Source organism: Vespula vulgaris, chromosome 18, assembly GCF_905475345.1.
Source record: "Vespula vulgaris chromosome 18, iyVesVulg1.1, whole genome shotgun sequence".
In the NCBI taxonomy this organism is placed as follows: Eukaryota; Metazoa; Arthropoda; class Insecta; order Hymenoptera; family Vespidae; genus Vespula; species Vespula vulgaris.
In genome coordinates this window covers 3,274,084-3,346,172 of record NC_066603.1, presented here as the reverse complement: position 1 = coordinate 3,346,172, position 72,089 = coordinate 3,274,084, and the positions used below count along the sequence as shown (strand labels likewise).

The window sequence follows — 72,089 nt, the reverse complement described above, 5'->3', positions numbered from 1 at the left end:
AAAAGAAGAAGAAGAAGAAGAAGAAGAAGAAGAAGAAGAAGAAGAAGAAGAAGAAAAAGAAAACAAGAAATAAAAATAAAAAAAAAAGAAAAAAAAAAGAAAATCCAAGAAAGCTCTGACGATCCGATCGATCCTATATATATATATTCTACATCTTTATTATTAATCATTATTATTAATCGTATATTCCAACTCATTCCACTTTGTTATCATTTATATAATCATTTTAATTAATACGATTTTAATAATCTTACGAATCATTGTATCCTATCATCGTACATACATATACGTAATTATTCTTCATAATTTATCCCTTATAAATTAACGTTTGATTTAGACAGACACGGACAGAGGAGGACGATCAAACGTTTAATATCGTTAGACGGTACACCTTCATCCTTTCTTCTTCAAACTCCACCTCTTTCTCATCTATTTCAACATCTACGATCAGTTTCAGTAGGACGAGTCAGAGTCCCTCGACAACCGTGAACCATAATTTCTTGCCTCGTCGCTTTTCCGCCGAAATAATGCTTTCTGCGGGCCCCGTGCCGGCCATTAATTCTCTGACGAATGCTTGGCCCAGACACACACGACTGCTCACTCTCGCTAGCTTCAACAACGCAACGGTAGAACGAACGAGCTGGACCAACGCTCTTTGTATTCCCGTAGGACAAAGTACAAGACGAGCTCCAGACCGTGCCTGGACGATCGTTATGTCTAGCATGTCTTTCGACTCCTTTATTCTTTCTTTCTTTCTTTCTTTCTTTCTTTCTTTCTTCTTGTTTGTTTTTCTATTTTCCTTACCATACACATCCTTTTTTATTCTTAGCCAAACACGTACGATAAAAAGGAGTACCGAGTTACGTGAGAATCGCGTTTCAAGACTATCATATGTTTTATTTATAAACGTTCCATTTGAAAATGTTATTATTAGATTATATAGAATTAGGTCAGAGTTCTTCTTTTTATGTATGTATGTATGTATGTATACGAATAGTTATTTATAATGATAATTTTGATCTATTATTAACATTGGTATAATAATCGATCTGTTTGTATCACGTCTGTTAATTTCTTTATGATTTTTAGTTAATTATTATCTTTTAATAATTAGCTTGTTTGATTCAATTTCTCTCTATTTCCTTTTCTCTACTTTCTGTCTTATTTTTGTTCGACTACGATTTCAAAAAGTTTACAAAGTCACGTAAGAATCGTGTTTCTAGACTATCAAATACGTTTTATTTATAAACGTTCTATTTCAAAATTTTATTATTAAATTATATAGAATCAGACCAATGTTCTTTTTATATAAACATATATATATATATATGTATGTATGTATGTGTATAAATAATTATTTACAATGATAATAATTTTCTAATCTATTATTAACGCTCCAGGACTATCGATCTGTTTTTTATCACGTCTATCGATTTGACATATATTTGAAAAAAAATAAACACACGACACACTACTCGTTATCATTTTTAATCTATAATAATAAATAGTTTCATTTCATTTATAAATAACAAATAATGAAAAACTACTTTCAGTTGACATTACTCTAATAATTATGATTGTGTTAATGTAAAAAAGGAAAAATCTAAAATCCATCATTTTCACGAGTTGACGTTAATAAATAATCTGTGATGTAATGTGTCTGTACAAAAATTGCAATGATGTTTTCATTCATTTTGTCATTTTATTTCATTATCGAAGTATACGTAGAAAAATATGGAAGTGCATTTACTCACACACACGCATACAGAAAGAGAGAGAGAGAGAGAGAGAGAGAGAGAGAGAGAGAGAAAAAGAGAAAATGTAAATAATATAAAATAAAAAAAGAAACAAATTTTTATATGCACAATATATTTATATCAAATTTTTTATAACTTTGTTTAAATATACTCGCCAAACGATTGTAAATTGAAAATGTTTCGTGAAAATATTGGACGTTAGAAGTAAACGTTTCAACTCGTCATGGTTTGGTATCGAAAAAGCCAGTGAAATAAAGCTGGAAGACGCTTAAACTCCATTAATCTTCGTTTTGTAATAGACCTTTGGTGTTTTCTTTTTGTTTTCTACACGGATACAAGTAGAACTTATTTTCATTAGTCAATTTTATCTACCATAAATCGTGTTCATTTTTATCTCTCATTTAAGAAATAATATACAATATATATGTATCTTTTAGAATGATTAAAAAAAAAAGACAGTGATTTAAATGATCGTAAGTAAATATAATAAAAAAGGAAATAACTTTTATTATATTTTAATAATATATATATATATAATAAATATTATTAATAAATATATTTTAATTTTTATCTTTTGTGATATTGACGTAAGGCAAGAGACAATATTTCAAAAATTAAATACATATATATATATATATATATAAAATGCAAAATTAATGAATTAAATAAAGAGATAATATTTTATTCAGTCAAATAGGTTCGATAAAAAAAAGAAATAAATTAAATTAATAGATAATACTGAAAATATCCGATAGACGTTACACTTATAAAATTTTATACGTACGCTTATAAAATTAAATGAATGAATGAATGAATGAATGAATGAATGAAGGAATGAATGAATGAAATAAAAAAAAGTCTACTAAATTTACTTTAAATATTTTTCCTTCGTAGATTGTCTCTAAGAAATATTACAGAGTCATTCGTGTAAAGAGAAAATGCATTTTATCACGAGATACATATATACGAATTTACGATAACGTATGTACATTACGTATCTCGAAGTTAAGGTTCTATAGTACAAGCAATGTTGGAAAGAGAGAAAGGAAAGACGAAGAGTGGGGATGGATGAATGGTGGGAGGGGGTAAGGACGAGAGAGAAAAGATATAAAACAGAAGATGTACGTTATGGCGAGCATCAGAGGCAAAAGGGTGATAAAGTAGAGAGAAATAATTTGTGTGTCTACCTAACAAAAAATAAAAAGATATCGTTTAGCATGAGTACTATCTTTTCTTTTCTCTTTGATACAACAAAAATTATTTGAAGTTTCCCACGCAAAGTTTCGAAAAAAAAAAAAAATCAAATTCACTGTGCGGTGAATTTTGTGAAAATCATTTGTATCGTCCAAGTAAAATCACGAATCGTTTTCTATCAACGTTTTCGCCACGTTCAACGCCACGAAACGTAAAGTTTGGATTAACTCCAACAAATATATTTATCTTCTCTGGTTGATTTCGAAACAAACGTCAAACAGGAACCGATAGAATTACCGATTAAAGCGATTAACCAACTGATCGAGATACTCCTGTCTCCGTGATCGTAAATTACGAATGTAACTGTTTTCTTTTTTTCTTTTTATCCTCCATATTTTTTTTCGCTTCGTTTCGTTTAATTTATTTTTTTATTTTTCAATAGTAATCCGCCCTCGTAAACGTTTGTGGATTTGTCGGTCAGATTGAAACGGAATTTAGAAATTATTTCTAATTAACTCGTCGTTCGAGAGAAAATCTTTTGTCGATGAAATCAACGAAAGAGAATGAGAAAGAGAAATAGAAATAGAGAGAGAGAGAGAAAGAGAGAGAGAGAGAGAGAGAGAGAAAGAGAAAGAGAGAATTAGGATAACAGTATAGACGAGAGAAAACTTTAAACGCAAGATTGCTGGAAGAGAGTTTTCATCTCGTTCTAGAGTACAAGTTTGTTTCGACGTAAAGTAATTCTCAAAGCAAAACCAAGCGAGGTAGACTGCTTGCACGAGTTAGGAAAATGAGACGCGTCTTTTAGGGTATACCTAACATACACGTACGTAATACACACACACACACACACACATATATATATGCACATGTTATCAGTGAAATATTAACGTATTTTACTTCATCAAAGTTGAAGCAAGGTGACAATGATGAGTTATCAAGCACTCGTTCGTTTTGATTTATCTTTAATAATTCTCTCTCTCTCTCTCTCTTTCTTTCTTACGATATTGTTTTAGCTTTATATAAGTCATAAACAATTTTCCTTTTCCCCGTGTCATTAAAATAGTGAGGTAGAAAAGGGTTGTTGCTTCGAGAAGGGTGTGAGAGGGTAGATTTTCGTCGATGTCGTCGTCGTCGTCGTCGTCAGAAGCTCTGTAAAGGTCCGTAATGAAACGGTAGGTGAGATTACGTGCAACATATGATATAGAAGTTTGAACACCCGCTGAATTTAATTAACGTAGCCGCGTTACGATGTCTCACGTGTCCCGTTCTATTACATATAAATTTTCCTGACGTAGAGTAATACAACGATATTCGTAAACCGATTGCTGTTCGATATATATTTCCCAAGAGTTTAAACTTAACAAGTTTTTATTTCATTTCCTTCTTTGTTTTTCTTTTCTCTTCATTTTTTTTTTTTTTAATGAAGAAACGTAATTGTAACACATCAGATTTCATGCGTATATCTAAATATGTATATACGTACACGTAAATCTATATACATATAAAACGAGAAACGTTTTGTTATATTACTATTATTATTATTATTATTATTTATCTTCTTTTTTTATTCTTTATTTTTCCTTTTTTTTAGCGTTTGTATTATTATTATTATTATTATTATTATTTTTTTTTTATACGATTACATGATAATTATATTTGATCATACGTGATCACGTATACGAGATAATACGTGATCACGAAGGATTATTATATTTATAAGATCGAATAAAAATTATTTTGATTTTTATTGCATCTCATAATCGATTTGATTATGGACAAAACGATATGAATAGCGTGTATGTGTGTGTAGAGTTAAAGTCTAACGCTCGCCAAGAGAAATTATGGTGCTTTCACATCGGTGGTGAGTCGCTTGGGTGGTGACGGTACCAGTGGTGGTTATGTGGTGGAAAGGGGTTGAGCTTGGCTAGGACCATTGCACAAATGAAGTTATGGTTGTTCCTCGTTCCTGGCTTGGTTCGAGCTTGTTCGCACGTTTCACTGGCACCACTCTTACCGGTACTTCCTCTTCTCCCTTACCACTTTTCATTCTCTCTCTTTCTCTCTCTCTCTCTCTCTCTCTTTCTCTTTCAATCTCTCTCAATCTCTCTCTCCCTCTCCATTTCTATTTCTCTTTTTCTATTTTCTATTCTTTTTTTTGTCTATTCATCCCTCTTTCTCTCGGTAGCTTTGTTTTATTGTGGCCGTGTTGCTCATTTTTCTTTGTCGTTTCCTGTGCTTTCGTTAGTGGACATATACACTCACTCACATGTGTGTTTATGTGTGTGTGTGTGTGTGTGTGTTTGTATTTGTTGTAAATTTATTTTATTAATACGGATATATAATATATAATATTATGTATGTATCTTCATTATCTTTTATATATATATATATATATATATATATATATATATATATATATACAAAGATATTTATAGACAAAAAAGAAAAAGAGGAACTAGAAAAATTAAGATACACCGCAAATATGTAACTTCAAAAATTACATGACGTTACACAGCTGTAAATGTCGTCATATTTACATACTTTCGATCATTTGTTAAACTCTACTTCAAGATTACTCCTCTTAAATATATCTATATAAATCTTAAAAAATATATACATCTCTTTCTATCTCCTATCTCATAAATTTACAAGAATATTCTTATAAATTCATCGAATTTACATTTAATATAAAAAGTTCTCTTCGACTTTTCTCTTGCGTCGTTTAACAGGAATTCAGTAAAGTATCGTCATTATTCCTGCCCTTGTCAGTCCTTGTCGAAGAATGCGAGTAGGAAACGTTATAGTTCCCTTTAAAAGTCGGCTCATTGAACGGTTGAATAAACGCGTGTAAACCGAAAGAAAAGAAAAAAAAAAGAAAAAGAAAAGAAAAAAAAGAAAGGAAAAAAAGAGAGAGTAAAAAGAAAATGAAGAAAGAAAGAAAGAAAGAAAGAAAGAAAGGAAGAAGAAATTATCGCTACCCCCTCTCTCTCTCTCTCTCTCTCTCTCTCTCTCTCTCTCTCTATCTATCTATCTTAAAAATAAGGAAAAAAATAAGGAAAAAAAAAAACAGAAAAAAAAAGAAAAATAAAGTAAGATACTTCGATGAAATTCACGACTCAATAAAGTAAGGAAAGGCTAAAGGAAAGACGAGTTAAGAAATGGAGAGGGTGGGCGGGAAGGGAGGGGAGGTAAAATACGTCGAATATATTCCGTATGCGGGATCCCGCTCGTTCTCGAGATTCCTTCTTCTCTCTCTCTCTCTCTCTATCTACCTTTTTTCTTTTTTTTCATTCGAGATACTGTTCGTTGAAGAGGGTGCGTCGCCGAGACTTTTAGGGGATGGTTCAGAGGCGATAGGGAGGGAGAAAGAATCGTGGAGGGAAGTGGGGGAGGAAATCAAGGGAGAAGGAGGTTTCCTGAGTAGCAAAAAATGAGGAGCAATCCGTACGTTCTCTCTCTCTCTCTCTCTCTCTCTCTCTCTCTCTCTCTCTCTCTCTTTCTTTCTCTCTCTTTTTCTCGTAGATCGTCTATCCACGCAATAAGAAAGAGCTCAACGATCCCCGACTGTAAAATCGGAGGAGCATGTCGAAAATGTCGACCACCCCTTTGGAACAACCAACCTCCCTTCCTCTTCTACGCGATAAAAGAGAAAAGTGTTCTCTCTCTCTCTCTCTCTCTCTCTCTCTTTGTTTTTCTCTTTCTCTTTCTCTTTCTCTTTCTCTCTCTCTTCCTTCCTCTATCTGTCGAGCGTTTAAATTTCTTTCGTACGACTTTTAATGTCCATCTTCTTGCGTGTTGAAGCTAACTCCGTCGCCTATTTAGAATTTTTATTGCCGGAATCGTAAGTATTTTCAAAGGGAGGAATTTATTTTTTGACGGTGGTTGTAGATTCGCTGGATTTTTAAAGCTTTTTATTTTTCTTATTATCGCGTTGGGTATCGCGGTACGATATTTCGTTCGTATATATTATATTTCGTTAAAAGGAAGTATCTCCTTTCGACACAATTGCTGATAACCGATCGTGCTTAAATAATTTAGATATTTAACAGCGATACTCTCGATTTATTCCGTATTTGTGTTGATTTCCGAAATTTCGATGAAACAAATAATATCAATTTCATTCTTAAGCGATAATACGAAGTTCATTCGTCGGATTTAATCGTTTAACAGAACGAGTTTATCGAGTCGCTTTATAATCTTGAATTATTACTCTTTGAAATCTTTCATTGCTCGATTATTAACTTTATTTATTCACAATTCTCTGTTCGCTTATTCGAACAAATAAGAATAGAAACGAACGACAGATAGAAACGAACGAGATCGATATCACGATATCGAGAAAAAAGAAATGTTTTTAAAATCAATCTCGTTTTATTAACATTCAATTATATTTATTAATTATTTAAGCTTACTTGCGTTGAATCGAGTCGAGCGAACAAAATAAAAGAAAAAGAAAGAAAGAAAGAAAGAGAGAAAGAAAGAAAAGGAGGAAAAATCATTGGAATTAGATTTAATCGACATTTATCTTAACGAGTCTCGTCTCACTTTTCCATAAGATAGATATTTAAACGAAAGCATTGTGAACGTAATAATCGTTATTCGATTTTCGATCACAACAAGAGATCTTCGTCGAATACGACGTTAGTTCGCGTATACTCACAAAAGGGAGGAATATTTTGAATACATGTCATAGAAATCGCGTCTCGCGTTTGGCATGAATCGCATCTATAACATAATCGCATCAATTTATTCGCCTGTCATATACTTCTAAGAAAGAGAGAGAGAGATAGATAGATAGATAGATAGATAGATAGATAGATAGATAGAGAGAGAGAGAATCTCGTCTTGTCAGCAAGAAACTATTCAATTGCAATTCGATAAAACGATAATCGAAAAGAAATGAGAATCTTTTTGAAAAAGAATAGAGGTCTTGCACAATTATCCTTTTTTTATATAAAGAAATAAAGAAATAAATGTATATATATATATGTATATGTATATTAATATTTGTATATTTAAACAAATATCGTATCTCAATGGAAATTATAATACTTTGTAAAGAAAAAAGAATTGAAAAATAATTTACGATTAAGATTACTTACTCGGATAAGAATATTCGAAAGGTGCAGCAATCTTCTTTATAATTAAAGGAATATAATCTATATAGATACATAGATTTATTCTTAGAAAATAATAATAAATAAATATTTTGTTAACGTTAGATAACGTATGATATTCAAGACGAAGATTTGTTAAGAAAATCTGAAAGATGTAAAATTTTGTCGAAAGAAACCTGACTCGATCGATCGGATTTACGTATATTGAATAATTTTTATATTGTGTATACGAGATAGAGAGAGAGAGAGAGAGAGAAAGAGAGACAGAGCTTTCAAGTTTCGTAAGCTCACATGTGTCACCGTATAATATTCAAGATAAACTTTTCGTTAAGAATACTCAAACTTGAAGTAATCTTCTTTATACTTAAATAATTATTATCTACAAGATTTAGGATATATCTGCAAGATTTATCTTCTCTTACGAAATAAATATTTCATTCACATTACAACATTTGCGATATACGAAATAAAAATTGATTAAGAAAATTTGAAAGATTTGAAATTTTATTGCAAATATATCGAATTGGATTTTCGTATATCGATATAATTATGTGCTCGTACTCGTGTATATATATTCGTGCGTGTTCGTGAGAGAGAAAGAGAGACGTCATCGTAAGCTTACACGTGTCAACGGTTGACCTAGCATCATACGCAGAATCTCTAACGGGTTATTTAATCACTTTCCGCCCTTTGCTCCCGCTTTTGGTCGGATTCGATCAAGCGTATTATTCGATAGCACCGCGATGCGGTTCTCAGACTATTATTCCGTGCCGTGCACGCGGTTAAGGACGATCAAAATATTCGCCTCAATACAGGACCACACGCTAATTGGAAATGTTTAGACCCGATCAGGCTTTGCTATCATCATACTTCAAACGTTTACCTTCTCTTTCTCTTTTGTCGAATCTATACACTACACAGAGAAATGAATATTTTATTATCGCTAATTTAGATTTAGGAAAACACATATCTACGTGAGATCATTCGTTTCTTTTTCTTCTTCTTTTCGTTCTTTTATCTTTTTCTTCTTTCCTTTTCTCTTTTTTCTTTTTTTTTTCCACGATTATTTTCATCCCTACGTACGTCAACTCTTTGATTTTGGTAATAAAAAATTCAGCTTTTTCGCGTAGAAAGAAAACGAAAAACGAAAAAGGAAAAGCACACGCGATAGCGAAATAGCAAACGAAATATTTTTACGGTTCGTACATTTTTTATTTTACATGACGTCGGAAAGAACAATAACTACTGCGAAGCTTCAGAATTTTTTTTTCTTTTCTATTTTATTCTATTTTATTTTTGTTCCTATTTTCTTTTTTATTTACTTTTTTTATATATACATATATGTTTTTTTTTTCTTTCTTTTTTTTTTTATAAAAATTGACCTACCTGATGTGTGAAGTGTGTTCGTTATACGTATCGATACCGTGGGAATGGAAGGGGATAGGTAGGTTGGGAAACGCGTATACGATCGGAACTATTCATCAAAATGGACAACCCGTTGTGTTGACTGAGCATTGCATCGGTGTTGCACAACGATGTATAGAAACAGAAAGTTTCGTTTTATCAAGTGGGACACGTTTCCGTGCGAGGTAACACGTCGGAATATCGAACAATGGTGTATACCACTTGAAAAATATTTTTTTTTTTGTCATTTTCTTGTTTTTTCTTTTCTTTGCAACTTCTCTCTCTTTTTTTTTCTCTACTCACACGAATTTTCTAATCGTTTTCGAAACTGGTTGGTTACGATTTAACTTGTAGGTAAGATTTTGTTGAAGTATGTAATATAATTTATCGCAAAAGAAGTTTCAACGAATGATCGAATCATATAAAAAATTCATTACGGATTAATATCGCATAGGAGCACTCGCGCGAACCGAATAGACTTGTTATTTATTTTAAAGGGCCAAATTTTTCCAAGAAGAATTCTAACGTGAAAAGGGAAAAGAAAAAGAATAGGAAGGGAATGTTTTTATTGAATTGTATTAAATTTATTATGAAAATTAACGAGCAGAAAATGTCTATAAATAAAATTGTCGAGCACCAAAGAGAGAGAGAGAGAGAGATTCTAATTAAAAAAAAAGTTACATCATTTTAATTATTAAACATAATTAATTTTCAAATATACTTCTCTCACACAATTTTTAACCAAAAAACGAAAAATCAGGTACACACACACACACACAATTTAATCATAATAAATAAAATTTTTAAAATAAAATAAATATACTCGCATACATCGTGTCATCGTTGCAAACAAATTTGTCAAAGAAAAATTTCGAATGAAAGAGAAGATGAAAAAAAAAATAAATAAATAAAAATAACAGAAAGAAAGAAAGAAACGAGAAAACAATTTTTTTAACAGACCTACGTTAAATATTAATTCGGGAAAGCTTCTCTTTGTAAAGTTATACAATCTAAAAAAAAGATTATTAGATATTTATTATAATCTATTTATTTATTCATTGCTTGACGTTTAACGAATCGCGTTATTTCAATATCGTCAAAGCATGACACAACATACGTGCATCAAGTGAAAGCATTAAAGCGAAATATTATTTTGGCGTAGGTACTCGTAGAGGAAGATAATTCGATTCTCACAGGTTGAGTCCTCTCACTAAAGCCCTTGCACAGGAGGAATATTCAACGATATAGGGTGGTAACATAGCACAGTGAACGTTAGAAAAGGGACGAAGCCCTTTCTCCGAATGAATTTACATACACCACAAGCGCGTTCGTGCGTATTTCGAACGTTTACGTGTGTCACTGGTTTATTTTGTAATTCACATATGAGAGAGAAACCTTCGTTTCAAAGATTTTATATATATATATATATATTTCTTTTAAAAAAGAAAAAAAAATATATTCGTATATATACTTTCTTTTTTATTCAATAACGTTATAACATAAACATACGTGTAAAGTATAATTAATTATAATATATTATTCAAATTGTTTATAATATGCTGCTAGCTCATAATCACAAGAGAAATATGATCAATTTTATTCGACAACAAACGAATAAAATTCGACTTTAACGAAATAACTATTTGGTTTACGAGAAAATATATTTATTTATATTTAATTGCTAATCATTAGGTAGGTGTATCGGACGTTATTATTATTCGTTTTTTACATTATTCGTTCTTCTATCGATAAAATTTTCTCGACAATGATATAAATTCAAATAAATTTCATTTAGATAGATTTTGTAACGAGACAAATTTTAATTGCATGATTTCATCGATATTTTTCATTTTGATTCGTGGAAAAGAAGAAAGAAAAGAGAAACGTTCATTTTCAGCAAAGATTTTTAACACGTTCGTTAATTACGAAGAAATTATTACGATATCAAACGATCGAACGGTAGATCCTAAGAAAAAATCCTTTTTTAACGTGATTTCGTTAGAAATATAACATTACATCGTCCAACAAATATTTTGATGTCAAAAAATTAACATCTAAATTTTCTTACATTAAATTGCAATATTTAACAATAGTTTCATAGTTACGCTATAACAATCTTACGTACTAATTCAACAGATCTTTCATCAAAATTTACGATCTATCAATCGTACGATACTCTGTATTAATTAGATCATATCCAATCATCATTTCGAAAAATCATAATTAAAAATAAAAGATACACGATACATACGTTTTATCGTCAAATAATAATCTCTGGGTATCGAGATTTACGTGCTATCTCAAAAACTAATATTGTTCTACGATAAAATCGTAATTATTTTACGAACGAACGCATCATCAAACAATATATTCAATAACAAATTAATTTTTGTTTTTTTTTTTGAGAGAGTGTGTGATGAGACAGAGATTGTTTTATCATTGAAATTTCATATTTTTTAATAGCTTTGATACTTAATATTAAAAATTTATTGCTGTAGGTTAACTTCTGAATAAGAAAAGGAAAGAAGAAAAAGAAAAAAGGAAAAAAGGAAAGAAAAAAAAAAGAAAACGAACGAAATAAAAGGATTCATGGTAGATAGGAACGAAGGATAGATAGCTCGATTGTCTTGTTAAATGTAGTGACCGTCCACGTGCGTACGTGCTTTTGGCAGGACACTCTGCGGAAAACGCAAACACGCGATGCTGCAAGCACATGCGTTGCTTCCGGAGGAACATTAAAGCCCGATCGTGTTTACCGGCCGATCGTATCCACTTTGTGGGACGAATATTAATGCCGTTTACATCGGCGGATGTTCGTGACTCTTTACGAAATACACATGCATATGTAGATATATACCTATCTCTGTATACGTATACTTGTGTGTATGTGTGTGTAACTTGCATAGAATTCGCGTGTAAGCAGTTTAACACGAGTAAGCCGATTCTGATTAATCGTGCCCGTAATAAGAGCCTTGTCGATCCTATATATATATATTTTTAAGTATATGTAAATCGTAACTCGTTCATCGTACTCTACATATATAGGTATATATGTATATATGTATATATACAGGATATAATCGATTATATTCGTAGAGGAGGAGGCTATTAAATTGCTCATCGATCTGCTTTGTCAATATGCTTTATTCGAATGATGTATATATGTAAGTAGATGTGTAATATGTCTGTATATATTATATACATATATATATACATTGTCTAAATAAGTCGTTCGCAAATTAGCAAAAAATATGATTCCATTGAGGAATTGTAAAATCTTTCTTACGATACGAAAACGAATGATATCATTATTTTATACTTTTTTCACAAACATTTTCATATTTCATACGTATTATTCTAGTTATCTTATGGTGTATTATCTATCTATATATATATATATATAGATATATATAATAAATAATCCATTTACATTTCTCTCTTCGAGTATATATAATCGTCTTTACGACAAATGTACAAAATTAAATAGCTTAAACGATTCGTTTATCATTAGATATTGAACTAATTGATCCTTCACGAGATATACATACTTTTAATGATATATCAAAATCGGAATATCATAATTTATCGTTCAACGATCTATTCGAAGCGTACTTGATTGTTTCAACTTTTTATTTCGTTGTCGTTAAATCGATAGAATGAGATAAAATTGAGAAAAGAAAAAGAAAAGAAAAAAGAAAAAAGAAAAAAGAAGGAAAATTTGTAAGCAAATTTCTTTCCAACGAGATAAATGAAATCGATCGTTAAAACGGAACGTCTTATCATTCGATCGATATCTACCTTTATTTAATGACGTATGAAAAATAAGAGGATTTATCTTTACATGGATCCTTCGACTTTTTCTTTTTCTTTATTTTTTCTCTCGTTCTAAAAGAAATGTTTCATCTATCTCTCTTTCTCTCTAAAGATCTAAGAAAAAAATGCAAATTAACAGAGCCCCTTTCGTGCTTCGCTTTTAACGAAGCTTTTCGAACTTATTTCTATTCTTTTTTCTTTCCACTGTCGTCCTCGTCGTTGAGTACTAGCTACGGTCGGTCCTTGTCGACCTACGAGGACCTACGAGTTCTCACAAAATGATGTCGGCGAACTGCTAAATTTTTCGTAGGGACGTGTGTTTGATTTAACGAGGAGAACGCCCATTGAGTTTCCAATTCAATCAACTAACGACGCTAAGAGTACTGACCCGATCGCAGTGCACGTTAACGAGTTTTCCCTGTGAGAAACGAAAAGAGAAACGAAGGATTTTTCAGTTCGACCTTCTCTCAAACTTTCTCCTGGCGACAAAGCTCTCGAAATTTTTGTTCTTTACTTCTTTCCTTTCTTCCTTCCTTCCTTTCATTCATTCTTTCTTTCTTTCTTTCTTTCTTTCCTCTTATTGGCTCTCTTTGTGACAGCTTCTTGGAAAAATGTTTCTAGTTACAATTAAGCTAGTTAAATTTGTTCGAAATTTTTAGATATACACTTTTTCTTTTCTTTTCTTTTTTTTTTTTTTTTAAATATAGCTTAGTTAGAATTGTTAAAGTCATTTGAGAAAATCACGACGTTTTCTTTTTTCATTTTTTCTTTCTTTTTTGTTTTTCTTTTCTTTTTTTTTCATTAGTTACTTTAATATACGTCACGTTGTACATTAAAAAAAAAAGGAGGAGGAAGAAGAGAGAAAAAAGGAAAACGGAAGAGGAAAACAATAAAAGTCGGAAACTTCTCAAATAACTCTCGTATGTATGGTAACGGATGTAGGTAGGAATATATATTGGAAAAGAAATAAATGAAAAGAATTGTATATAAGCGCGTGCAAACAAGCATTGAGAATTTTTCCAAGATGGTCCCTTTTAAATATCTATCGTAGACTATTATATTATATCGAATTATCAAGGCTAATTGAAAAATTCGAGAGCAATTTTGTTTCCCTCTTCCTCTTTTTTTTTCTCTCTTTCGTTTTTCACTTTGAAATATGTTTCACATCAAAGACGAGGTTTATATATTCCATAAAACAAAAAAGAAAAATGCCACGAACTTTTCAAACGAGCAAATGAGTCAATTGAAAAAAATAAATAAAAAGAATAAATAATTCGAAACTATTCATGGTATGGATGCAAACATTGATGAGATAATTGAATTTTTTTTTCGGGATGGTTCTTGTTAAATATCTGCCGTGGACAATTATATAACCAATTACTAAAGTCATTTGAAAAATTCGCAGTGTTTCTCTTCTTTTCCTTTTCATTTTAAAATATGTTTCACGTTAAGAAAGAAATTTATATATTCGATTAAAAAAAAGCCGCAAACTTTTCGCGTATATGTTGAAGTATGTATTAGATATATTAAAGAAAATAAAAAAATAATAAATAAATAGAAAGAATAAAGAAATCGTAACTATCGATGTAGTGTATGTGTGTGTACTAAGATAATTCAAGATGAACATACATCAAAGATTTTTCGTATCGATATTCCATATAGTATTGTACATCACTGATTCCTCGACAAATCTCAATGCGTCATAAAGGCCGAACGAAATTGAACCCTATTGCAACGGAGATCGTCTATCAATAGATATTTTCTACGAGGATGGATGAATATGTCCTATGAAAGGTCGACCATTCGTTGATATACGATATTTCAATATATCGAGTGATGTCCAATAAAGAAATAAATCGATATTACAAAAGTTTACTTGCAATAAAAGAAATCAGAATCGATGAGAAATAAAACAAATTGTTTTTATTTTTACTTTCGGAATGAACGTTTTCAACATCTTTTTTTATTTTTTTGTTTTGTTTTGTTTTGTTTTTATTTTATTTTATTTTCTTCGGAGTTTCTTCGAGACTCTTCGAATTTACTGATTTTTTCTCACGTGATTTATTCTTTTTTTTATAACAATACGTACACACACACTTTTTTTTTTAATATATATATATAATACATGCAAATAATTTTTAATACGAAAATAAAATGTACGCGCTTGTAGAGAAACGAATGAATCGGTCAAACAATAATAATAGTATTACTATAAAAAACCAATATAAAGGAATAATAGACCATACCGAAAAATGTATTTATAGCGAAATATAAATAAAGCATATTGTGTTTGTATTACAATATATATATATATACACTGAATGATATGAACATTTCGATTAGTTTTGATTATAAAAAAAAACGTATTAAACAAATGTACGTACACACACATATATACACACAAATACAAGGAAATCCATTCCCGCGGATTTAAAAAGTTAAAATTTTATATACCTTAAAACATTAAAATATATATATATATATATACACATACACACACACATACTTATATATAACGGGTAATTAACTAAAAACCGATATGCGCAACATTTCGCTAATACTTACGACTATGAAGAAAACAAATACTAGGGAAACACATTTGAAATGTTAAAAAATAAATGAATAAATTAACAAACAAAGAAAAATCTGCATGATTGTTTCTAGAAAGGGGAAGGGAAAAAGAAATATACGATTGGTCGTATACGATTAGTAAAAGAGAAAGACAGAGAGATGGAGAAAGAAAGAGAGGACGATGAAAGGAGACGGGGAGGGGAGAAAATTAAAAAAGTAGGTCATTAAGCGAACCGTGTTTTTCAGTTTTTATCGTTCGTCGTTTCGCTCTGAGAATAAAAGCAGAGAAATAAAGCAGGTTCGCCGTATATCCATCGTTGTAGATTTTCCATAAAAGGAAAGGGAAAAAAAAAGGAAAAAAAGAAAGGGTGAAAGAGAGAGATAGAGATAGAGATAGATAGATAGATAGATAGATAGATAGATAGATAGATAGATAGATAGATAGATAGATAGATAGATAGAGATAGATAGAGATAGATAGATAGAGAGAGAGAGAGAGAGAAAGAGAGAGAGAGAGAGAGAGAAAGAGAGAGAGATAAAAAGAAAAGAAAAAAAATAGCATGTATGGGAAAAGCTACCGGTGGAAAGCAGTCCATTTGATCGTATCGAATTTCTGGCTCGTGAGTGCTCTCATACGCTATCGAGCATTATTGATACGACTTCGGCGTTCGAGCGAAAATAGCTCTCGACGTTATAGACTTTGGGCATGGATAGGAAATTCAATGCGCTACCGCATCCCTACCGCTATCCTGATTTTGGATCACGACGTTCTGTTCTGCTATAGTACCTACCTACGCACTAGGTATCTAGAAACGAACGAACGATTGAGGAAATTTTTAAAATGCAAAATCGAGCTTTGTATATGTGTGTGTGTGTGTGTGTGTGTGTGTGTGTATTTATCTATGTATGTATGTATGTATCAATGAATGAATGTGTGTGTATGTATGTATGTATGTATTTATCTATCTGTGTATGTATGTACGAATGCGTGTATGTGTGTATTTATGTATATGTGTAGATATTTAAATGCTTCACATCAATCATTTTTCTAAATCATATCGACTTGGTAAAATTCTTATCCAAAAATATTACGAGGTTTAATCAGTTTCTCCTTTTCTTTTTCCTTTTTGTTTCTTTTTCTTTTTCTGTCTTAATTACTTATTTATTTATTTTATTTATTTATTTATTTATTTTTTTTTTGATGATCGAGAAAGATGAAAAAGGACGACGGATCTTCCATTTGTTATTTATGATACTTATGTCGATAAACTGTTTAAAAAAAAAAAGTATCAAAAAAAAAAAAAGGATGGATGCGTGTATAGATTTATGCTGTAACTTTTATACTGATAATAATGACATCAATCTTCATTTAAGTTATTGACGCGTCTGGGTCGCGTCTTATCGAGATGTGATTAATTAATCGGCTATTATTTTTCAAAGTGTTACTTCGTAAGTTGAATTTCGAAGAAAATAAGAAGAAGAAGGAGAAGAAGGAAAAAGAAAAGTAACAAAATGTATTATCAAAATATCTCGAGCTTGACGTTTTAATCTTATTATCATTATTCATGATATTTGAATCGAGGGATACTTAAAAAAAAGAATATTAACAAATAACCGATAATAGTAATAAATATACGTAAAGATTTCGAGCATACAAATAATTGAAATTTCTAAATAATTGAAATCTTGCATGGGCGCCATCGTATTCTTCATTTTTTTATTATTATTCTTTTTTTTCTGGAAAATAATGAAACTGACCTCGTTCTATTCTTTTTTTCTTTTTTTTTTTACATTGTAGCAACAACTCGTTGTACGAGAGGTTTGGATGGAACGTTAAAAATAAAAAAAGAAAAGAAAAAAGAAAAGAAAGGAAAAAAAAACAGAAAAAGAGGGAGAAAAAAGGAAAAAGAGAACCAAAAAAAAAAGAGAGAGAGAGAGAGAACAAAAAAAAACTCACGATGCTTGTCTAGTTTATCTTTACGTAAATGAAACAACGTGTCTATTTATCTCTCTCTCTCTCTTTGTTTAGTTATTTCTCGTAAAAACTTGATCGACTAAACGAACGTTAAAAATTCGACCAAGTAAAATCGTACGGCAGAGAACGAAGAAAAATAAGAGAAAAAAAGAAAGAACAAAAAAGGAGAGAAAGAAGAGAAGAAAAAGGAACAAAACAATCGTCGTACCGAACTTAAAAAAAGAATCTTGGAGTGATCTTAAATGGACACATTATACCTGAGACAACTACAGGTATGTAATAATTTTTTGAAAACTGTATGTATTCGTGAGGACGCCAACGTAAACGTAAATATGAACGTGAACGTGAACGTGAACGTGAACGTGAATGAGAATATGAACGAGAACATGAACGTGAACATGAACGTGAACATGAATGTGGACGTGGACGAGGATGAGGATGAGGACGAGGACGAGGACGAGGATCAGGATGAAGAAGAAGGCGAAGGCTAGGCGAGAATCGGATATCGCCACTCGTCGAATAAAAAGCTAGGGGATGCGCGAGGTATACGTGACCACCGTACAGATAACACAGAGAGAGATAGAGATAGATAGAGAGAAAGGGAGAGAAAGAGAGAAAGAGAGAGAGAGAGAGAGAGAGAGAGAATCCTTGCGGAAATCTCAGAGTGTGGAGATACGTAGCCTAGGTACGTTGGTAAACTCAACTTACCTAGCTCGTATCTACTTTCACAGCTGAGAACGAAAACCAGGACGAGGCGTTAATCTTAATGATGCGTTCTCTCTCTACGAAGGTCTGTACATAAGGTAAAACGTAAGCTCTAAGTTTGAGCTTTCTCTCTTTCTCTGTCTTTCTTCTGTCTTTCTCTTTTTCTCTCTCTCTCTTTCTCTTTTTCTTTCTCTGTCTCTTTCTCTTTCTTTTTCTTTTTCTCTTTCTGTCTTTCTCTTTTATCTATTTACAAGATAAAGGTCAAAGATCTACTCTAAAATGGATTTACGAGAGTTCAAAGTTAAACTATATATTCTCTGAAACGTTTCACGCATTTACATGGAGTAAATTTAATGTTTAGGTATTCGTTATATGCTTTAATAAGAACCACCGTTGATTATGATTTATTGACTCGGGATTAATTGATCTATGTGTATGTGTGTGTTTTAGTAGGTGTATAAGGTTCTTCTTCGATATGATTAAAGGATACTGAAAGTGATTATTTTTGATTCACGTTGATTTTGTTGCTTTGTTTATTTATTTATCTTGTTTCGTTTGCTTTGTTCCGTTTTCTTTTTCGTTTCCTTTTTCTGTATTCTTTCTTTCTTTCTTTTTTTCTTTTTTTTTCATGGTAATTATTTATAAAACGATAGAGAATATATCGGTAGAATTCAAAGAGAACATATTTTGGTCGATAAAGAATAGAAAGTGGAATTATAAAATTGATTGAATAAGAAAAGAGAAGATACTCGAAATATAAACAATATCCTTCAAATGTTTCTCGTGGATAAAGAATCTTTCGAATTCTGAATCTAATAATATGAAACTACATAGAAAAGAGAAAGGAAAACAAAATGCGAAAATAAAGTACAGAAGGAGGGAGGGAAATAACTTGTAATGAGGTAAAAATTTAATCGCAACGAAAGAGAGGTCAACAAGTCAACCTTTTATCCCATTTTACCCATTACATTATACTGTAATGCGTCACTTTCTTGAAAACTACTTTCTGCAAAAGAAAAGGAAACAAGAAAATACATACATACATATATATATATTTTTTATAATATATATATTTTATATATATATATATATATATATATATCAAATATTTATAAACGAGAAAAGAAGAAAGATATCAAAAGAAAAAGAAATTAAGGAGGAAGAAGGAAAAAGGAAGAATACATAAAAAAGTAAAGAAAATGAGATATTTAAAAAAAAAAGAGAAATGAAACAAAAAATAAATCCAAAACAAATTGTTACGTTCCACTTTGCGTCACCCATTCTTTTCTAATGTCATAAATATTATTATGACTGTAATTAATATTGTAAATTATTATAACTATTACATTATTAACTATAATATTCTACTGTTATAAATTATTATGATTGATACAATTATAATTATTATTATCATTATGAACATAGTATTATTAACATTATGATAATAATGTTATTATCATTTTTATCCTCATCATCATTATTATTTAATTTTTATTTAGTATTATTTATTACTATTATTCATTCATTATTGATTTATTATTATAACTAATATAATCATTCTAAGATTGTTAAACTCAGATATCCCAACTATACGATAACTTTTTCTCCTACAGGACTCCAGGTTCCTATAGGACTTTTTTCTTACACCACTTAAGTATCCTATAAACATTTTTTAAAAACCGTAAAAAGATACATTTCAACTATCTTAAATCTGAAAAACATTCTCTTCAATGATTACCTACAAACACAATAAATTAGATACCTCGACATATTAATTCCCGAATTATCTCTTGTAATTCGAAAACGAACTCATATTGCTTCCTGATTATCCCTGAATATAAATCCCGATATATAACACGGATAGAAAATTTCTCTTTTCTTTTTTCCTTCCATATAATCATACACCCATAAACCCACGTGAATTTCATATTTGATATAATTTACAAAATATTACTAAATCCGTTTCTCTTCTTGATTTTTATCTTCTCCTTTCTTTTCTTTTACTTTCTTTCATTCTTTTCTCCTTTCTCATGCTTTCGTTTTTCCTTTTCCTTCGTTGGAAGAAAAGAAATTCAACGTAGCGTTATGTCTTTTGAGAAATCGAGAAAATCCGTAACTCGTGCGATGACGCATCCTTGAATCTCGATATCCATTCATGCACGTTTCAAAGCTTCTATCTATCTTTCTCTTTCCACTTCTCTCTTTCTCTCTCTCTCTCTCTCTCTCTCTCTGTGTGTGTGTGTATCTATATCTCGTTCGTTCGTTCGTTCGTTGCTTCGTTCTCGCTTACTCTAACCATCGTTTCTCCCCTTGGACTATGTGAACTTGCAAGCTCGGAAAACTCGCACGGGACCACCGCCCTTTGATCGCCGCACCAACGTTTTTTAATCGCGTTAAGCGTTCCGCCGTCGCCTTCGAACGAACCACCGACTTTATCCTTTATTTCTCTCTCTCTCTCTCTCTCTGTCTCTCTCTGTCTCTGTATTGCTCTTTCTCTCTTTCTTGTACATACACGGAAGTGAGCAAGGCACGAAAGAGCCTCGGTTGTTTAATTAAAAGCAGATCGAAATGACGTCCAGAGCTTTCATCGAAGAAAAAGAGAGAGAGAGAGAGAGAGAGAGAGAGAGAGAAGCCGTGTAACTCGCAACGTTCAGTGTTGCAGACTTTCAATTAATTTAACGTCGCCTCGTTGTTCGGTACAACCACGACGACGACGACGACGACGACGACGACGACGACGACGACGACGAGGACGACGACTATTACAAGAAGAACAGTGTTTCGATAACGAGTAAGCTTTTCGATATAATCTAAAACAATAATAGAGAAGAGAGAGAGAAAAAGAGAGAGAGGGAAAGTAAAGAAAATTTATATTTTATACGAAATATAAGTAACGAGGAATAATAAACAATAAGGAGTGATAATGTGAAAATAAGTATATTAAATTTAATATATTTCTAGGTCTATGTATTGATTAAATATATTTATATAAGTATTGTAATTTATATGTGTGTGTGTATTTCTTTTTCATACATTTGAGTAAAAATATAGTAGATAGGTAATGTGTGACAAAAGCTGATTCGTAATTTACAGGAAAAAAGTATAATGTTTCAGTGACGAGTAATGTTTTATATGTACGAGCAAAAGACATGTAATGAAGAGTAATGTGAAAGCGAGTATATAAGATTAAGTTATGTTTACATTAAGTATAATAATTTATATATATGTATATATGTATGTATGTATGTATATGTATATGTATATTCTTTTTTTTATACGAGTAAAAAAGCATTGTAGTAGATAGGTAAGAAGAATAAAAAAGAAATCGATCATACTGATATGACTAAATTATGAATTAAAATATATGAATTCCGTATTCATTTATTTGAATAAATAATTATTTGGTTAATAAATAAAATTGACGGAACAAGGTATCTTTATTATCATTATACGAAAACGTATATTAGATTCTAATGCAATAACAGCTGATTCGTAATTTACAAGAGAGAAGAACAATGTTTCGATGATGAGTTAATTTTAATAATAACAATGTGTATGTGAGAAAGAGAGAGAGAGAGAGAGAGAGAGAGAGAGAAAGGAAGTAAATAAAATTTATATTTTACACGAGTGAAAGATAGTTAATGAAGAATAATAAAGCGAAGCAAAGAATTAATAATGTGAAAACGAGTATATAAAATGAAATATATTAATATTGAATATAATAATTATTATCGTATTTTTAACGCGAGTAGAAAAGTAGTAGACAAGTAAAATGAAAACAAAAAAAAAGAAAATGACAAAGAGAAATTAAATATGGATGTGAAAAGGAGAGTATATAGGATTAAACGAATTTATAATGAAATAATAAATTGAAATATATTGGTCGATTGCTTGTTAGTAAGATTGCTAGTAAATTGATAGAGTATTATTATTCAACATGTTAAAAATTGACGGAGCAAGATGTCTACGTTATGAATGATGGAAACGTATTTCAAATTCTAATGCTAATGTGACAACAACCGATTCGTAACTCGCAGCTGTTAGATTAGAAAGCTCAGCCGGATCATCAACTCTCGTCCGAGTTTGTAATCTTCATATACGTGGTAACTGACTTGAGTCACCGAGAGAGGAAGAGAGAGACATTTATAATGCTTCTGCTTGTAGAATATCAATGAAGCAGTATTATAATAATATGTCGGAGAACATTCGTCAAAGAAGAAACCATCTTTGAATTGTTATATGTCAGTTCTATTTTTTTCTTATATATATATATAAATTAGTGAAAAATTTTTGCAGTTTATCGATTATTTTTAATCATATTAATCTAATGTGACATTTAGAGAGAAAGAGAGAAAGAGAGAGAGAGAGAGAGAGAGAGAGAGAGAGAGAGAGAGAGAGAGAGAGAGATAATGAATATTAAAATATTTGAAAAATATTTATAATCAAGATTTCTTTTTTGTTCTTTTTTTCTTTTGAGGTAGATATTGATTCTGCTAACTTTCTACAACGTCATGTAACTTTGAAGTCACATAAAATATATATAAATTTTGTAGAACGTTATTTCGTTTTTTCACAACATTAATTATAAAATTAATTATTAATATTTTGATAGATAGATTGGTATAGCATGTTGTTTATATTCAAGGATAACGATATGAGTTATGTTATAATGAATATACTGATAATAGTATAATATAACTAATACAGTGTAACTTTTATAGTAAAACTTGCACTTTTATAAATTATTTCTAAAGAATCGATCATTTATACATATACTAGTATAATTTATATTATTAAAAAACTTATAGAAAGACTACTGTAATATAACTTATCGTTTTAATATAAAATCATCGTTTTTTCCGATTTAGAGAAATAAATATTAGATTACGTTATAATTTTTACATACATATATCTAAATAATTAAATAAAGATTTTATTGCTTTAGATATACATTAGATTATATAATGGATTTACTTCATTTAGATATACGGAAATAAATATTACATCACATTGTCATTTCATACATTTAATTATATTTAAAACAAATTAAACAAAAATTTTGTATCTTGGATAAATTAGATAATTGATTTAATTAAAATTTCACGAGCACATTAGAAATTATTATTTTTCTATAACACTAATTTTTTTTTTTTATATATCAATATTATCTTCTACTCCTGTTATTTTACTTTGTGTATTATATTGTTATTTTAAATGATGTTTTTGTTCTCTCTCTCTCTCTCTCTCTTTCTCTCTTCTTTCTTTTCTATTTCCTTAGAGAAATGAATTCCAACAGGAAGAAACGTCGCATATCAACGTTTGAAAGACAGTAACGAGTTCGACGTACGACACCGTTCGCGATCGTGTCGCATACGAACTCGCCTAATTATGACAGCTACCGATACGCGTTCGTCACGATAACGTGAAAGACATCTTTGCCTTGTTTCTCGTCGTAGATATTCGTTATTAAACGAGAAACTCTCGCGTGAAAAGAATCGTATGTCCCGTTACTCTTTTGATATTGTCGATTGACGATGATGAATTATTCGTCTTCTATTTCTTCCTTTCAAGAAGGAAAAACAAAACGGAAAACAAAAATAAAAAAAAAAAAAGGAAAGAAACTCTCCGTTATACTCTCTTCGAAAAAAAAAAAAGAAATAAAGGATTCGATTAATGATACAAAAAATGATTTCACAATTTTCATAGTATTAATCACACGGAAAATTTCTAATCGTTTTCCCACAAAACTTATTGTAACTCGCGTTAAGTTTTAACGATCCCCATTCGGCACGTCCATTTTAATGGCGTCACATTATTCTTAACTTCACTTTTCTTCGTCTAAAATACTAGAGCAATGAGAAGAGTAAGGGGAGGAGAGGGAGGATAAGTAAAGAGAGATATTTTCTATCCACTTGCTAATTTTCCCACGAGAAATCGTATTATAATATTTCATTGGTGTCATTAAAAGAGATATTAAGAGGTACAAGAGATAGAAGCCATTTTTATTGACTGGAAATATAAAATTTCTTCGAGAGATTATTTCTTATATAAGTACGTATGTCGGTCCCTTTTCGTACGAATCGTTCGACGTTTTTACAAAATAATTTTTGACGAAAAGAAAAATAATTTATATATATATATATTTTTAATGGTGTTATTACGGTGTCACGCGTGTAGCAACAGTCGTAAAAATTTGGGAATAATTATGTTAACGATCGGTACGTTTCTATTTTTTTCTTTTTTTTTTTTTTTATAAGTCACGCGTCAACGGCGTCGAATTGCGAATCGATCAAATACGTCGCACGTATAATATGTTGTAATCGCGATATTAATTACACACGTATGTATGTTATAAGAAATTTACGAACCGTCGAAAAAAAAATCACTAGACACTTTCCAAACGAAACTAACAAGCGACGTATAAAATCCATACTCTTTTCTATCCACTTGGTAATTTTCCCCATGAGAAGTCCTATTACGGTGTTTTATTGACGTCATTGCGAAACATCAGAGATTCCCTATCCCGTCATATCCCTTAGTAGATAACCATCGTAATTTAAATGAAAAAAAAGAAAAAAGAGAGAAAAAATGAAAAATAAAAAATCTTCCGAAAGGATCTTTAAAAACGATGTCACGATCGTATCGTTCTATCACTTTCTATCATAAATCACATAACGTTGAAAAATGTTGTATCACGTTACACACCTTTCTTATCGATTAATTTTATTAACGTAACTAATGAACCTTTGTTAATCATCGACGATATCACTCGACACTTTTAAATCGAAGATATAAACGAGGAACAAATTATTATCAAGGAATTATCGTCAACGTAATGGAAACTATAGAAACTTCGAAAACAATCTTCGAAATATTCGTTTCTAACGAATTATAATTAATTATTTTGATCGACGAATTTTCCTTTCCTTTTGTTTTAAATCATCCACGACATCACTCGACACTTTCGAATCGATGATACGAACGAAATGGTAGCACATAATCCTCACAGAAGTTCTTCGTCAACGTAAGAAACGATATCACATTTTTCAAATCTTCTTTCAGTATATATATGCACGATACATGACAATCGAATGACAATCTGTCGAAAAGAAGTAAAGGAAAAAAAAAGAAAATAAATAAATAAATAAATAAAAAGAAAGAAAGTCCTTCGAATGTCTTCTCACTCACCTTTGTTGGAGATACCAAGTGTACCAGCGAACTGGACAACGAAGACACCGATAATACCGATGATAACGGCTGTCATGTTGATCCGAAGAAAAGTCACAAATGCGTAATGGTTACGTTTCCTTGATTGAGCACCAATAGCACGAGAACAAGCAGTAGTAGTAGTGGTAGTAGTAGTAGCAGCAGCAACAGCAGCAGCACTGGTAGCGATATTACTTTTAACAGTAGTAGCAATAGTGGTAGTAACAGTAGTAGTAGTAATAGTATCACAATTGAGTTCAGACTGGTAGCACTGGTCCGACGATAGCTTGGAATGATTTATCTCATCATTCACATCACAACCACCACCATCAGGATGAAAGACAGTTGGCACTCTCGTCACTGGCATAACTCCACGTTCCTTCGATTATATCGAGATCAGAATGGGAAAAAATAAAAAGAAAAAAAAAACAGGTGTTGTTGAAACGATTAATAATAATAATAAAAATAATAATAGTGCGAAGAAGAAGAAGGAGAGAAAAAGAAGGAGGAGGAAGAGTAGGAAGAAGAAGAAAAAGAAGAGGAAGAAGTACAACGATATAATCCTCCGAAGAAAACTATCCGTAGGATCCAAAGCACACGCTGTCACCCAGTCAACTACAAAGATTGCACGCGCCGCGCCGATGTTTTCATGCGCGTCGAGGAGTCGCAAGCGGAGTAGAGTGAAGAGAGTGGGGTTGGTCGTCTAGGTTGCTAAAGGTAGGAAGGGTTTTGCGCGTTTTCGCGGCTGGGCGGCTCCCTTATCCCGCGAGATCCATTCGATCTAAGAGTCCAATAAAAGAGCGATATCGATATATCCGATATATCTTTTTTATTTATAATAAACATATATATATATATACATACATACATATATATATATATGTATGAATATAAATAATCCTCAAAACGTATTTAATATAATATCACTGAAGATCATGTTTTAATGAGTGATCGAAAAGAAGGTATTTACGATGAAATAGTGTGGAAGAGTGAGATAACTGAGTGGGTGGGTAAGTGGGTGGTTGGGTTAGTGTAGTGTAGTGGTGGTGGGGAAGCAGTAGGAAATACGATCGGTGTGTAAAAATTCGATGGAGAAATGGGGGATGGTAGGGCAACACTAGGGCAAATTATAAGCTCTTGCCGCGTCGAGACACCCGGCGCTACTGAGTGAACCGAAGGAGCCACGAAACTCAGCAGTCGCTCTCTGGTATACGTGCGGACACCAGGAGGAAGCTGGCTGGCTGGCTGGCTGGCTGGCTGGCTGGATGGCTGGCTGGCTGGCTGGCTAGATGGTTGGAGAGTAGTGGTGGTAGTGATGGTGGTGGTGGTGGTGGTGACGGTGGTGGTGGTGGCGATGGTGGTGGTGGTGGTGGTGGTGGTGGTGGTGGTGGTGGCGGCGGCGCTGTTCGTAGAGGGTGGAAAGCGTCGCTAGAAAGGGCGGACCACCCCTTTCGACGAGGACGACGACGACGACGACTACGACGACGACTACGACGACGACGACGACGACGACGACGACGAGTCTTCGTTGCACCGTCAGAGCAAACTCGAAGGTGTGCACTTCAACGAAAGTGTCACTCGTCTTTCCGAACTCGAAACGATCTCCGACTGTTATTGGATTCGCGGGATTAAACTATTTTCTCCTTTTTTCTTTTTTACTCTTCTTTCTCTTTCTCCTTTCGACTTTTCTTTTCTCCTTTTTATTTTTGTATCTTTCTATTATTTTAATTTTTTTTCTCGTCGATTTTCCCCCACCCTTCGATGTTCCTCCCGCTTCCTTCGTTTCCTTGGCTTCATTTTTATAAGCTCCGTGAAAGAATTTCAAAGTCGAGGGTGTTCTTTATTTGTTGCTTTTTGCTTTCTTCTTTTCTTTTCTTTCTCTTTATTCTTCTTCTTCTTCTTCTTTCTTTTATGTTTTCTTTTTATTTTTATAATTTTTTTTTGTTTTTTATTATTACACAGGAAACTTGTGCCTCGTATAGTGATTGGAAAATAAAAAAGAAAGTTTGTTTAAAATTTCCTTGTAGATTTATCCTTAAACGTTATCTAAACATATATAAATTGTGATTGTTCGAACGAACAGGAAGGGAAAGAGTGAAAATGAAAGATAGATTGTGTGTGTCTATATATATATATATATATATATATATATATATATATATATATATATACAGCCGATTCAGAATTTTGATTCTTATCTCGTCGATTGTGTTATTGATACGTGGAATGGTGTAACGAAATTCTTCGAGTCGAGAAGATCGATGGTTTAACCGTAAAAAGTTCAACGATATATATATATATATATATATATATATATACACATACATACATACACACATATTAACAATTTAAAAGAATAATTTATAAAATAGTAAAAAAGTTTATATGAAAGAAACAGGCTGACTACGTACTTGACACATACTACTTTCTCCATTGCATTCACTATTAAGGTGGACTTCGTAGAATGGATAATAAAAAGTTAAAAAAAAAAACCAAATATATAACAACAAAAACAACAATAACAATAATAATAACAACAACATTTCACAATTTTTCCATTTTCTTCCATCACCTTAATAATCTAATATAATTAACGATAAACGACTATCGTAAAAATAACGAACGCTATAACAGTAAAAATTTTTCTAGAAATTTTTACGATCATTCGATAATATAATCCACGTGTTCTCATAGTCCATCTTTCCCCCTCTCTTCGTCAGACTCTTATCTACCCTTTTATCGTCAAACGTTAGGACGATTAGGGTTGTCGGACGCGAAACGAACCAAAGTGTCAGGATGAATCGAATGTTCGACTAATTAGCATTTTTCGCATTTCCTTCATAAAGGATCGTTAACATTATATCGTGCAATAGTCGGAACGTGATGTTTTGTACTATGTGAAAATGGTCGACGAATAATGAATGACCGCTTTCGGTATTGTATTTCCCACATAAAACTCGTTGCTTCTCTCTCTCTCTCTCTCTCTCTTTCTTTCGCTCTATCTCTCTATCTCTGTCTATCTCTACTTCTGTCTCTCTCTCTCTCTCTCTCTCTGTCTCTTGTTAGCATGCTAAACGAATTTTATTGGCTCCTATTGATTTCGTATTTTAATAGCGCTATATCGATAAGTAGAGTATACACAAGTACGGACTCGTTCGATTGGACTATTTGTTAAAAGTATTGTCGCGGTAATTTGCAGAAGTTATTCGTTAATGTAAAACACGTGATCACGTTTGTAGAATTAACGATATTATTATTATTATTATTGTTATTATTATTATTATTGTTATTATTATTATTATTATTATTATTATTATTATTATTATTATCGTTGTTGTTGCTGTTGTTGTTGTTATTCATTATATTATTCGTCAGTAATAGATGAGTACAATTTTTAATTTTGCATTGATAAGTATAAGTACTCCTTGACGTTGTTTTCTTTTCTTCTTTTTTTTTTTTCTTCTTTCCTTCTCTCCTGTTTGATTTCAAATACGTCAGAAATGCACTTTAATCAAACGATAAAGAAAAAATAAACAACACAGCCGCGCGCGATCGTTCGATTCGGTTCTTGTGATATTTTGTCATAAAGGATGGATTCAAAAAATCTTTTACAAATGAATAAAACTAACGATATGATTGTTCAATCATGTCAAATATATTAATTAATCATTTAATAACGTTATTAATTTTGCCATTGGAAAAATTCAATTTACACGACGTCCATTTTATTTCAATCGCATATTATAAATTCATAGATAACTATGGAATAATAATTACCGAATATAAGATCGTATTTTTCGAATATAATCATAATTCGATTTGATGTAACGCGAGAAAGTATCGTCTATATATAAATTCGGTCTTCAGTCTGAACCATACATAAATCTTGTAAACTTACGGTCTTGTAAGCTTTCACGTCCCCTTTTTTATACGTCGCGACGTTGCATCTACTGGTTAGTAGATTACACGTTTCGTTGGATAATGAAGCTCTGTTTTGTCGGTCGATAATCACCATTTGTAGAATATTCCTCGAAACTTTTAAAATGCCATTCGAAATATCACGTATCAACGTACATGGATGCAACCACGCACGCATCCACACGTATATACGGTCACACACTTATGTATATATATATACACACACATATATATTTTCGCGTTAAATACGAAATTGAGGAATATCTCGACTAGATGTTTTACCATTTCCGAGCAACTCGTCATTTATATTCCGTTATCGTTCTTCCAACTAATTGCTTCTTACGATGTCACCGAAACATATTTATTAAAAATTATCTCGGAAAATCATTCGTAAGCTGTCACTTGCAATAACATAGATATCTTTCTCTGTCTCTCTTTTTTTTACTCTCTCTCTCTCTCTCTCTCTCTCTCTCTCTCTCTTTGGATCTCTAACGAATTAATTACAAACAACGACATCAATACGTCGAAATGGGATCCTACCTGTTCATTTAACAATTTATTCAACGAATGGACGAGAGATACTAATGCAGTAAACGTTAAATATCATCTATAATCAGAAGTAAAAGTTAACGACATAACAACAACAACAACAACAACAACAACAACAACAATAACGATGATGATAGTAATAATAACGATGTCAGAATACGTACAATGCGACATACAATTCAGTATATCGAATTCCTACTAAACCTCCCAAGGGAAAATACGATGACAAGTTTTTGGCTGTCCATCTAAAATGAATTCATTTCGTGTAAATTAATCCTCCATGACGTATCGTGAAATTATTTGCATAGGTATGTACATATGACCTCGAGCAAATAACCTCGACATTTAAAACGTTCTTACAAAATTTTCCTTTTTTCTTTTTCCTTTTTCTTTTTTTCATTCTTTCTGTTCTTCTAACACCCACGATTTGTTTCCAAGCAATTTCTATGGGGGATTCTTTCAGAATTTTCTTTCTCTTTTTATTATTATAATTTTTTTTTTGTTTTTGTTATTATTGATTACAATGAAAAGAAAAAAAGGAAGAGAACTTATCGAAATCGGAAATCGTGTTATTGTATCTTCTTCTTTTTTTCTTCTTTTTGAAGTAAAGAGAAAGTTTGATAAAAAGTGAGAATGATCGTGTCGACAATTTTATCTATGTTAAAATATTATATATATTTTGGGCCAATCAAAAATATAAACGTTAATATCCCGATGGTATAGTTTCGAAGATATCGTTCGCCAACGAATGGGTTTAATTAATAGTAAACAACGTTACGACTGAATATTTCGGAAGCTTAAACATAAAGCTTTGCTTGCGTTCATCTCATTTCGAGCATATTACCACGGTTAATTATGGTTCATCGATCGAGTTATCGAAGAGCAATGTTGTATCGCCATGGATGATGATAATGCGATACAATGTAGACAGATGTATAATTTTCTACTTTTCTTTTTTCTTCTTTTTCTTCTTCTTTTTATTTTTTATCTCAGTTATTCGTGTAAAAAAAAAAAAGAAAAGAAAAGAAAAATAATAATAACGAAAAGGAAAGAAAAGATCAAAGAGAAGAAGAACAATCGTGTTATTAAATCTTTCGGACAAAATTATTAAGCAAAGGAGTTTGTTAAAATCAAAAAGTTTGTCGATAGAGTTAAAGTCTATATTAGATTTTATTTTCTACGTGGAAATGTAAACAATTCTATTGTTCTATCAATCCTATAAACATTCATCAAAATCGAACGTAACGAAAGTTTCTTATGAATCGATGAATGTTGTTTCCATCGTAAAATCGCGAAACAGGAGAAATACGTTTTCCATGAAAGGAACAAATTTACTTCGCAATAACTGGCTGAACCGTCCCGATCAAACATAACGATACTTACGAGGATTCACTTGGAATATTTGTCCAGAAATGTTTCTATTTTTATATCAGAAAATAGTATAACAAAATTTATCGTATCTCGTAGATATGTTTCTACGGAAAAATTAGATCGTGGATTTCGAACGAGGAAAGGATATATTTATTTCATTGACGATGTTTGGCGAACTTTAAAAAAAAGAAAAAAAGATATTTATACACGAATTAACGAGAAATCATTGATTGATTTATTTTATCAAAGATTATAATTACCTAAGGAATTAATGATCGATTTTTCATTTTATTCTACTGAGTCATGGCAGTCTCCATTAATATCTCTTTTTTGATTATCAGGACACTTCAATATCCGATTCAGCGATCAGTGTAGTAGGTACTAACATTATCAATAAAAATATATGATTAGAGTCAGAGAAAGAGAGAAAGAGATAATATCTTAATCAATAAATAATCATGAAATTTCAAGGATAAATATTTTTTGTTTTTTCAGTAAAAGTTTTAAAAAGTACAAAAAAGAAAAAGGGGAAATGTATTGAATTTATTCATCCTTTGTTTTTATGACAAATCTAATTTATATATTACATATTTTTGTAATTTATATATTATATATATTTTTAAGATCTTAAATACGAGCGATTAAAAGTGATTGAATATATTTCGTTCGATTCTTTTTTTAAAACAAAAGAAAAGATTAAGTCAGGATTTTCATTTATATTTTATTCACATAGATACATGCTAATTAAATTATTCGGAAACCAAATTGACCAACTTTCATCAAAACAAAACAAAACAAAAAAAACAAGAAAAAAGAATAAAGAAAATGAAAAAGGAAAATAAAAAAGAAAAAAAAAGTTATTCTCTTTTTGCAATGTTTGATTCTTTATCATCAAATAAATCATCAAATTTTATATAACGATAAATACTTATCTCTTTCTCGATCGAAGTTGCTTCAAAAATAAAAAAGAAAAGAAAGAAGAAATATATTGAATTGTTCATCTTTTATTTCCATGTGAAATCTGATAACACCATAACGAATACGTACATAAAATATATTTATCCTCGATATACATAGATGAATATATACACGTATACATAAGTTTCATTAATTCTATGATTGAATTCTCGACATTATCCGATACAATACTTAATCGATAATCAAGGAATCATTCTGAATTTATTTCGATTAAAAAAGAAAAAAGAAAAAACAGATATTTAATTCAAACGAACATTATTACACATTTTTAATCATTCACTTATTTCAAAGAAAATTATTTTATTAACAATCGAATGTTCAAAGTTATAATTAGAATTAAAATTGTTGGGACTATGCGTAAGATCGTATATAATTAGAAAAATCTTGTTTTCTTTCGAACCAATTTATTATTAACATAAATGTATATGTATTTACACATACTTATTCGTGAATGATCGATCGGCCATAATACAAGTATACTAACTTTTTATTCGTCTTATATAATTTTTCGATATCTAAATCTCTTATCGCATTAAAAAAAGAAAGAAGAAAGAAATACAAGCCGACAAGTTAAGAAAACATCTGTGGTGCCTTTACGATCGATTATTATACCAAAAATTACATTATACTATTTTCCGACATTTACCCAAGGAATCGTGTTGTTCTCCAGGTGGACATCGTCTTGTCGGTGCTACAATTATTTCAGGACTCGGTGTTGTCTTTGGTGGTTCCTTAGTGTTATTTTCAAGGACAGTGATCATAGCTCGAACCGTGATCATTGGAAAAATGATGCACATCAAGATCGTACAAATGATCGAGACAAACAAACGCATTTCGATTCTTTTAGAGATTTACAAAAGAAAAAAAATATTTTTCCTTTGAAGAGATCCAATTTCTAATTTTTCTTTTCTTTTTTATCTAAAGGACAATAAAATTCGTCTTATTATTATTTTCTTATTATTTTAACGAACGATCCACGTTTATAAACATCTTCGAGATCAACACGATGTATTCTTGAATGTTATGTATAACTTAAGTAACACTAAATTATTATACTTACATGAACTAAAACGATTCGTTATGTTCGTATATATGTATCGAAAGAAACGATCGAACGATCTTGCTCTTGTCGTTGAAGAAATATGAACGATATTGTGTCTTACCTCACGTTCGATCTTAGTATTTATACTTTATTCTATGATTACGTCATTTCAAACATCGACTATACGTTAAAAAGAGATGGAAGATATTTTTATTGTTTGATTAGTATGCGGTAACGAAACGATCTTTTGTGGTACGATGTAAAAAAAATTCCATCCTTTTGAAAACTGACTATAGTTTTTCGATATAAACTTTGAAATTTTAAATGTAATTTGATCTAAAAAAAAAAAAAAAATTAAGAAAAAAACTTCAATATTAAATGTTAATTTTATTCGTCTTTATAAAAAAAAAAATTTTTATCTTTAAATATTCCCATATGGAGGTAACAAATACGATTATTATCGACAACAATCGATTCACTTAATTTTTAATCGGATTGATTTTATTCATATTATATAAACACACACACACTATATTTTTTCCCTTTTCCTTTTTTTAGATTTTAGAATATTCGACATCAATTCATTGACTCGAACGTGAACGAACATAAGAATATTCTTTATCGAGGAGAATAAAATCTTTTCTAATTAATTTCTTCGCAATCGTAGTGATAAATGAAAACTTAATAGTATTTCCTTTTATTATATCATCATTAGAGTTAAAGCCGCCGATAATTTGGTCAATATATTAATTTCAACATTTCATATGTATCTTATTTAATATTTTTCTTTGTAGATAATACGATAGAAGCGTGTATTTCATTTTTAACGTAATAGATAATAGTACTAATTACGATTTTATTTCTTTCTATATATATTTCTTCTTACATATATTTTTAATATATAATATACACATATGTATATCTCTCAGCTTGAAATTTTTTTAACTTACAAAATCGTAAATATACACGTTATTTTTCGTTTTCTTTCTTTCTTTCTTTCTTTCTTTTTTTTATATAATAAAGAAAAAAAGATGATACAAAAACACGAGTCGATAATTTTATGTATGTCAGAAAGAAATTTATGAGACCAATTGAATATATAAACATAAATAATACCCAGTGGTATAATTTCAAAGAGTTCGTTTGAGAACGAATGGGCTTAATTAATAGTAAACAACGTACGATCGAATATCTCCGAAGCTTAAACGTGAAAGCTCTGCTTGCGTTCACCTCATTGCGAGTATATTACCCTGGCTAATTATGCTTATCGAGTTATCAATGCCATATGAATCGATACTACGATGTCCAGCAAGTCGTATAACTATTAATTTTATTATCTCGGACAGTTTTGTTTTTATTTCATTTATCTTCTGTTTTTTTTTAAACTCATCAATTCTGATATATTAACCTTTCGTGAAATCAAAAGTCGATTAAATTAAATTTTATTATTATTATTATTTTTTTTCCTTTTTCTTCTTTGTTTTTTTAAAGAAAAGAAAATAATTCATTTGTTTACTCGATCCTATAAAGATTGATCAAGGTCGAAAATCAAAATCGAACTTCCCGTCTGGTTCTTGACAATCGATAAATTTTTTTTTTCCTTCGTGAAATACGCGAAACAAGAGAGACAGGTTTTCAGAGAATAAATTTACTTGAGGAAAACCGGTTGTACAACTTCGATCAAATACCTGTACTCGGATTCACTTTGCATATTTATCCGCGTAACGTTTTTATTTTTATATCAGAAAAAGTATGACGGATTTATCACTTCGAACAGATCGCTCGCAGAAAATTATATCGTGGATTTCAAACGAAATAAACGTGAGTGGTTTTTTTTTCTTTTTTTTTTTTTTCTATTGCAATGATATCAGTTTACTTTGTAATTATACTTAGATTTGTAATTATAGTTATCGAAGACATAATGATCGATTTTATAATCACTGTTCTATCGACACGCACTTTAATGTTAATAATCTACGGAAAATTCTATCGCTATTAATCTCTGAGTTACAAGACGGTGTAATCGATAAAATGATAGAGTCAATTATCAATAAAAATATATCATTGGATAATGCGAATTAATAAATTATAAAATATTCCGTTTACTTTAATCAATATAATCGCGGTTTACAGTTTTCATTTACTTTCGATAAACACATCTGATAGACTTGCCACTTCGGATAAATCAATTTCAGGTAACTTAAGTGCATTTCCATTGTTAAATCGATTATTCGTTAATTATTCGCTCTCGATAGCCAATGGTTTGTTGGAAATGGTGATTTCATTAATAAAACTACGATGAAACAAAGGACGAGAAAATGTTAGTTTTATCGAACGTTAGATCGAATCGATAAAACGTTAGACGTTTCTCTTTCGTTCAATAAAAAAGAAAATCCTTTTATAACAACGTGGTATATTTTGTACGTGCACTCGTATTCAGCTTAGAATCCTGATACAAGATAATCCGTGTAGAAATGAATTAATCGATGACCGTCAAAATGGCTATCCGAAATAGCGACGTCTTCGCTACTCCGAATAATTAGTCGTATTTGAGAGAAACGTCTGTTACGCCGTTTGAAGCTACTCGGATGTCGTCCGATACTTTTTCAATGAGTTCTCTGAGCCTTCAGGTGTCTCTACGTTGTCACGAAGTCGCTTAGTTTACGAGAGTTCGATAAGAGCTCGACGAGAGTCCAACATTGCTCGAATATATTATAACATAACGGTATTGTCCTGTGTATTTCACGAGAAACGAGAATGTCGACGTTAAACGATGAGACGAGCGTTCGCCAATATGCGTCGAGAATTTCATCGTAAATTGTCGAGAGTCGATGTTGTAGTATTATTTAAATTCGACGTACCCCACCAAGAGTCTATGAGGATCGGACGAGGTTTTGATAATAGGCGATTCCAAAAATTCGCATCGATGCGCGTTTCGAAGATCTACCATCGAACGATGTTTTTCGAAACGTGCATCAGTTCGATATCGATCATGCCTTCGGTCAATTATTAACGACAGAGAAAGAATTTTTTCGTTGGTTACAATATTTTATGAACGAAACCAGATCCGACCAAGTTTTGGATCTTTTTTTAAAGCATAGTAGAGTCTAGATCCTTGTTATCGAAAATTCTTGAGTCCTTCGATCGTACGAGCTTATTTTTATTTTTCGAGAATTAATGAAATTGCTTCGAGATGTGCATAGGGCCTTCCAGGTATACTTATTGCAACATCGCTAAGAGACAGAAATTCCTAAGTGTGGAGAGTGCCTGCACGCTACGTGAAACTAGACACACGATTTTTATGATTTTAAGTCGGTGTAATTAAAGCGATCTCATTTCTCATTCAATTCTATTTTTAAACGAGAAAAAAGAGAATTGAGTCGCAACTTTTATTTATATTTTATTTACGCGTTAATTAAATTTTTAAGAAAACAAATTGTTTATCTCCCTTTCGTATAACGTTCGAGCATTAATTTTTTTTGTTTCTGAATCATCAAATGAATCATGGAATGTTTAATTAATAAATAAATCATCACGAAATTTTTAACAGAAATTTTGTCTTTTTCGAAATAAAAGTTGTATGAGAAAAATAACGCAAGGTAAAATGCATTCTCATTCATCTTTTATTTTCATATCGAATCTAATAATAACGCAACGAACACATACATAAAATATTTTTACCTTCGATCAACACACATACGTATCCAGATAAGTCTATTAAGTCTACGATTTCATTCTCCAGTATTTCTTTAATTATTTAATCGATACCCGACGCACTAATCAGAGTTATTTTTATTTTTCCGTTGAGAGAAAAAACAAAAAAAAAACACTTAATAATACGAATATCGTTACATTTTTTTAATCGTTTATTCGTTTAAAATAAATTATTTCATTACAATCGAGATATCAACGTTTCGAGCTATGATTAGAATTATTAACTCGGATAATACGTAATATTGCGTAATTTAAAGAAAAAATTGATTTTCTTACGAAACTATCATTACTAACGTAAACACGTATATGAATATATAAGTATATACAGTATTATAAAAATATGTTGTTGCGACTGATTGACTCGTCTAACGCAATTACATAAATCTAGCTTTATCTCACGTATTTGAAACTTCTCAACTTTGAGAAAAACAATACACGTGTTATATTATATTCTCCAACTAATTCCAATCAATTCTATATTATATTTAATTGAAAATACCAGTTATCGTTATTACATAAATAAGTTTGTCCAAAAATTATACCACATTCCTACATTTACCATGCGAATCATGTTGTTGTCCTGATGGACATGGTATAATTGGTACAGTAATTATTTCAGGTGTTTGAAGTAGATGCCCTCCAGGCCATTGATATCCTTGATACGATTTCATGGTTTTCATAGACTCATTATCAGTTTTTTCCGTAACTTGAGCCGTGATCGTATCAATAATGATGCACATGAAAATCATGCTAATGATCGTAAACAAACGCATGTCCATTCTTATCCTGTGACACACAAAATAATAACTTGTGTTTCTCGAAAGAGATCTACCCTTTTCTTTATTTGTTTTCTTCGTTTCGTTTTTATTTTACCTTATTAATTTTTCTCGTTCTTTCGTTTCTATTGTTTTCTTTTTTTTTATCTAAAAGACACAAAATTCATTGAAATTATTCGAACGCATGTTACACGTTTTCAATCATTTACGAGAGAATACATATTGCTTTCTTCGAAACTTATTACTTACAACTACGATGAATTAAGATGATAGAAAAATAACAATCAAAATTTCTCTCAAAATCGTTGTCGTTGTATCTGTCGTTGAGAAATAAGAACGTTCTGGCGTTTGGCTGGTCCCAGTGTTCGTATTTATAGAAGATATTTCACGATTACGTCATTATATACAAGATTACCTTAAATTCGATGCATTGAATGATATTTTTCAGAATGATTATTATGCGATATCGACGAAACACGAAATTTCTCGAAGTACGATAGTAAACAAATGTTCCTTCTTGGATAAAACTGGTTTCATTATTTATTATAGATCTTTTTTCTTCTTTTCTTTATTTGTTCTTTCTTTCTTTTCTTCATTATGCATAAATTTTGAAATTCCCGATATCTTCACGTTTCAACGTTTAAAATTATATTTAATGCGAATATCATTCATTATTAAAACGAATGTGTACGTGTGTTTTTGTGGTTATACGAAATCGAAAATCATTATTATACGAACGAATTAATTCTTTTTATTTTTTTTCTTCATTCTTCTTGATTTAAGGTGTCGTTAAGAAAAAAAAAAAAAAAAAAAAATATGCGAGAGTAGATAATAAAATCGTTGTTACTTCAATCGGAAAGAAATCTGATATGCATCATGTTCACGTTTATATTGGATATATTGTTTTGAAAAATACAGTAAAATTCATAGATGCTAAAAACGATTCGATTAATTATATTCATCTTGTCTTGATAATATGTATACTGATACACGCAAGATTCCTTTATATTTATTCATTGAAATGTTAATTACTGGTACCTTAAAAAAATGTCAAGTATCACGTGATCATAGCTACTTCGAAAAGTATAAAAAAATCGATCACACAGGTTCTTCTTCAATGAAAAGTTGCTTGTATCATTTGCAACGCATCGCCTAGGTAATAAGATTTTTCTACGTTTCTCAAATCGATTTTTTTTTTATTACGAATAATGACTCGTCATCGATCGATCGATGATCGATCATTTGATTCTAAAAACTATTTGAAATTGTTACCGAAAGATATGCGAGACAAATAATTTCGTTAATAATTATATTTTATATTAATATTACATTTTATATTAATCATCACATTAAATTTTATATTAATAATTATATTCTGAATCGTTCAAATGTTGAATTAAAAAAAAAAAAGGAATATATGAATATATATAAAATTTATACATATATACATATATATGTATATGTGTGTATTTATTTCTGTGATATTTATGATAAAAAATTTTATTTACATCCAAAAAAGAAATATATTTATATATCGATTTTTAAATTTCAAAAATTTTATTGACGTCACTTATACATATATCCTTTTTCATATATATATATTTTTTTGAATTGACTCGTAAGTTTTTATATAGACGTACAAGGATATTTTTGAAAATCGTTGCTAACCAGTTTCTTTGTAATCGTTCTTGTAAACATAGAATTGATACGACTTGTTGTAACCACATCAGCGGTATTATTGACGACGAATGGTGCAAAGATGGAAGATAAGGACAAGAAAATAACAATACCTATGTTTCAACCGGTCCGTAGATCTACGAACTACAAACTAACGTATATGTCACCAACCCAAATACCAACCACACCGTTGGCATATAGTACAACCCATGAAATTCGCCATAATTTTGCCACCAATAATGGAATATAATATAAACAAGAACCAAAATGGCAAATGCAATCCCGTTGTAATATAACGAACAATCAAATATTTCTTTTTCTTATTAATCTCGCGTAATTTCTTTTTATATACATGTATTGAAAGAAGCCAAAAGAGAAAAGAAATTATAGTAAAAATAACAACCTCAAGTTGATTATATTCTTCTAAAAGCGATATAATATATCTCGATGATAATAACAGGATAAACATTTAATAAAAGTATATTATCGATTATCGATTAACGGAATATAAATTAATTAATATAATCGTTGTTTATAGTACGATTTACCATCATTTAATTAAATAACTCGAATAAATCAATTTGAGGTGAAATGAGTATGTTTCAATCTTTAGATCGATCGACAGATTATTCGTTATTGGTAATTAATCGTTTGTTGTTGAGAAATAGTGACGCTGCTGATAAAAGACGTATAAAAACGAAAAAAAGAAAGAAAGAAAGGATTTCATTTTTATCAAACGTTAAGTGCACTTTGTAATCATTAGACGTTTGTCTCTAGTTGCAACAGAGATCCTTTTGTAGCAAGTATATTCTACTGTACTTGAATTATACCGTTTGTTGCGTTATGACGTAGTCTCTGCTGGATTCTGCTCGTGACGAGAATGCTTTGTGAATGATCTTCGGTCATTCGCATCCTGCTCTTTAATCCTGACACAGGATAACCCGTGTACGGATGAATTGATCAATCCCCGTCAAAATGGTTACCCGATGTACTACTATCTTCCGACTCGAATAATTAGTTGTATTCGAGGAAAACGGATCGTTACATCGTTTGAAGTTACTCGAACGCCGTCCGATACTTTTCCGATGAGTTCTCTGAGCGTTTAGGTGTCACTACATTGTCGCGTTCTCGTTTTATTTACGAGAGCTCGATAAGAGCTCGATGAGACTCGAAAATTGCTCGAACTGTAGCATAACGGTATTGTCCTGTGTATTTCACGAGAAACGAGAATGTCGACGTTAAACGATGAGACGAGCGTTCGCCAATATGTGTCGAGAATTTCATCGTAAATGTCGAGAGTCGATGTTGCGGTATTATTTAAATACGACGTTCCCACCAAGAGTCTTTGAGGATCGGACGAGGTTTTGATGACAGGCGACTCCAAAAATTCGCATCGATGCGCGTTTCGAAGATCTCCCATCGAACGATGTTTTTCGAAACGTGCATCAGTTCGATATCGATCATGCCTTCGGTCAATTATTAACGACAGAGAAAGAATTTTTTCGTTGGTTACAATATTTTATGAACGAAACCAGATCCGACCAAGTTTTGGATCTTTTCTTAAAGCATAGTAGAGTCTAGATCCTTGTTATCGAAAATTCTTGAGTCCTTCGATCGTACGAGATTATTTTTATTTTTGGAGAATTAATGAAATTGTTTCGAGATGTGCATAGGGCCTTCCAGGTATACTTATTGCAACATCGCTAAGAGACAGAAATTCCTAAGTGTGGAGAGTGCCTGCACGCTACGTGAAACTAGACACACGATTTTTATGATTTTAAGTCGGTGTAATTAAAGCGATCTCATTTCTCATTCAATTCTATTTTTAAACGAGAAAAAAGAGAATTGAGTCGCAACTTTTATTTATATTTTATTTACGCGTTAATTAAATTTTTAAGAAAACAAATTGTTTATCTCTCTTTCGTATAACGTTCGAGCATTAATTTTTTTTTTGTTTTTGAATCATCAAATGAATCATGGAATGTTAAATTAATAAATAAATCATCACGAAATTTTTAACAGAAATTTTGTCTTTTTCGAAATAAAAGTTGTATGAGAAAAATAACGCAAGGTAAAATGCATTCTCATTCATCTTTTATTTTCATATCGAATCTAATAATAACGCAACGAACACATACATAAAATATTTTTACCTTCGATCAATACACATACGTATCCAGATAAGTCTATTAAGTCTACGATTACATTCTCCAGTATTTTTTTTTATTATTTAATCAGAGTTATTTTTATTTTTTCGTTGAGAGAAAAAACAAAAAAAAAACACTTAATAATACGAATATCGTTACATTTTTTTAATCATTTATTCGTTTAAAATAAATTATTTCATTACAATCGAGGTATTAACGTTTCGAGCTATGATTAGAATTATTAACTGGGATAATACGTAATATTGCGTAATTTAAAGAAAAAATTGATTTTCTTACGAAACAATCATTACTAACGTAAACACGTATATGAATATATAAGTATACACAGTATTATAAAAATATGTTGTTGCGACTGATTGACTCGTCTAACGCAATTACATAAATCTAGCTTTATCTCACGTATTTGAAACTTCTTAACTTTGAGAAAAACAATACACGTGGTATATTATATTCTCCAACTAATTCCAATCAATTCTATATTATATTTAATTGAAAATACGAGCTATCGTTATTGCATAAATAAGTTTGTTCAAAAATTATACTACATTCCTACATTTACCATTCGGATCATGTTGTTGTCCTGTTGGACATGGTATAATTGGTCCATGAATTATTTGAGGTCTAGCTGCATGGCCTCCATGTCGTCCATGGTATTTATATCCTTGATACGTGGTTTTCATAGATTCATTATTAGTTTTATCGGTAACTTGAGCCGTGATCGAATCAATAATGATGCACATGAAAATCATGCTAATGATCGTAAAGAAACGCATGTCCATTCTTATCCTGTGACACACAAAATAATAACTTGTGTTTCTCGAAAGAGATCTACCCTTTTCTTTATTTTTTTTCTTCGTTTCGTTTTTATTTTATCTTATTAATTTTTCTCGTTCTTTCGTTCCTATTGTTTTCTTTTTTTATCTAAAAGGCACAAAATTCATTGAAATTATTCGAACGCATGTTACACGTTTTCAATCATTTACGAGAGAATACATAGTGTTTTCTTAGAAACTTATTACTCACAACTACGATGAACTAAGATGATAAAAAAATAATAATCCAATGATCTCTCAAGATCGATATCGTTGTATCTATCGTTGAGATATAAGTACGTTCTGGCGTTTCGCTGCTTCCACTGTTCGTATTTATAAACTAGACGATATATGATTATACACAGCGTTACCTTAGATTCTAAACAACAAAAAATATTACACAGATTGATTATATTGCGATGATGACGATAGAACTTCTCGAAATACGATAGTAAACAATTATTTCTTCCTCGATAAGATTGATTTCACTGTTTATCATAAATTTTGTTTTCTTTTCGTCCTTTTCTTTTTTCTTTTTTTTTTTGTTCGTTTGAAGCAACGAATATAGAAATTTTATATTTATTATGAAAAATGTTTTAACGAATTCACGATTTAAATTCCTTTCGTTATTTTCAAAGATACATACATTATAAATCGATAAATTGAAACATGTGAGAGATTTAATTCGTCATGTTCGATTATTATCTCCATTACATAATACATATTAGATATTTCCTCATAATACAATATTCATGGAAATGTTAACTTATTATGTAGTATTACACCTTCAACAAAGTTTCAATATCACGTAAACGTTGCTCTTTCTATATGTGTTAGTATCGATCACGTGTTCTTTTCTTCTTCAGTGAAAAGACTTGTTTTTAAATCGTACCTATATATCGTCTGCGTAATAGGATTTTTCTATGTTCTTTCTAACGATTTTCTATTTTCTTTTTTTTTTCTTTTTTGAAACAATCGCGTATCGTCGATCGATTTTTGATCCGATCCGGGATAAGCCATTTGAAATTGTTAATAAAAGTTACACGAGTCAATCATTTTTTTTTAATAATAATATTAGAATTTTGTGAATAAGGAAATTATTTAATTAAAAAAGAAGAACTAGGGCGGTATAAATGAACAAGATGAAAATTTTTGTTTTATATATGCATATACGCTTATATATATGTGGATGATATTTATTAAGAACAATTATATTTAAGTATATAAAATATATATACGTAACTGTATTCGATTAAAAATATCAAAAATCTATTGCTGATCAATAAAATCGATCGATCGATTCATAATCTGATTCTAGAAAACAATGGAAATTGTTATTGAAGTTTGTAAACGTGATCAATTTTTTAATAATTATAATTATTAAATTTATTCTTTGTTAAATCAAATTACTTAATTAAATAAAATTCTTTATTAAATTATATCATTTAATTAAGTAAAATTCTTTATTTAATTAAAATAAGATTTTTTGATTCAAATAAAAAGAAAAAAAGAAGAAAGGAGAATAATTAAATAGGAATAAAATGACCGTATATGTATATGGATAAAAAATAGAAATAAATATATATATATACGTATGTGTATGTGTGTGTATGTGTGTGCGCGCGCGTTCAATTAAAAACATAAAAATTCAAAATATAAAAGGATTACATTACATTCATTTCTTGACGAAAGCAAAATTACACTTCCATAATCACATCCACCCAACGCATACGCAACTAAAATATACAATTGTCGAAATTAAACTAACAATACAAAATAATATGTTCAACCGATAATGTCACATATCCGTAATAACAAAAACGACAGTTTTCATTTGTATAAAAAATGAAGAATCGTAGATTAATAAGATCTATAAAATTTTTCGTACGACGTTACAAAAAAAAAACGTTTCTTTCCGGATCCATTCGAAGAACATAAATAATCGATATTAATAAATTCAATAATACTCAGTAAGAAACCAATATAATTATTTACTTTATAGATTTTACCACAATACCCTACTATTTACTCCATTATTTCGAAAGATCTTTATCGTCAATTTTTGTCCAATCAATCGCTCTTCTATTTATTCAAAATCCCAACTATCCTTTATCCTTACGAATAAAAATAAATCAGCACAAATGGAATCTTTTCGATCGTCGACTTGAGAATATTTTTAATCCAATAAAAACACTAATCAGATATATCCTCTCCGTTCACAATTATTCGAACGTGTCTTCGATAAAAGACCGTCTAAAACTGTTCTCTCGATTTCCAATACGCTAGGAATACCCGACGAATTTCTGATAACAAAGAAAGAAAAAAAAGAGAGAGAGAGAGAAAGGGAAGGTCTACGTAAGTCGAGTAGGAAGAAGAAGAAGAAGAAGAAGAAGAAGGGTGGGAGGAAGTGGTAGGGGTTGATGGGGAGGGATAGATGGGGGGGACAAAGAGGAGAAGAAGGAGAAGGAGAAGGAGAAGGAGAAGAAGGATAGCGTTAATGGTGATAGCAGAAAAGTTTAAAAAAAGTGGGAAGAAAATCCGATCCTCTTCATTGGTCCGGAGGTGTGTCCATGTTACATTTAAATTTCTCAAGGTCACTCGTTAATTTTCGCCTTGGTATGTCGTATTGAAAACGTGTACGATTTAAACGACACAGTTTAAGTACGAGGACGAAATATGAACTACAATTGAAACTGACGAATATCGTAACATCCTTCTTCACTCCTTTTCCCACTCTTTCAACATCATTTGTATCCCACACCATCACTATCAGTACCACCATTATCATATACACTCGGATCGTATCGGTGTACAAGCTCTTATCGGTTCTACGTAACGATCGATTCTAACGTGTACTACGGTATAGTTAACGTTTGTAAACTGAACTCATTTCTTTTTCGATCTCTCATGTTTATATCTTTTGTCGATGATGACGTAAGAATCTCACAGTGTTTCTATGATACGTAGTATCGTTCAAGGATACGAACTACAAATAGTAAACACTTGTTCTTGGGATAGAACAAATGCGTGATGAAAAAGTAATATTATTGATACATGTAAAATAAGAAGTATGATTTATATATATATATATATATATATACATATACATATATATGTAAGTTTGATATGAAAATTTTAAAAAGAAGAAAAAATGTTTTTTCTTTTAAATTTATTTTGTTCATTATATGAATCATTATCTTCATTAATATAATGTAAAATATAAATCATGTTTAGGATATTGAAGTATATATTTCTACTTTCACATATTGTTCTTATCGTTATTTCTTATTTTTATTATTATTATTATTAATAATAGTAGTAATAATAATGATATAAAGTGGAATAGTTGAGCGAAAGGAACTTCAAAAAAAGAAAAAGAAAAAGATAGCACTGGTAGTTCTATCTCATAGATAGCATGGAAACGTGCTCGTGTTTTGATTTTTATTACAATAATATATATGTATATATATATATATTATTTTAATATATATTATATTACGCCGTAGCTTCTCCTACCACAAACTCGAAACATATTTCCTTGCATTTGAAATGACTTGAATAATTCGAGATTAGTATATGCATTCACGAACAATGTTATTTAGAAAAAAATCAATAATTGTAACATTAAACTTTTGGAAGTGTAAATTAACTCGAGGGAAACAAGTTGGATAACAAAATTTCGATCAAGTATACAGACATATGTTTACTTGGACATATTTATCTGCAAATATTCATGTACATTTTTATTTCACAAAACTGTATTATATTAAAGAATTTATCATTTATTTCGAAGAAATATATCCTCAAGAAACTTTGATCGAAAATTCCAAACGAACCTCTTTCTTTCTTTCCATGACAATGTTTGACGAACCTTAAAAAAAGAAAAGAAAAAAGTATATATCCGAAATTGACGAAAAATCATTGGTTGATTTATTTTATCAGAGATTATAATTACCTAATGGATCAATGATCGATTTTTCATCTTATTCTACTGAGTCACGGCAGTTTCCATTATCATCTTTTTTTTGATTATCAGGACACTTCATATCCGATCCAGAAATCAGTGTAGTAGGTACTAACATTATCAATAAAAATATATGATTAGAGTCAGAGAAAGAGAGAAAGAGAGATAGAGAAAAAGAGGTTCAATTAATATAAATATCGTGTTCACTTTAGTTAATATAATTCTTATCTATTGTTAAACTTACGTTTGAGTAAGTCACCTGGTAAACTTCCTACTTCGGACAAATCAATTTCAGGCAACTTGACCGAGGTTCCATTTTTCGATATATTAAGTAATTCATCGCCCTTGATACCCAATGGATGAGCCATTGTTAAAAATGGTGACATCATTAATAAAAACGTGACGAAATAAAGAACGAAAGATTTCATATTTGCTGAACGTTAAATAAACACTTGGCAAATCGTTAGAAAGATCTGTCTATCGTTTCATCCAACAGATCCTTTTATAGTGACTATACCCCACTATATTTGAGAAAACTGTTTAGAGATGCAATTTTGTAATCGTAAAGAGAAGCGACTACAAGTTGCATAAACTAAACTTAATGATTTTAACGATCATCAATAAACATTTTTACCTTTCTTCTCTTTTCTTTTTATTTTTGTAATTTCTAATTACGAATCGTCGTAATATCTTAATCGACAAATAATCATGAAATTTCAAGGATAAATATTTTTTGTTTTTTTGAGTAAAAGTTTTAAAAAGTACAAAAAAAAAGAAGAAAGGAAAAAAAGGAAAAATACGAAAAAATTAGTATTGAATTATTCATCATTTCTTTGCATATCAAATCTAATAGGTTGACAATGTAACGACACAATGTTCATAAATCATACATATTTACACGTATAAGTATGCTTTAAATTTACGATTGAATTCTCGGTATCATTCAATATCTCTTTTTAATACTTAATCGGTATCTGACGCGCTAATCCGAATATTTTTTTTTTTATTCCTTAATCAAAAAAGAAAAAAGGAAAAGAGAAAAGAAAAACACGCTTGATCACACGAATATTATCAAATATTTTTCAATCGTTCATTCATAAAAAATAAATCATTTTGTTTCAATTAGATGATATAAAATGATATGAATAAACATGATTTTACGAATTGACGATTATACGAATGAAAATGATATTTATCGAAACAAAAACAATTCTTTCTTTTCGAAATAATTATTATTACTATTACAAACGCTATACGTACGTTCTTATTCGTACGAATAAAAAACTACGATCGATCGATCATTATAATGGAAATATAATGTAAATTAAAAAATAGCCAAAAACAATATATTCTTATTCTAATTTAAAGAAAAATATTATGCAAGAACGTGTTTTTAAAAGTATTATACAAGGACATAAAATTAATCTGTGCTTTTTACGATCGTTTCGAAAAATGATAATTTTTATTTTCTGACATTTACCCAACGGAATGGTATTTTTTTCCAGATGAACGTAACATCGTTAGTACCATAATTATTTAAGGATAAAATGTATATCCTATTGCTGTTTTCCGTTTCTCAATAATTCTTCTATTAACGATAGTAGCTTGTAACGTGATCGTTGCAAAAATTATGCATATTAGAATCGTGCTAATGATTGAGATAAAACCCATGCTGACTCTTCCTTTTCGTAGAATAAGAAAATGATAAATCTTGTTCTTGGAAGGGATCCACGTTATTCTCTTTCTTTTTTTCTTTCTTTCTTTCTTTCGTTTTTTTTCTTTTTCTTTTTCTTTCTTTTATCCGACGGACATAAAATTGATCAATTAACACGAACGAACGATCCGCGCTTTTAATCATTTTCAAGAATAATGTGATATTTCATCGATCGCTTATCGATCACTCACGTACGTACTTGCATATTTCAGAACTAATTTTTTAAGACGATTCAAAAGAAATTTTGTAAACAATTTTTTAAAACAAATAATACGAATAATACTCTTCCGATTATAAAATCGATTATACTGTTGTTCCTTGCCGTTGAGAAATACGAATGAACGATTTGTCCTTCCATTTCAGTTCAACGACGAGTGTTTATAAACTCGTAGACGTCACATGATTACACCATTTATAGCTTATTATACCGTTCGTTCGAAAGAAAAAAAAAACAAAACAAAACAAAAATAAAAGAAAAGAGAAAAACATTAAGATATGTTTCTTTCGGATTGATCGTGTTATGCGATTGACGATAAGACAATTTGTCGAAAGTAAATATGTAGGATGTAAACGAATGGCTTCCTCGTCAAAACTGTATAAAATATAAAATTTCTGATATGAAATTTTTAATTGAATTATCAAATATCTGTCTATGTGATCTCAACTTGATATTAAATTTCAATTTATCTGCTAATGTTGATGGATTCATTAAAACTTTCACGTGTTTAACGTTTTTTTTTTTTATATTCTTACATTATCTTTAAAGATACATTAAATCGAAGAAACTCGTAAATGCGAGAAACGATTATTATTATCGATTATTATCTCAATTGTATAATAAATAAATACGTGATTCCGTAATAATATCCATGGAAACGTTAATTATTATTATGTCTTTTTAACACTTGCAAGAAAATCAAATATCATGTGATCGTATCGTAGATTTTTCGAAGAGTATAAATTAACGATTGATAAAGTTTTCTTTCTCAATGATAAGACTTGTTTATTATAAGTCTTCCTAACGAATCGGATACGTAATACGATTTTTCTAAGTTTCTCGAACGATTTTTTTTTATTAGAATCAATCGCGTATCATTGATCGCTCGAAGTTATTCTATCCACGAAGCTATTTAAAATTGTTATTGAAAGTTTACGAGTCAATCATTTTGTTTTTAATAATATTTGAATAAGAAGATTCTTTAATAAACAAAAAAAAAACAAAAAAAAAGAATAATTGAATAAGAATAAAATTTTCATTTTATGTATATATATATATATATGTGTGTGTATGTACGCGTATAAATACATATATATGATAATTATGACAGGAAATATTATTTATGTTTAAAGGAAGCATATATATATATATTAACATTTATATTAAAAACTTATATTAAACTTTATATTAAAAATTTATATAAAGATTATATTATCCTTTGTTTTTAACTAAAGCAAAATTACATGAGTGTGTGTATGCGTATGTATGTAGTTTTTATCAATAATATTAAAATCCTTTGAATATGAAGTTCCTTTAATTAAAAAGAGAAAGGAAAAAGGAATAATCGTATAGAAGTAATATATTCATCTTCCATACTTCGTGTATATGTGTATGTACATATGTATATTTTTAATATAGAACATTTTATTTATGTATAAAAAAATTATATATGTATATATACATATTTATATCTAAATATAGATTAAAAATATATAAAGATTACGTTATGCTTTGTTTTTAACTAAAACAAGATTACATATTCATACATATACAATATTACTTTTACAAACGAATAAATATTTAGAAAAATAACTCTTATGCTTAAACACGGAACAGAAAAAAAATCGATGTTATAAAGTAGAAATAGATTTAGATAAATGCATTTAGAAAATCGAACGAAGCCGGAAAGTAAAAATAGTCAAGATGTAATGTTTCGATAATAGACGAAGAGTGTTCAGTCAAAAAACATATCATCAATTTCAATAAAAAATCTATAAATATTACATATACCATAATTAATAATAATCGTTATTTATAGTTTCATTTACTTTCATTTATCGATTTATTAAATTCGGATAAATCGATTCACTGAGTCTTCGTTTTTGAGAGTTAATGGTTTGTTGGAAACATTCACGTCATTGATCAAAATATGAATGATAAAAGATGAAATTTTTATCGAACGTTAAGTGCACTCGGTAATCGTTAGAAGTTTGTCTCTCGTTGCATGCAACAGATCCTTTTCTAACAAGTATATCCTACTATACTTGAGAATACCGTTTGTTGGGTTCTAAAGTACCGTAGTAGATTCTACTCGGTGACAAGGTTGTTTCGTTGATGATCTCCGATCACTAACGTCCTGCTCTCTAATCCTGACACAGGATAACCCGTGTACTTGCAAATGAGTCGATCGATGGCCGTCGAAATGGCTATCCGATATGACGGCGTCTTCCGACTGAAACAATTAGTTGTACTCGAGGAAAACGGATCGTTACATCGTTTGAAGTTACTCGAACGTCGTCCGATACTTTCCCGATGAGTTCTCTGAGCGTTCAGGTGTCACTACGTCGTCGCGTTGTCGTTTTATTTACGAGAGCTCGATAAGAGCTCGACGAGACTCGAAAATTGCTCGAACTGTAGCATAACGGTATTGTCCTGTGTATTTCACGAGAAACGAGAATGTCGACGTTAAACGATGAGACGAGCGTTCGCCAATATGTGTCGAGAATTTCATCGTAAATGTCGAGAGTCGATGTTGCGGTATTATTTAAATACGACGTTCCCCACCAAGAGTCTTTGAGGATCGGACGAGGTTTTGATGACAGGCGACTCCAAAAATTCGCATCGATGCGCGTTTCGAAGATCTACCATCGAACGATATTTTTCGAAACGTGCATCAGTTCGATATCGATCATGCGTTCGGTCAATTATTAACGACAGAGAAAGAATTTTTTCGTTGATTACAATATTTTATGAACGAAACCAGATCCGACCAAGTTTTGGATCTTTTCTTAAAGCATAGTAGAGTCTAGATCCTTGTTATCGACAATTCTTGAGTCCTTCGATCGTACGAGATTATTTTTATTTTTCGAGAATTAATGAAATTGTTTCGAGATGTGCATAGGACCTTCCAGGTATACTTATTGCAACATCGCTAAGAGACAGAAATTCCTAAGTGTGGAGAGTGCCTGCACGCTACGTGAAACTAGACACACGATTTTTATGATTTTAAGTCGGTGTAATTAAAGCGATCTCATTTTTCATTCAGTTTTTCTTTTCTTGTTTTCTTTTCCTGTCTTTTTTTTTTCAACAGAAAGGAAAACGGTGTATTAAATATATTTATCTATATTTTATTGATATATCAATCACATTATTTCAAAACTTAATTCACTAAGTTTCTCTAAAGAGAAAGAAAAAGTATTACTTTTTTCTTTTATCATTTTTGATTTTTAATCGCCAAATAAATCGTAAATTTTTACAAATATTTGTCTTTCCTTAGATCGAAGTTGTAGATGAATAGAGAAAAAGAAAAGTGCAAGAAAGAATTTATTGAATTATTTGCAAGTATCTGAAAGTCATGCAAATTAATGAAAAAGAAAAAAAAAAAGAAAAAAAGAAACAGGCATGTCGATTCTTATCGCAGAATTACGAAATAATAGCTTTTGTTCTTAGAAAAGATCTCGGCGTTTCTTTTTTTTCTCTTTTCCGAAGGACATTTTGTACAATGAATAATCGACGGTTTAATTAACTAACTAATCGTTATACGAAAATTGCGTAATATTATCATACATCACTTATATCAATATATTCCAAATTACTCTAAATAAAATACTTACATGAAGTAAGATGATTCAAATATTTCGATTTGTTTCGTTTTATTCGAAATAATTGAATTATATATTATATATCACGGAAGATCGATATCGTTGTTCTCACTATAGACAGAAATACGAACGATCTGTCTTTCCATTTGAACGGTGATCGTATTTATAAACTCTAAGGTAAATACTTACCTTAGATTGCGTGTTTCCTGATTACATCATTTTCTGTTTGTTGCCACGTACGTTTGAATTACGTCGAAGGTTCTAACATATTCCGCAGATTGATCATTGCGATATTGAACGAAACAACTCGTCGTATAGCAAACGTGTTTGTGAGTGTATTACTCCAAAGGAAACTTGTTTTATTGATGTTTTATTATGATATTTTTATGTATAACGTTTCGTGATATCATTTTCAAATAATAAGAAGAATAATCATTATTAAAACGAAAATTTGCGAATTTACGTGTTTATTTCTATATTATTTTTCTCTATTATTTTTCTATATTATTTATATATTATTTTTTTATATTTTTCTATATTATTTACGTTCGTACTGATAAATGAAGATTTACTAATAACGATCAAGATGATCATTAAGATTAGTTGATTATATTCGACTTGTCTTTATCACGTATATACAAACATATGTATATATATATATATATATATATACAAGGACACATGATTTCGTAACAGGATTCACGGAAATGATTTACTATTATGTCATCTTTTGACATATGAAGAACGACGAATATTACGTGATCGTAGCTATTTCGATGAGTATAAGTAAGAGATCGATATTAAAATCTTCTTCAATGAAAAGATTTGTTTATACAAGCGAACGCGAACTTTTCATCCGTGTGGCACGATTTTCTTTTTCTATGTTTTTACAAAGATTTTTTTTTTATTACGATCAATCGTTCATCATCGATTGATTCGTTGTACGAGTTTGAAAAATATTTGATATTCTAACTGAAAGGTAAGTATTCGAATCGACTATTTTGTTAATTATTATAATAATAAAATTATCGTCATCGATGTGTTTAAGAAAAATTTTTAATAAAAGAAAAGAGAGAAATAAATTAAAGAGAATCAAAATTTTCACTTTATATATATATATATATATATATACATATATGTTATTTATAATGGAAATTTTTATTTGTGTATAAGGTATATATATATATATATATATTTTATTAAATGATATTTATATCCTATTAAAAATAAAACAAAAGATATGATTACGTTAATGTTTTTAACTAAAACAAAATTATAATACATATATATATAATTCTTTATAATAACGTTATTTCTTTAAATAAATGAATATAAAAAAGATCACTTTTCTTTTATAAAGTCTTTTCAAGAATTTTATTTATTGATATAATTATTTATTTATTTATTTATTGATATAATATTTATATACATACATATATAAATATATATACACAAATTCTTTTTTCGATTATTAAATCCGATTATTAAATCTACTAGAAATTTTGTTACATTCATTTACTTGATCGTAAAAATATTTTTTTATTTCAGGAGTATGAAATCCTTGCTGGGTAGTTTCTTTGCAATCATGTTAATAAATGGAGAATTGACTGAATATCCTGTTACTATATCACCTTTACTCTTAACAACGAATTTTATAAATACGAAGAAAAAGAACGACGAAGAAACGACGAAAATGCCTTCTTCTTTTGATGTAGCTTTTAGAGGCGTCCCAGAAGACTTTGCTTTAGGAGCCATCATAGTTGCACCTCAAATAGAATGTGATGCAGGACATAAACGAGATGGAAATGGCATTTGTAGACCCGTCACGTTTTGACGAGCAATCAAAAATTTCTTTTTTTTTTTATTCCAACGTAATTCTTTTTATATATATATATATATATATATACGTACGCATTCGTATTAACTATATTAGTAATTTATTTTTAAATTATTGATATATTCAATGTGAATGCGTTTTCAAAGATTGTTTTTCAACATTCATTCATTTTTTTTGTTGTAAATTTATTTTTAAATATCTTTAATTATTTTACTACTAATATTACTAATAGTATACTATTGATATACGTATTGTACATTATCATTAATAGATTAGAATTTATAATGATTCCTCTCTCGTGTATAAAAAGAAAATATGTAACATTTTTTAACAATTAATATATATATATATTTTTGTTAATATATGTTAAATGCATATATTCTATTTTTTCAATGTAATCAAAAATATTGCTAATTACAAACGTATTCCTGTCATTATATTTCTTTTTATATACTTTTTTAATACATTAGTATTATTGTTAGTATTAGTATTAGTTTTAGAATTATTATTATTATTATTATTACTATTATTATTAGTTGAAGAAAGCGAATTTTCAAAGTAATTACAACTGACGTGTAACCTTCGAAATTCGTCAAACGATATTTTGGAACTCTACTGTTCGAAACATCGTATGATATTGTTTATTTATTTTTCGTTTATATTAAATTCTACGAAAAATCAGCGTTGTAAAATTTTCTTTTATCCTACACGTTTTGTAGTACGTCGATTTCGTCATTAAAAGTCCTATGTTTCGATGTAAATACTGATGAAAAATTGACTTTTTTTCGAGAGGTACGATCGTACATTTTGTAAAAGACAAAAAACGTAATGTTGTGCAACGTTAACACGTAATATACTATACATATATCCCTATATATATATGTATATATATATATATATGTATTTATGTGTGTGTATATGTGTGTTATATGCGTATGTAACTAGGTACTTGTTTTGAAGAAGTAACGCCCGAAAACACATTTCTAATTAAAATTAAAATCCCAGTAATAATAAATGGGTGAACGTAAAAAACGTAACGTAACATGTAAAGGAAAAAAAAGAAAAAGAAAGAAAAAATATTTTCTGAAAAGCGAACCGCATCGAAAGAAACTCCATTAATTGAAAATAACACCGTCGACTTTTCACTTTCAAACATGATTTACGTAGAAAATGCAATGGATTCAAAGTTCCTTTAATCAAGTTAAGTTCGTTACCAAAAAATGTTACTTGTTCGAGAGGGAAAAAGAAAAAGAAAAAAGAAAAAAGAAAAACAGAAAAAATATAATAAACACGAAAATAAAAAGAGAAGAAAGTTCTCTCGACGAGACGTTTCTTTTCCTTTTTTGTTTCTTTTTATCGTTCTTCGAAAAAAAAAAAAGAAAAAAAAAAAATTCCTCAAACTTTTTCAGAAATTTTTTCACACATTTCGAAACAATCTTTTTTCTCTTTCTTTCCTTTCGACGCGACGTATGTCGATCGTTTTGCTTTCGCTTGTATTTCATTTTATTTTTGTTTGATTTTTTTCTGATTTTTCTTGTTTTTTATTTTTATTGTTATTCCTTTTTTTTTCTTTTTTTTTCTCTCTTTTTTTTCGTATATACCTATCTGCATGTAATCGCGAGAAGCGTAAAAGTCTTTATTTTGGTTTATCTGTTGTGCAGATCTCTGCAGTGATATCATTCACACCGATGCGATCGATTAACCCGTCCATGAAAACGTTTCCGGTGTTCTTCGACCCGTAAAGAGAGGCCAGCTGTCGTGCAAAACTTTAGGAAGACAAACGATAGCCTTTCAGACTAAGCCGGGCCAAGTTTTCGCGTATTTTCGAAAGGACGGATGCGAGTCAACGAGGAAACAGCAGGCTCCCTTCTCGTATAACCTGTGAAGTGTTTATAATTGAAAAGTTTTCTACGTTGATATATTTCGTATGATATACGGACCGTCACTATTTTATTATATTACATAATCTATCCGGATCGTCGACTTTTCAGTAATCGGAATAATCAAATTTTTGTTTTATTTCTCTGCTTTTTTCTCTTTTTTTTTCTTTATTGTTATCGTTATCAAAGGATATAGAAAGATCCTTTCTTGATAAAATCAAAGATATACAAGGATTGAATGAGAAAAAAATGTAGTGGTTTTATAAAAATTATTTATATATGTGTTAGATATAATTAACACATAGATATATGTAAATATATATTATACACAATTATTAGTAATATTTTATATATATATATTAATAATATTAATATACACATTTCATATACATACATTTATTTTGCATAACTATTATTATAGTAATTATATTATAGACATCATATACATATATATGTATATTTGATGTGCATAAATATTATTAATAATATCATATATACATATATACTATGTACATATACCATTATTAAACACATATTATATTTCATAATATTATATATGTTTCATTAATATTACAAATATCATACTGATATTATATACATAAATTTAATGAAATATCATATAAACGTCATACACGCATTATTATTAATAACATCATATATATATATATATATTTATTTACTATATATAAAATACCTATTAATATCTCATAAATACGCTATTAATAACAAATTTACGATAATTATTAATTCTTATCAACGATAGAATTGCGCGACTCTTGTGAGTTCGAACAACTTAAAAGTGAATAAGAAAACCAAAAAGAAAAGAAACCAAGACGTACACGACGACAAAGAAATAATCAAAAAAATAAATAAATAAATAAATAAAAGAAGAAGAAGAAGAAGAAAGAAAAGAAAAAAAAAGAGAGAAAAAAAAAGAGGAAAGAAAAGAAAAAAGGAAAAGAAAAGTGAGATTTTAGTTTGGAGCGTGACTCGAAACGATCTCTCGAATCTTCGAAAAAGGCTGGGAGTTTATTTACGAGGGGTATTTTCACGGGCATGCACACAGTCCAGTAATTTCGTATACGAACGAGAATGGCCGGCGCGACCGTAAATAAGCGACGACGAGACAAGGGTCTCGTGAAAAGGAGATAAAAAGAGGAACCGTACGATCGCGTCCACTTAACAAAAGTTACGCTCGCATTTTCGCTCGATCGAGGGATCCAAATCGTACATACATACATATATACATACACAAATACATACGTTATTCGAATAAATTAACGACGTTTGTTCAGTTGTTGCACGATACTCTTACATTCAATCTCATATCCCTTTTCCAACAACCCTCCCTTCAAACCCTTCCCTTTTTTCTTCTTTACCATCTTACTCGAATATCTCGTTACTCTCGTTCGACACGATCGTTCGAATTTGTATTTCTCTTTTTTTTCCTTTTTTGTATTGTCATTTGTAAGATTTTATAAATTTAAGAGGTTTCGAAGTTTCATATGTAAGTGTAAGTACATTTATATGTAATATGTACGTAATGTTATACAATTAGGTATTTATATGTAGGTATGTAAATTGTTATATAAGTTTTTTTTTTTTAGGATTATATCGATCTTTTTAGAATCGTTTCGTTTGGGCATGAAATTTGTTTCGTGTGAGTTATGTATATTATTTTATTTGGGAATAATTTAATTTATCGTTTATTTCATCTACATTTTTTCCTTCTTTTTCTTTTCGTTTTTTTCTTTTTACTTCTGTTCTTCTTTTCTTTTTTCTTTTTTTTTTTTTGCTTTCACTTATAAAAGTTTTTTTTTTTCAAATTTGTCATATAACGTTTATGTCATTACTGTTTTTCTAACGATGTGTGTTTTAAACATCAATAATTGTTGTTTTTTCTTATAATTATTTCTAAAGAAAATACAGTTTGTACAATTTTTTAATAAGAAATACAACGCATAGGATTAATTTATTACGATTTTAACGAAATTACAAATTTCAATATAAATTACTATAATAAGATTGATTGTTTTAACGTATACAGTTTATATTATTGATATAAAAACAAATAAAATGTTGAAAATCTAATCTGAAGTTTGAATACGATTTGGAATTACGAAATGTTTCAAAAGTGTCATATGAAACAAAATTAATTACGGAAAACGTACATGCGATTAAAATAATCAACAACGATCGTATAATCTTTATCGACGTTCGACGTATTAAAAAAAAAAGGAAAAAGAAGACAAATAATAAATCGAAATTAATCAAATAAAACAAAATCGACGCGAGGGATAAAAAATAATTATTGAAATATCGGAATAAATTAAGGGCGTTCCTTAAATAAGATACACTTTCAACGAATAGAATTTAGTAATATTTCTTTTTCATTGTTGATTTTTCCAAGTATATAATAAAGTGTACATACCTACTTAATTACGTATACACGTACGTACGTGTATATCCAATAAAAAAAAAAAAAAAAGAAAAAAACATAAAGAAAAAGAAAAATAAGAGAGCAAAAGGGACAAGATTAAAATGATATGTAGAGTCCCGAAAGGAAAAATACGAGAGAGAGAGAGAGTGCTTGTATTTGAAATCGCTAATTGAACGAGAGGAGGACGATGGGTGGTCGGTGGAAGTATAGATAGGTAGATGAGGGCTAAAAAAAAATGAAAGAAAAAGAAAAAAGAAGAAGGGTGAAAGGTAGAAGGGTTGAAGAAGAAGGGTGGGGAAACGATGGTATCGGCTCAAAGGTAAACGAGGCTCAATTAGCCGACGGACAGTGAGCGCGAAGGTTCGTGATGGCGTCTGGTAAGAAGAGAAAAAGGAAAAAGAAAAATTAGAACAAAAAGAAAGAAAATAAAACATACGTAAAGCGAGAGAGAGAGAGAGAGAGAGAAAGATAGATATAAAGAGAACCAGAAAGAGTCAGAAAGCATGAAAAGAGAGAAGGGAGAAGAAAATTCACGTCGACCCCTCTCCAATTATCGTACGACCGATGTACAAAAAGTGTGCGAGAGAGGAATTCATCCCGAGTACTAAAAAAAAGAGAGAGAGAGAGAGAGAGAGAGAGGAATAAAGAAAGAAGAAGAAAACAAGGGAGACGATAACGAATGTGGACGAAGTCCAATGTGGGAATCGAGTACTCGAGAAATATTCGGTACGTGAGTACCGAAGGATCCGAGATATCCTACTAGTTCATCTTCAACGATGGATCATTGAGATCACTGCCATCGATCCTTTACTTCTCTCTCTCTCTCTCTCTCTCTCTCTCTCTCTCTCTCTCTCTCCCTCTTTTTCTCTTTCTATCTATCTATCTATCTATCTATCTATCTATATACATATATCTATCTATTTCTCTCTCTCTCTCTCTCTCTCTTTCTCTCTATCTGTCTCTTTTTCTCCTATTCAATGATTCGGACAGTTCGATGGACACGCATCGACGTTTCGAAGCTAACGAGAATGGCTCATCATCGGTTGTTCGACGTTGCGTTATGCTCCCTAGAAGAAGAGTCATTCTCGATCCGTTCGTCCATGATCTTCGAGTGCCAATCCCGACATAGGTGTTCCAAATGAATGCTCGAAAGTCGGATTGATTTTTTTCTTTCTTTCTGTCTCTCTCTCTCTCTCTCTCTTTCTCTTTCTCTTTTTGTTTTTCTCTTTCTCTTTCTATTTCTCTTTCTCTCTCTTTTTCCTACTACTTCTACTATGGGAAACAGACGAGAGATGATCCGAAAACAATCAAACTCGTGCGCTTTCATGGAATTACAGATTTCTCTGATTTGTATTTTTTTTTTTGACTTTTCTTTTTTTTTCTTTCTTTTTTTTCTTTTTTGAGCGAAGGGAGAAGGGAGAAGCAAGGGGGATAAATTGAGAGGGGGTTTTGATCTTCACCGAAGTTTCATTTGACAATTTCGTTTGACCATGATTTCGTTTAATTACGATTTCGATTTTATCGGATCGGTGCATACGATGAGCACACGATTTTGTTCGATTTTGTTATTATTAATAATCACGTTTTGACCGATTAATCCTTTTTTTCTTTTTATGTAATCGTGATGATATTGTTAATTAAAGGACGATTTAATATAGATAATTTTATTTTGGTTTGTCACGAATTAATTCTGTTGCGAATTAATATTGATACTATATAGAAAAATTGTAATATTTATTTAATGATCGTATTAATCTATCGGATCGTTGGAATGTTATATTATGAAATTATTATTAATGATAAAATATCTCGTTTAATAATTCGTTTCGTTTCAATCGAAATTCGTTGCTTTTAATTATAAATCTAATTATTAGATACAAAGTGAAATTTACGGATGGAATTTTAACAAACCTCTTTTGCGAATAATTTTTAATGGTTTAAAAAAAAAACATCTTTCAACGAAAACATACAAATTTTTATTTGTAAATATATAAAATTATTCAACGATTACAAAATAACAATAAAGTATTCAATCGATATTTTTTAAAGAAAAAAATAAATAAATAAATCCTACGACAATTTAATGAATTTTTGTACAATCATTCGCAAACTTATTCGACGACTGAAACAAAGAAGAAGAAAAAAAAAAAGGAAAAAGAAACGATTAAAAAAACAAGATCACGAAAAACTTTTCTTTCGTAAAGAAACGACTCTTATCATAAATACAGATACGATACAAAACGAAGAATATTTTGCGGAAAAGTTTTAACGATATTCCCATCAACATTTTCTAAAGAAAAAAATTCCACTATGATTCGAGCAATCCTTATGTGTACCTACACGAGTGCGATATTATCGAACGAGCGAGCTAGAAAAAGAAAGAATAAAAAAAAAGAAAAAAAAGAAAAGGAACGAAGAAGAGAAAACAAAAATAACAAACAAAAATAAGAAACAAAAAAAAAGAAAGAAAGAAAGAATTGATAAGAAAAATCATATAACGAACTGAAAACTATGAAGGAAAGGGTCAACGAAATCTCGTCCTAGTTCCTAATGGTATTCCATCGAGTAGGATTTTCTTCGTGCTTGGAAAATACTCTCGGTCTTCGGATAAAGAGGGAAAAGCGTGAGTATCGTCGTGTATAGTCTTGGCAAGAGCATCGACCAGTAAGGATAAGAGAAGAAGAAAAAAAAAAGGAAAAAGAAAAGAAAAGAAGGAATGAAAAAAAGAAAGAAAGAAAGAAAGAAAGAAAGAAAGGAAGAAGAAGAAGTAGAAGAAGAAGAAGAGGATGAGGATGAGGATGAGGAGGATGAGAAGGTGGAAAAGAAGAGTAGCCTCGTCTTTCAATACATAGTACGCGTGTTCGCTCATGTACCAAGCTAGGAGGTTTCCTACATAGCAAATCCTCTTGTCTAGCATCCCTTCCATTTTCGTCGCTTATTCGAAAACATTGAAACCCTGCTTCGAGCACTCAACTCAAACCAGGCCGCAGTGTTTATTTCGCGGCTTGCGATGGACGCCTACTAGGTTCTACGCCATTGTATTTTCTTCTTCTTCTTCTTCTTCTTCTTCTTCTTTTTCTTCTTCTTTCTTATCTTCTTCTTTATCTCATGTTTTTATCTTTTTCTTTTCCTTTTTTCGCTTTTTTCGCTTTTTTCTCTTTTTCTTTCTTTCTTTCTTTTTGTTTCGCGGATATTCTATTGCAGATTTCTATTCTATTTTTTCTCTCTTTTATTTTGTAATAGAAAGAAAGGGTAATAGAGATAGGAGTGGATAAAATAGAATTAAAGATAGTGACTTGAAATCAAAATGGAAAGAAATATCGTGCACTGTAGAACTTATTTTACTTTCTTCTCTCTTTCTTTTATTTTTGAATTTCTTTATACTCGATTCGATGAAATTTAATATTCGATAAAGAAATTTGAAGATTCCTTCGTCTCGTTATTTATGTTTTTTCTATCATTTACATCGATATGTTTATTTCCGTTATATTATTCGATCATATCGTTTATTTTCATTTTGTACTTCTTTCCTTTTTTTTTCGTTTCTATTCGTTCACATAATGTTTGTTATCGAGATGACGTACCAGATATTATTTTCGTTCGAAATATATAATCGAATATATATGACAAAGAAATTTCGAAGAAATCAGATTTCAATGTTTAAATCAATTTTTATTTCTTCATTCGTTTTGTTCTTAAACTATTCCTCGTTCGAAAGATTAAGACAAGAACGAGAAGGAAACTTGATATTCTATCCAATCGTTTATACAAATTATAATCAAATCAATATTATCTAAATCAAAGGTTAAACGAAATAGGTAATAAATAATCGATGATAAAAGATATAATAAATCTAAAAAGCGGAAATGGTTTAGGTGAAATTTCAAAGCTGGCGACAAAGAGCCTGTTGCTCTCTCTCTCTCTCTCTCTCTCTCTCTCTCTCTCTCTCTCTCTCTCTCTCTCTCTCTCTCTCTCTCTCTCTTTTTCTCTCTTTTGCGATAATCGACGGTTTCAAAATGTTTACAGAATGCAGCATACATTTTTTACACACCTACCTACGTTAAACACTTTTTGCCGGTGCAACGGCACTGCACAAAGACGTCCGTCCTGCCTTTATATTCGCACCAGGCGTGAACGCAAACTTCGTACGGCGTATGCTCGAACGCCTATCGGATGATTCTGCTCGACGGATCGAAAGAATTTAATACGTATGTACAATGTAGCCGACGTGTTGTGTACTACAGGGAAGGAAGGAAGAATGGAAGGGCGATGTACGCAACTGAGAACGATGCTTCTTCGTGTCCTCTATGTGTGTTTATAAACATAGATATACATAAAGTATTTATGTATGTACGTAAAATACGTATACGTTTACGTATACCTATAGATATCGATAAACCGTAAAGCTTTGGATTAAAAAAAGAAAGAAATTAATTAATAAGCGTATAAATAAAAGGAAAGAGAGAGTGACTTTTCAAAAAAATAATGTTTTATTTCGTTCAATTCGTTTCATTGAATTACGAAGCTTTTTTTATTTTATTTTATTTCATTTTATTTTATTTAACGTTTACGATATTATTGAAAGTTGTTTCTTATTAATATCATTGTTTTACGCATAATTATCGTTTAATTAATTAATTAAATGGAGATAATCTTATATTATATGAGCTACTTTTAAGCATATTAGCTTGATAAATCTGCGTGTTAATACTTATTGAAAAGTGTAATTTGGAATATGGATTCTTTGATAAAGTATTACGAGTGACTCGATATAATGTTGATATCTAAATGGTTCGTAATTTACGGTATTTGAAATTGGATAATTACGTATTGTAATTACGAAATTTATCTTTTCATTATTTATGATCTATATCTATAATTTTTCTTTTGTAATACCTCTAAAAATCACAGCAAAATGAATTTATATTGATTTACATTTCGAAGGAGATTGGGTAAAAGAAAAACAACTTATTAACGTTTATCAATATTTTTGAATTGATTTAAATGCAACTCCTTAAATATCTTGTTAACGAGGAAAATGAACTTACGTCATTTTCATTATAAACGTCTTATATATTCGCAAACTCCTAAGTAATTATATTATTTCGCGAAAGAGAAGTTTTGTGATTAAGTTCCTTTTAATTGTATAAACATCTTAGTTATTATCGATTTTGTAGTTCTTTTACAGTTTTTTTTTTTTTCTTTATTATTATCATCGACGAACATTTAAGATTAAATATCATTATTAATTAAGTTATCTATAGAATTTTTTTCCGTGCGCATTTATATAGAAAAAAAAAATATATAAAAACAAATAGAAAAATAGAAAAGAAAAAAGGGATCAAACAATATTTACTTATCGTTATATCAAAAATTATTTCACGCTTCCTTTATCAGCTTTTATTATACAAAAACTTAATTTTATTATCAATTAAATGAACACGTGCACACACGTACATATATATTCCTTTCTTTCTCTTTCTCTCTTTCTTCTCTCCTTCTCTCTAGTAGATATATATCTGTCTTCAAAAAAAAAAAAAGAAAAAAGAAAAAAATTACAAAAGAAAATATTAAAAATGAAACAATTCTGCGTTACTTTATGAAACTACATTTCCCCCTGAAATTAAGTCTTTCATTATCTAAACGATTCCAATTTTACGGCATTACTTTCTCCTGCTTAATGTGGCTTAGAAAAAAAAAAGAAAAAGACGAAGTAGAAGAAGAAAAAGAAGAAGAGAATGAAGAAGAAGGGGAAAAAAGAGAAAGAAAAAAAAACGAAAAGAAAAAAAAAACGATTAGATGGGAGACCTAATGAACGATGAACTAGTGTGTTCGGGGATGTAAGTAACGCGGATGAAAAAATAAGGATCGTAAAAACGTAGCTTGAGAGAGGAAAGTGGATTTGTTCGAGAAGAACGCGGCTGGTAGAAAGAAGATGCTACCGAGGGTGAGTAGAGAGACGGAGGGGGTGAGAGTTGAGGGTTAGGAGCTACAGGGGTGGGGGAGAGTGTTAAAAGAAGAAGAATGAAAGTTAATCGTCAACATGACGTCGAAGAAAGTTTGACTTCGTATATGTTAATTTACTAGTGTATTATAACTACGCAAAGAGTTACTATTTACTTACTTAAATATATATATATATATTTTTTTTTTTCGCGTGAACAAGTTTTCTTTTTCTCTCTCTTTCTCTTTCACTTTCTCTATCTCTCTCACTCTCTCTTTCTCTAGTTATACGCAACTTTTAAATCCGTGTATTAAACACCTCTTTCTCTTTTTTTATTTGTTAATTAATAATAAAAATATATCGCAGCGGGACCAATATGGCGTCGCGTCAAATAGCTCGCACGATAGAATTGCGAGAGAAACGAGAAGGGAAGAATGAAGAACGAGATCGAGAAAATCAAATCAAATCAAATGAAATAAAATGAAATAAAATGAAATAAAGGAAAAGTAAGATATAAATAAGGAACAAAAATAAAAAAAGAAGAAGAATAAGAAGAAGATGAAGAAAAGAATAATGTTGTCGGATGATAGAACGTAAACAAGCTTGATAAAAGGGGTGGAGGAGGTGAGGAGGGGTGGAGGAGAGGCTGCTAAGAAGTAATTTAGAAAAGTGGTCCTTAACAGTGTTTTCCTGTAAAATGGGCGAGATTAAGAGGCCGTTGTTATGTTCGAGTATTTTTCTTTTTTTGTTTTTCTTTTGCTTCTTTTTTTCTTTCTCTTTCTTTTTTATCTTTATCTTGCTTCTTTCGAGCAAGTCGATACATTACAAACGCAAAAATTATGTTAGAACATTATCGCAATTGATAAAATAGTATAACCATTTTTCATTGATGAAAATACGCCGTGATAATTGAATGATCTAAGCATCAAATCGAACGTTAGATAATATATTCGTTTAGTATACAGCTAGACTAAAAGATTTTCGTCAATGTTATCAGATATTATACGAATACAACAGAAAGAGAGAGAGAGAGAGAGAGAGAGAGAGAAAGAGAGAAAATAGAAAGAAAAAGAAGAAAAGAGAAAGAAGAAAAAAATCAATATTACTTTACGTTCGAATACTTTAAAAGAACTATAGCTTGGAGATTCTCAAGGGGATGATTCGTTCGCCTTCAGCAGCAAAGTGTAAAGGTGAGACTCGTCTTTCTCTCTCCCTCTCTCTCTCTCTCTCTCTCTCTCTCTCTCTCTTTTTCTCTCTTCCTTTCTTTTTCTATAGGGGTGCGGTTAATTGGATCCGATTGATTCGATTAAATTTTCCCCCTTTGAACAGGGCCATTTAAATTCGGAAGACGCGATAATCTTAGACCGGTTGTCATTTCTATCGATTCCATCTACGTACTCACCCCCGAACTCATCTACACTTTTTCCTATCAATACTATTACAAAAGGAATATACCAAGACAAATCAACAGAGAATACACCTAGTTGCTTACCTATAACTATACTGTTAGTTTCGAGCTGAAAATTGCTCGGTCTTTTGGTATCCGTCCTTTTTCCGATAGTTCAAACGCTTTGAAGAAAGACAAAGAGAGAGAAAGAAAGAGAGAGAGAGAGAGAGACAAGGGATGGTCGTGTCTGGTCTAACTAGATTTTGTCAGAAGACTCCTTGCATCCTTCCTTCGTCCATCGTTTCAATCCCCTTCTTTTCTCTATCTCTCTCCTTCCTCTTCCCTCTCCATTCTCCCTTCATTCCTTCCTTCCCTCTTCACCATCTCGTAAGAAGAAGAGATCCTTGAAACGACATTATTACCTATCTCGTTTACAAAACGATAGTCACAAATTCTCTCGAAGAATTTCGTGCTCGATATTATTATCGAATGAACGATTAAACCGATAGAAATCAACCATCGTCTTTGTCGTCATCGTCGTCGTCGTTATAATCGATTGATCTTTTCGTTAACGATACGTCAATTTTTCTTTATCTTATCAATGAAAAACAAAGACTTAAATTGTGTCTATCGTTAACATACATCATTCTTTCTCGTACGTATATATCTATGTATGAGTATTATTCTAATTTTATAGTCCCTTTTTTTTTTTTCTTCTTTCTTGTTCGTTTAATTTAATTTTGACGTCCAATAGTTTTTTTCTTTATTTCCTTATAGTTGGAACGTTTGATCCTTCTCGTAGAAAAATACGAGTTAATGTTATGTTTCTCGAGGGTGAGAAGGGGTGGAGAATTTTTACGGACCCGTCGTAACCTCGATAATTTTTTTTTTTTTCTTCGGTCTTAGATACGTCTCTGCTGAGAAACATGCGGTATGTTTTGTAATATTAATATAATAAAATGATAGAGAATAATTAATAAGATGATAGATAATGATTTTTAAGTAAATTTCTCAGATTTTTCAGTTCTATCGTTATTATTATTCATTAATTATTTTTCAATCATTAATTAATATTTTATATTATATTATCCTATCCTTTATATATATATATATATATATATATATATATATATATCCTCTATCTAATCAGTTAATTTTATATTGTATATTTGTATTCTCCTTTTTTCTTCTTTTTTTTATTAACAATCATATCTTATATCGTTTCGTAATAATCATTTAAAGTTATTGCTCGAATGCGAGGAAGAAATATGATTTAGACGAATACTTCTAATCGTCGAAGTACGATCAATTTATTCGTTTAATCGAACAGAAATTATTCGTGGAATCTATAGCATTAGAGAAAGAGGGATGATGGTGCAACGTAATGGGATGGGATGGGATGAAGAAGGAGATAGAAGGGAACAAGTGAGAGAGAAACAAAGAAGAAGCATGGGTGTTACATGTACGAGTTTACATACACGATATATATATATATATATACACATATATATATATACATATATATACCCTATGTCATGCTTACCTACAACACTGTCCTGTTTGCTGTCCATTAGACGACCACGTCAGCTTTTACTATACCTTCCTCTTCGATTCTCTTGCTCTCTTCTTCCCTATATATCAGTCAGTCTCCTCTCTCTCTCTCTGTCTCTCTCTCTCTCTCTCTTTACTATTATATTTTTCTCTCTCTTTCTCTTTCTCTCTCTCTTTACTACTGTCTTTCTTTTTCTCTCTCTTTAACATTCTCTTTCTCTATTTCTCTTTCTGATTATATTATTAATATTAATATTATAATTAACATCGAATATTATTATTATTATTACTATTATTATTATTATTATTATTTAAAAAAAAATCTTATTACTTTGATTGAAAAAATTTGTATTACTACTATTACTACTACTACAACCACTACTACTACTACTACTACTATTATTATTATTATTATTATTATTATTATTATTATTATTATTACTATTATTTTAAAAAATCTTATTACTTTGATTGAAAGAATTTTTATCATTATTATTATTATTGTATTCATTGATCTTTTTTGAGTTATAAATTTCTTGAGTTAAATTTATTATGTTGGGGCTCGTCTTATATATAGCTCATATACATACATATACGTATAATAAAGAAATATGTATACGCATACATTGAAACGTCGACTCGTTCGTTCGCTAACAGGAAAAGGAAGAACGTAGGGGATGTTTCTTAAAAGAACAACCCCCGCAAGTAACGAGCACACTTCGAGCTCGCGGAGCTTTACTACTTTTTCACTAGTTTTCACGACAATAGCTTTTTGCATATTATTCGTTTCCCTCTTCCCTTTTCCTCCTTTTTCTTTCACTTTTCTTATTCTATCTTGTGGATACACATATAACTTATAAAGATGCGCAAAAGAATATAACTGTTATATCGATATATCGAAAAGAAAAGAACGGATAAATGAATATCCGTTTTCGAACTTCATCTTCGTCGTCATCGTGTTGATATTCTTCAGATAAAATTCAAAAATTCTCGAGATGTTCATTAAATTCGAGATAAGATTAAGATAATATACACGAAGAGCGAAATTTGATCTTTTCAAATTTCGTAATAGTTACATCATCGTTATCGCATTATACTTGCATTATATAAATTTATATATAAAATAAAAATACATATAGAACTATGTAAGATACATATAGAAAAAAAAAAAAACATATATAATAATACATGAAACAAATAATACATATGAAACTATACAAAAATTATTTGTCGTCCAAACGAACCGTTCAAAATTTGTTTATATCCGATATATAATATACAGTCGTTACTTTAAACACAGTGTACGTCTACCTACTTTTATCTATTAAAAAACAAAAAATATAAAAAAGACAAAAAACGAGACTTATGAATACAATAAGTAGAAAAAAATTAATTGAAACGAGAACGAGTGAAGGATAAAGTAAAAACTTAAGAAAGAGAAAGAAACGAGAGAATGAGAGAGAAAGAGAGAGACAAATAAGAAGATAATTTTTAGATCGAGTATAAACAACAGATTTCATTTTTCGTCCTTTGCAATCTTATCTGAAATTATTCCTAAGTACTCTCGTTATTTTCTCGAAGTGATGACGAAAAGAGAAACGGGAGTCTGCTCGAGGACGTAGACAAAATCTGGAGTGGTCCAGTTAGGGTCCCTTCAAAAGCTTGATTTTGAACTAGGCAACCGTTTATTATTTCCCTGTCTTGCGAATAAGTATCTATAGAGGTGGATGGTGGTCGCGTGTCTCTCGCCTTTATTACCCTACCGTCATTCCAAGGGACAAGATATACGTAGTCACAAAGCTAGACAAGTATCTTATAAACTTAACACGAGAAGAGATCTGGCGAATATCGTCTCTCTCTCTCTTTCTCTTTCTCTCTTTTATTCTCTTTCTCTCTCTGTCTTATTTCATTCAGAACAACCATACTCTCGCTCGTTTCGAGCACTTGCCTCTTTAATATTCTTCCAACCCTGTTTTTATTGCCCTTTCTTCGTCCCTTTTTTTTCCCCTTTTTTTATATATATGTATATATATATATATATATATATATATGTCTCTCTCTTTCTCTCTCTTTCTTTCTTGCTTTCTTTTTTCCTAATATTCTATCTTTCTCTTTCTCTAACGTTCTATCTCCCTATCACTTTCTCCCTCTCTCTCTCTCTCTCTCTCTCTTTCTTTCTCTGATATTATATATTTCTCTCTCTCTCTCTTTCTCCCAATTTTACCATCCCAATCTTTTTCTGACATTCTATCTTTCTCTCGACCGATTAATTTTCTTTCTTTAAAGTAAGAAGAATAAGATGAAAGAAAGAAAGAAAGTTTATTCGGTTCGCGTTCGCAGCATCTCTTCGATCCTTTCGTCTTTTTCCATCGAATTTTCTTCGCTCTCTTTTTCTCTATCTTTCTCTCTCTCTCTCTCCTTCTCTTTCTTTCTTTCTTTCTTTCTTTATTTCTAAAGTAATGACGATTATTTGAGATCTCTAGCTCTTTTTGAGAAATCACGACACGAGGATATTACGTACGGTTCATTTCTTTCGATGAATCTCTCTCTCTCTCTCTCTCTCTCTCTCTCTCTCTCTCTCTTTGTTTTTTTCTCATTTTCTATCTCTCCTTTCCTCTCTCGTTCTCTCTCTTTATTTAAAATCTTTCGAACAACTCGTTCCTATTTACTAGAATATATTAATACGAGTTACGATTATTCATTCATACGTATAAATTTCATTCGAAAATACACGAAAACTTCTGTCTTATTTCGTACAAATTTTTTATCATAATTTAGTTCTAAATTATATATATTTATATATGTATATACATGTAGGTACTTGTAAGTATATTACTTTTAAGTAAATTCGTATTAATGAAATTCTAGATAAAAATTCAATCTTCTATAACACCATTTATATAACTTTAAACTCGAACATTTATATACATATGTATACATTATCTTTCATTTTATCGTCATCTAATTAATTGTTACTTAATATTCGATTATTCTCATGTTCCATCATTCAAAGCTATAGTTGCATTGTTTCGATACGATATAATTATATCGTAATACATAATACTAATATTACAACTTTCACGATTATACAGATATAATTTCTAGTGAACGTTTAATGAGATAGAAAAAAGAAAAAAAAAGAAAAAGAAAAGAAAATTGAATTACAACGGATTATATCATCAATTCGTTCAGAAAACGTTTGACCTCGATAATAATTTTAATACGCTTAGCACATTTAATCGTGACCTCGGCGGATAAGATAATTGTGTAACACTTACACATACCTACGTAAAATCGTTCGTATCTTTTTTCGTTCGATCAAAATATTTTATTCACCGTCCAATAATATTTCTATTTCGTTATAACATATTCTTTTCTCTTCCCAATAACAATCGATCTTACATTGCCTAAATTATACTTCACTCTTCTACTTTACACATACTGATCATTCCTTAAATAAATATATGTATATATGTATATATAAAAACAAAAAAAAACAAAAAGAAAAAAGGAAAAAAAACAGAGATAATCGACAATATCGATTATTACTTTCTTTTTCTTTTTAATTTATTTTAAGATGGATATTATCCATAGTTTCTTTTTTTATCTTATAAATTCATCTTTCTTCTCTCTCTCTCTCTCTCTTTCTTTTTAATATCCTTCTCACGATGGAGCGATACTTCACCTTTCCTTTCGACCTCTCTCTCTCTCTCTCTCTCTCTCTCTCTCTCTTTCTTTCTGTGTGTCTCTCTTTCTCTTCTTCTTATTCCATAGAACGGTTCATCATATCCTTCGCCCCTTAGCAGGACGTACTAAACCCAGAGCGATGCCACGAAGGTGGTTCGCCAAGCCGCTGGTAGATAAATTTTGGTTATTATTAAGTCCCTGGCGCGACGACGAGCTAGGAGGATAGAACGACGAGGTCGATAAAGGTCGAATGAATTTTCACGAAAAAGTGAACTAGTATACATTTCCTAAAGATTAGATCGATTTCTTAACGGTTTATAATCGGTTAATAATATATTTAATATATTGATAGAATCTTTTATTTTAAAACTGGATCGAACAATCATTCGACAAATTGTTATTTCGATCTTAAATATTACATTATAAATGAAAATGTAGTAGTGATTTTATGGATTATGGATTAATGAATTACGTTCTCTCTGTTTTTTATTATTATTTATTACGTTTTTGTAATCAATTTGGAATAAGAGTTAATAAAGTATACTGTTTTATATTGATCGAATGTTTTGAGTAGTTATCTTAGAAATGAAGTAAGATTTTAAATATACAGATATATATATATATATAAAAATTCAAAATTACATGAAATTATATGTAATATATATATATATATGTACATTATATTTTAATTATTCAATCAAAAATTGTACTTTATAAATATATATTATAATTTACTATATAAATATAATTAATTTATAATTTATATTAATAATTGATATGAAATTAACATTTATATATATATAATATAAGTATTTAATAAATTTTGATATTTTTATTTTAACATCGATTCAAAAAAGGTCAGTCAGTGAACGAGAAAGAAAGAGACAGAAAGAGAAAGATCACTAAAAAAGAAAACAAAATCTTTTATATACATATATTACGTGCTCGACGTTACATATATCGATCGGTATACCTGAATAACATAGAACGTAAATAAAATGTTAAGAAATCACAGCGAGATAAATGTATCTAATACACAAAGCGTCCTTCTTAACGTACCTAAATAAATAAATGGATTTAGAATCGTAAGAGTGGGGGTAAACACAGACGCCGAAC

At 30.2% G+C, this 72,089-nt stretch overlaps 1 protein-coding gene and 5 long non-coding RNA genes across 13 annotated transcripts in view; 2 read left to right on the top strand and 4 right to left on the bottom strand.

Moving 5' to 3' along the window:
• LOC127070345 (uncharacterized) overlaps positions 1-26,994 on the bottom strand; it is a 258,704-nt gene extending 231,710 nt beyond the window's left edge. The window contains exons 1-3 of one of the 4 annotated variants that reach the window (XM_051008187.1): positions 26,610-26,994; positions 26,297-26,526; positions 25,728-26,124 (exon numbers count right to left, since the gene is read on the bottom strand). In XM_051008187.1, coding sequence (XP_050864144.1) covers positions 25,728-26,112 — 385 coding nt within the window. In that variant the 5' untranslated portion in view covers positions 26,113-26,124; positions 26,297-26,526; positions 26,610-26,994. Of the gene's footprint in view, positions 1-25,727; positions 26,527-26,609 lie in introns of all 4 variants that reach the window. The other 3 variants (XM_051008184.1, XM_051008186.1, XM_051008185.1) reach the window with 3 other exon arrangements.
• A 10,209-nt stretch (positions 26,995-37,203) lies between these two features.
• LOC127070360 (uncharacterized) lies at positions 37,204-39,385 on the bottom strand. Its single transcript, XR_007784480.1, has 2 exons — positions 38,343-39,385; positions 37,204-38,240 (listed from the first exon to the last, which is right to left on the bottom strand). It is a non-coding gene; the product is annotated as an uncharacterized LOC127070360 (long non-coding RNA).
• Positions 39,386-41,842: 2,457 nt separating this feature from the next.
• Positions 41,843-45,666, bottom strand: LOC127070358 (uncharacterized). 4 transcript variants are annotated; one of them, XR_007784478.1, is made up of 4 exons: positions 44,760-45,666; positions 44,424-44,486; positions 42,962-43,129; positions 41,843-42,859 (listed from the first exon to the last, which is right to left on the bottom strand). It is a non-coding gene; the product is annotated as an uncharacterized LOC127070358 (long non-coding RNA). The 4 variants fall into 4 exon arrangements; XR_007784476.1 differs by having other exon boundaries at positions 44,746-45,664; XR_007784477.1 differs by lacking the exon at positions 44,424-44,486 and having other exon boundaries at positions 44,760-45,640.
• A 782-nt stretch (positions 45,667-46,448) lies between these two features.
• LOC127070357 (uncharacterized) lies at positions 46,449-47,201 on the bottom strand. Its single transcript, XR_007784474.1, has 3 exons — positions 46,959-47,201; positions 46,706-46,825; positions 46,449-46,621 (listed from the first exon to the last, which is right to left on the bottom strand). It is a non-coding gene; the product is annotated as an uncharacterized LOC127070357 (long non-coding RNA).
• A 5,875-nt stretch (positions 47,202-53,076) lies between these two features.
• On the top strand, positions 53,077-54,765 carry LOC127070359 (uncharacterized). The gene is made up of 2 exons (XR_007784479.1): positions 53,077-53,226; positions 53,796-54,765. It is a non-coding gene; the product is annotated as an uncharacterized LOC127070359 (long non-coding RNA).
• Positions 54,766-71,996: 17,231 nt separating this feature from the next.
• The window catches only part of LOC127070361 (uncharacterized), a 4,216-nt gene continuing 4,123 nt past the window's right edge, over positions 71,997-72,089 (top strand). Inside the window, exon 1 of one of the 2 annotated variants that reach the window (XR_007784482.1) lies at positions 71,997-72,089. This exon is cut by the window's right edge and continues 82 nt beyond it. This is a non-coding gene — a long non-coding RNA (uncharacterized LOC127070361). The other variant, XR_007784481.1, reaches the window with a different exon arrangement.